This window comes from Chiloscyllium punctatum, chromosome 4, assembly GCF_047496795.1.
Source record: "Chiloscyllium punctatum isolate Juve2018m chromosome 4, sChiPun1.3, whole genome shotgun sequence".
In the NCBI taxonomy this organism is placed as follows: Eukaryota; Metazoa; Chordata; class Chondrichthyes; order Orectolobiformes; family Hemiscylliidae; genus Chiloscyllium; species Chiloscyllium punctatum.
The window spans coordinates 34233529-34294476 of NC_092742.1; the positions used below are offsets into that span (position 1 = coordinate 34233529).

The 60948-nt window shown below is 41.0% G+C and overlaps 1 long non-coding RNA gene across 4 annotated transcripts; it reads right to left on the reverse strand.

The window, feature by feature from the left end:
* Positions 1–32582: 32582 nt before the first annotated feature.
* Positions 32583–59642, reverse strand: LOC140476174 (uncharacterized). 4 transcript variants are annotated; one of them, XR_011960420.1, is made up of 5 exons: positions 59592–59642; positions 57932–58023; positions 40550–40592; positions 39366–39480; positions 32583–39283 (listed from the first exon to the last, which is right to left on the reverse strand). It is a non-coding gene; the product is annotated as an uncharacterized lncRNA (long non-coding RNA). The 4 variants fall into 4 exon arrangements; XR_011960419.1 differs by lacking the exon at positions 59592–59642 and adding an exon at positions 59453–59565; XR_011960418.1 differs by lacking the exon at positions 59592–59642 and adding an exon at positions 59018–59171.
* Between the last annotated feature and the right edge of the window lie 1306 nt (positions 59643–60948).

Genomic DNA, 60948 nt, shown 5'->3' on the forward strand with positions numbered 1-60948 from the left:
TCGTCATCCAGATTCCTGTATGTGAAGCGGGAAGAGAGCTTTCCTTTCTCCAAGGCCATTCATGAATATCGAGACTTGAGCACCACAGTAGAAGAGTCAGCTCCTGGCCTGCAGCCTCTGGAGTGGTTTGTATTTGGGCTTTAAACATGGTGCCAGAGGGTGTGAAAGTGAGAAGGTCCCATCAGTGGTGAGCACTTCCTCCTCTGCAGCCCCGCAATCCACCGGGAAGAGCACCAAAGAGCTCGGTTGAACTATTTATTGAGGTGATGAGCAGACAATTGCATGAGAAAAGTCACTGTGCGTCATGGCAGACAGGGGCCATACATTTCACTGAACAGACACTGTCACTGAAAGTGGGAAAGTTTTGCCTGATGGAACAAAATAAAACCTATATTCCCCACAAATTGAGTTAGTATCATTCTTAAACATAACCATGTCAGCATTAGGACATTCAGCCAAAGTCACAAAAGCTCTTGGGGCAGACTGCCCCCAGCCTCTAGCAAGCTAGGCCATGCTGAGAAAGTTTGGGAAAATTGCATGAGATGGTCAGTGAGGTTCTTCTCATTGTTGAGAACAAAATGCCCCACAGGGACAGGTGCCTATCTTGTGAGCTGTACCAGGCCATGTCTCAGGGCTGCTCACTCACTCCCTTTAGTGCTTGTTCTACTTTGATATTCACGGCATCTCTCTCTTGCCTCAATGTATTTTGACCCCTCATTCAGAGCGAACAGACTTACAGTATTTCTATCTTGTGCTACCTTTCAGCACAGGCACAAAGTCAGGCAGCTTGTCAAGGTTGCCTGCAGTGATCAGTCAAATGGCTTGTGACTGTGCTATGTCAATCTCATACGTGCACCATGAACCAGCAGCATATCCAGCAAACACACTGTACAAGGATCAATCAAATGGCTATGTCTCTAAATGTAGGTGGAATTAGTCCTCAGTCAGGTCAAGGGAAATAGTCTTTTGTTGGGGGTCCCAGCACAGATGGTCTGTAGCAGACTCCAATATCAGTCTGGGGCTTGGGCATGTTCAGTAAGCCACTTGAAGTGGTTAGGGTCAAGGAATTCTTTCCTCTACACACTGGGGAGTGGAGGAGATAGTGAGGACTGCAGATGCTGGACACTAAGAGTCAATGGAGAGTAGGTCAGGCAGCATCTGAGGACAATGGGCCATGGTCAACATTGTGGAACAGCAGGTCAGGCAGCATCTGAGGGGAGTGGGCCATTGTCAACACTGTGGAACAGCAGGTCAGAGAGCATCCAAGGGGAGTGGGCTCTGGTCAACATTGTCAAACAGCAGGTCAGACAGCATCCAAGGGGAGTGGGCCATGGTCAACATTGTGGAACAGTAGGTCAGGCAGCATCTGAGGGGTGTGGGCTCTGGTCAACATTGGGGAACAACGGGTCAGGCAACATCCAAGAGGAGTGGGCTCTGGTCAACATTGTGGAACAGCAGGTCAGGCAGCATCCAAGGGGTGTGGGCTCTGGTCAACATTGTGGAACAGCAGGTCAGGCAGCATGCGAGGGGAGTGGGCCATGGTCAACATTGTGGAACAGCAGGTCAGGCAGTACCCAAGGGGAGTGGGCTCTGGTCAACATTGTGGAACAGCAGGTCAGGCAGCATCTGAGGGGAGTAGGGTTTGGTCAACATTATGGAACAGCAGGTCAGGCAGCATCCAAAGGGAGTGGGCTCTGGTCAACATTGTGGAACAGCAGGTCAGGCAGCATCCAAAGGGAGTGGGCTCTGGTCAACATTGTGGAACAGCAGGTCAGTCAACATCTGAGGGGAGTGTGCTCTGGTCAACACTGTGGAACAGCAGGTCAGGCAGCATCCAAGGGGAGTGGGTTCTGGTCAACATTGTGGAACAGCAGGTCAGTCAACATCTGAGGGGAGTGTGCTCTGGTCAACATTGTGGAACAGCAGGTCAGGTAGCATCCGAGGGGAGTGGGCTCTGGTCAACATTGTGGAACAGCAGGTCAGTCAACACCCGAGGGGAGTGGGCTCTGGTCAACATTGTGGAACAGCAGGTCAGGCAGCACCCGAGGGGAGTGGGCTCTGGTCAACATTGTGGAACAGCAGGTCAGGCAGCATCCGAGGGGAGTGGGCTCTGGTCAACATTGTGGAACAGCAGGTCAGGCAGCATCCAAGGGGAGTGGGCTCTGGTCAACATTGTGGAACATTGGGAAGGACGAAGAATGGCGAGGCTCTGTGCCTTCACTGTTGTAGCTGCAGCAAGACAGATACTCACTCACACAGCTGATGACAAATGTAAATACAGTCAGTTTCACCCTTGTTACCAATGTGGCCTCAGAATGTCTTCTTTCTTTCCCTTGTGTGTCTATGGGAGTGTGTGTGTGTGAGTGTGTGTATGTGAGTGTGTGTCACAAAGCAACCCCTTGGCTTTTGAATTCAATAACAAAGCCTATTTCTTTCATGATTTGGAGATGCCAGTGTTGGACTGAAGTGTACAAAGTTAAAAATCACACAACACCAGGTTATAGTTCAACAGGTTTATTTGGATGCATTAGCTTTCGGAGCGACACTCCTTCATCAGGTGGATGTGAGAACCACCTGATGAAGGAGCAGCGCTCCGAAAGCTAGTGCTTCCAGATAAACCTGTTGGACTATAACCTGGTGTTGTGTATTTGTTTTCAGCCCTGAGGAATTAAATGTGGAACATTTTTGATTAGATTCCATACATAGGGTTTGGTGAAGCACATCGCGGCTTATTTTTACAGGCAATAGAAACACAAGAGAATAAATTAAAAACGAATCCCGATAACAGGCAGAGGAGGAGGAGATTAAAAAATAATTCAATTCACCTCTAATTCTTGACCGTGACATAAGATATTCACTTTTTCCAAATGCACACCCATTTGATTAATTTTTCACTCAAAGAATGCAACTAGGACTCCGATTTCTTAAGAACTCTGGCGTCAGAGTTGTAAGGCTGTTTAGGCTCAGACATATCATAGCTCAGTTTGTAAAAGACTGGATGTTTCTCCAGAATGTTACATTAACCATGTCGGCATTTTTTTAAAAAAATGTAATCAAGATATGCATTATTTTTATTTCAATACAAAGAAGGTCAATCCAGATTATGGAAATACCTTCATGTTTCCTTAAACAACAGTGAATTAAAGCAAAGTTAATACTACAAAGTTCTAAATTAATATCTAAATTTGCTTAAAAAAAAATCCTTAAGTTATGACTGATCCTATTCACCTCCAACATTGTGGATTTTTTTGGTCTCTGTTTTCTTAGCTCTGCCAAGCAATTGATGGTAATTTTTTCTAATGTGTGAATCATTTAGTTTTAATTTTGCTAATTAGTGTTATTAGACTGTTCAAGTGTGAATCATTTTTCCCAATCCCTTTTTGACAGCGCATCTTTTAGTGATGTAGGAAAGCACTTAATCCAATCAGCAAAGATGTCTTTATTTCTGTTTGACATCATTGCTTTGATAAACATAGAAATAATTAATTCTCTGCACAGTTACATCCTGCTTCTACCAAACAATCCCATACCTGATCAGTGTCTCGGTAGGTATAAATCGTGCCAGTGGTTTACAGATTATTCAGCGACACCAAGTTGCCATGGTTTTTATATGCTGCATTCTTTCCAGAATATGACACCTCTCCCACCTAACTTTGACACGTTTTGGAAGATCTTGCAAATCGATAAACAATGTAATAAGGGGTACATCGGGTTCCAAGCGATCATTTGTGTTAAGGGAACTCTCTAGTCAGGGGCACAGACAGACATTTCTGCAGCCAGCATTGAAAAATCAGAACGGTGTGTTGCCTCCATGGTGCCAGGATCAAGAATGTCTCAGAGAGGGTGCAGAATGTTCTCAAAGGGAAGAGAATCCAGAGGAGGTCGCTGTACACATTGGAACCAATGACATAGGAAGGGAAAAGGATGAGATTCTGAAGGGAGAATACTGCATAGAAAGTTAGGCAGGAATTTAAAAAGGAGGTCCTCAAGAGTAGTAATATCTGGATTACACCCAGTGCTACGAGCTAGTGAGGGCAGGAATAGGAGGATAGAGCAGATGAATGCATGGCTGAGGAGCTGGTGTATGGGAGAAGGATTCACATTTTTGGATCATTGGAATCTCTTCTGGGGTTGAAGTGACATGTACAACAAGGATGGATTGCACCTAAATTGGAAGGGGACTAATATACTGGCAGAGAGATTTGCTAGAGCTGCTCGGGAAGATTTAAACTAGTGGCAAAATGGTATGTGTGTGTATGTGTGTGTGTGTGTTGGGGTGAAGGGGGACCCAGAGAGATACTCAGCAAAGCTCAACCTGGGACTGGGACAGCCAGGACAGGCAGGGACAAAACAGAGAACAAAGTAGGACTGATCAATTAAGCTGCGTGTATTTCAATGCAAGGGGCCTAACATGGAAGGCTGATGAATTCAGGGCATGGTTAGGAACATGGGACTGGGATATCATAGCAATTACAGAAACATGACTCAGGGATGGACAGGACTGGCAGCTTAATGTTCCAGGATACAAATGCTATAGGAAGGATAGAAAGGGAGGCAAGAGAGGAGGGGGAGTGGCATTTTTGGTAAGGAATAGCATTACAGCTGTGCTGAGGGAGGATATTCCCAGAAATACATCCAGGGAAGTTATTTGGGTGGAACTCAGAAATAAGAAAGGGATGATCACCTTTTGGGGATTGTATTATAGACCCCCTAACTGTCAGCAGGAAATTGAGAAACAAACTTGTAAGGAGATCTCAGTTATCTGTAAGAATATTAGGGTGGTTATGATAGGGGATTTTAACTTCCAAACATAGACTGGGACTGATGTGGTGTTAAGGGTTTAGATGGAGAGGAATTTGTTAAGTGTGTACAAGAAACTGTTCTGAGTCAGTATGTGGATGTACCTACTAGAGAAGGTGCAAAACTTGACCTACTCTTGGGAAATAAGGCAGGTGTCAGTGGGGGAACACTTTGGGGCCAGCGACTATAACTCTATTAGTTTCAAAAGAGTAATGGAAAAGGATAGACCAGATCTAACAGTTGAACTTTTAAATTGGAGGAAGGCCAATTTTGATGGTATTAGGCAAGAACCTTCAAAAGCTGATTGGATGCAGATTTTTGCAGGTAATGGGATGGCTGGAAAATGAGAAGTCTTCAGAAATGAGATAACAAGAGTCCAGAGACAGTACGCTCCTGTTAAAGTGAAAGGAAAGGCTGGTAGCTGTAGGGAATGCTGGATTACTAGAGAAATTGAGGGTTTGGTTAAGAAAAAGAAGGAAGCATATGTCAGGTAAACAGAAGAGATTGAATGAATCTTTAGAAGATTACAAAGGCAGTAGGAGTATACTTAAGAGAGAAATCAGGAGGGCAAAAAGGGGACATGAGATAGTTTTGGCAAATAAGGTTAAGGAGATGTTGTGGTTCTGTTCGCCGAGCTGGGAATTAGTGTTGCAAACATTTCGAACCCTGTCTAGGTGACATCCTCAGTTAAGGAGAATCCACAGGGTTTTTACAAATCCATTAAGGACAAAAGGGCAACTAGGGAGAGAATAGGGCCCCTCAAAGATCAGCAAGGCGGCCTTTGGGAGGAGCCGCAGGAGATTGGGGAGATACTCAACAAGTATTTTGCATCAGTATTTATTGTGGAGAAGGACATAAAAGATATAGAATGTGGGGAAATAGATGATGACATCTTGAAAAATATTCATGTTATAGAGGAAGAAGTGCTGAACGTCTTGAAACGCATAAAGCTGGATACTTCCTCAGGACCTGATCAGGTGTATGCTAGAACTCTGTGGGAAGCTAGGGAAGTGATTGCTGAGATATTTGTATCATCGATAGTCACAGGTGAGGTGCCAGAGAACTGGGTAACATGGTACCATTATTTGAGAAAGGTGATAAGGACAAGCCAGAGAACTATAGACCAGTGAGCCTGATGTCTATAGTGGGCAAGTTGTTGGATGGAATCCTGAGGGACAGAATTTACAGGTATTCGAAAAGGCAAAGACTGATTAGGGATAGTCAACATGGCTTTGTGCGTGGGAAATCATGTCTCATGAACTTGATTGAGTTTTTTGAAGAGGTAACAAAGAGAATTGATGAGGGCAGAGTGGTGGACATGGTCTATATGGACCTCAGTAAGGCATTCAACAAGGTTCCCCATGGGAGACTGATTAGCAAAGTTAGATCTCACAGAAACAGAATTGGCTCGAAGGTAGAAGACAAAGCGTGGTGGTGGAGGGTTGTTTTTCAGACTGGAGGCCTGTGACCAGTAGAGTGCCACAAGAATTGGTGCTGGATCCACTACTTTTCATCACTTATATAAATGATTTGGATATGAACCTAGGAGGTATAGTTAGTAAGTTGGCAGATGACACCAAAATTGGGGGTGTAGTGGACAGCGAAGAAGGTTAGCTTGGATTACAATGGAATCTTGATCAGATGGGCTAATGGGCTATGGAGTGGCAGATGGAGTTTCATTTAGATAAATGTGAGTTGTTGCATTTTGGAAAAGTAAATCTTAGCAGGACTTCTATACTTAATGGTAAGGTTCTAGGTAATGTTGCCAAAAGACCTTGAAGTGCAGGTCATAGCTCCCTGAAAGTAGAGTCACAGGTAGATAGGAAAGTGGAGAAGGCATTTAGTATGCTTTCCTTTATTGGTCAGAGTAATGATTGCAGGAGTTGGAAGGTCATGCTGTAGCTGTACAGGATATTGGTTGGTCCACTGTTGGAATTTGTGTGCAATTCTGGTCTCCTTCCTATCAGAAAGATGTTGTGAAACTTGAAACAGTTCAGAAAAGATTTACAAGTGTTCCGCCAGGGTTGGAGGATTTGAGCGATAGGGAGAGGCTGAACAGGCTGGGGCTGTTTTCCCTGGAGCGTCGGAGTCTGAGGGGTGACCTCATAGAGGTTTATAAAATCAAGAGGGGAATGGATAGGATAAATAGACAAAGTCTTTTTCCTGGGGTGGGGGAGTCCAGAACTAGAGGACTTAGGTTTAGGATGAGAGGGAAAAGATATAAAAGGGACCTAAGGGGCAACTTTTTCAAGCAGAGGGTGGTATGTGTATGGAATAAGCTGCCAGAGGAAATTGTGGAGGCTGGTACAAGTGCATCACTTAAAAGACATCTGAGTGGGTATGTGAATAGGAAGGGTTTAGAGCGATAAGCGGCAAGTGCTGGCAAAGGGGACTAGATTAGGTTGGGATATGTGGTCGACACGGATGAGTTGGACTAAAGCGTCTGTTTCCGTGCTGTACATCTCTATGACTCGATGACTAATCTTTTTGACTGTGTATGAACAAACATTCCTTCACCATTGAGTCCCAGAACTTGTGGCTTGGAGGCAGAGACTCTTCCCACTGCACCACAAGACTTCCATTGGTGTATATGGAGCCTGATTCCCTGGCAGTTTGGAGGAATTAAGTTGAGTTAGTAATTAAAAAGAATTTTGTGAAAGGTGAGTCAGTAAAATGTAATATTAAACCCCTGTGATGAGATAGAGGGTGATTAAACTACAGAAGTCTCCTGTCCCTCCATCCTAGACTCTGGATCTATTTAAAAGTTGTTCATCTGTATCAGCTTGCAGCTTTACATTAAATGTCATCAACCCTAAATAATTCAACTGCTATTTCTAACTCCACAGCTGCAATTTCTGCCTTCATTCCAGGACCTGCAGTACACAGAGTCGGTGTGGACTTGTTGGGCTGAAGGGCCTGTTTCCACACTGAAGAGAATCTAATCTAATCTATTTTGGTTTTTTTTTGCTGTTCATTACAGAATTATAGAATCATGGAATCCTTACAGTGTAGGCGAAGGCTGTTTAGCCCATTGAATCCACACTGACCCTCCAAACAGCATCCCCCCCAGAGCCACCCTACTCCTCCATCCCTGTAACCCGATTCCTGCACAGACAGTGCAGAAATGCTCCTATACCAACCAGTGTCTTGGAGTTCAAGTTTGAACCAGAACCTAGAAGGGGGAATGCTCATCTTTAATTCAATCTTATTGTCTACTGCTGTCCATGCAATTCGACCAACCCAATGTTCAAGTGGGTCTAGAAATGGATGACTAGGAGAAAGTGAGGACAGCAGATGCTGGAGATCAGAGCTGAAAATGCGTTGCTGGAAAAGCGCAGCAGGTCAGGCAGCATCCAAGGAGCAGGAGAATCGACGTTTCGGGCATGAGCCTTCCTGAAGAAGGGTTCATGCCCGAAACGTCAATTCTCCTGCTTCTTGGATGCTGCCTGACCTGCTGCGCTTTTCCAGCAACACATTTTTAGAAATGGATGACTGGAACTTCTGCTGCAATAAGGGTTAAACAGCCCAATGGGGTCATGTAACACAAATACAAGTTAATAGAAAATGGAAGCATCCAGAAATCTTCATTTCTTTGCTGAGTCTGGGGGTCTATCTCATTATAAAATGGTAAAGGACTAAAAAATTCTTAACAAGAAGAAGCACTTATATAATAAATTATTTTTGTTTATGATGATAATAGGCAAGATTTACGTTAACTAATTAGGCACAAATACAACTGTCAGGAGCCAGGAATTCCACATCCATCTCCATTAGGACCTTCATCCAAAGATGGTATGAATTCATCAGATTGGTTGAGATTAATGCTACTTCAATGCTACTCTCAGAATAGTTATATAATGCATCACATCCCCCAAAGATCTTTTTTCCTATAGTTCACAATTACATGTTCATGGAATGTAATTAATTTTACATCTACCACTTTCACATCTCTCCAAAAATCTCTGACTTGAAAAATGTAGGCAGTTGAAGATTGTCCACTCTTCCCAGAATACATCCCCTTCTGCCGCAGAAGTTTGGTAGGTCTTGAGGATTGTTGATGTTGATTCTGATTTGCTAAAAATTATTTCTCCAATAAGGGTTTTTTTTTATCTCTTGGATGTACTTCAGGAGGATGCCATTCCTGTTGAACCCAGCAGTTGGCCCATTGGAGGACACTGAATCTCCTGAATTTCCTTCTCAGGTGGATACTTCCTTGATAACTCAGGAGGTTGTCCCAAAAAACCAACTTTATTGCATGAGCCTTAATCTCATGTATGTCCACCACAGAAGATGGCTGGTCCATTGAAAACAAGTACTACCTTCCATGCAGTATCCTGGATTACGGGAGCAGGTAATTGTTATTTGATTTGCAGTGGTTCTCTCTTATTTGAAAAACCCTCAATGCTGAGATCAGGCAACACTTTCATTTGGACTATGTTCTGAATTTGGCTTCCATGGAGCTCCCACTCCATTTTGTCCAAACAAATGTTTACTCTCATCTGCTGAGTTGAAGTGCATAAGCTCTTTACTTCAACTTGTTGATTAGTTTAGATGTCTTTATTCCCTCGGTGATTGTCTTTTTTTGGTGAACGAGACATTTTAGCATCATGAAACTAGAGTGTGACCAGAATATTCCTGTGCACTCAGTACCACCTCCATCACTGAAGCTCATAAACTCTGCCCTGAGAGCCTGTCATGGGCCTCTGCAGAATGACTGTATTTCAGTAAGTCATTGGGTTCTGTTGGGATCTTGTCGTCAGTTTGTTCTTAGGCCCAGGATCTGTCTGGGAGTCTTTCTGGTTTCTGCTTCCAGCATGATTACAACAACATCCTCCATTGTTAAGAAATCTTAAAAACATTCATCAATAATTTCAACAGCATATTCTGCTCCAGATGTTTGACTAATTTAATTCCGCAGCTAAGGTTAAGAAACATAACATAAACAGAGACATGGGCTCAGCAGCTATTTTTTTCATTTTTAGTAATTCACAGGATAAGGGTGTCACTGGCTAGGCAGCATTCATTGCCCATTCCTAATTGCCCAGAGGGCAGTTAAGAGTCAACCACATTGCTGTGGGTCTGGAGTCACATGTAAGCCAGTCCAGGTAAGGATGACAGTTTCCTTTCCTAAAGGACATTAGTGAACCAGATGGGCTTTTCCAACAATCAACTCATGGTCATCACCAGATTCTTAATTCCAAATATTTATTGGATTTAAATTCCACCATCTGCTATGGCAGGATTCAAACCCAGGCCCTCAGAACATTACCTGGGTCTCTGGATTAACAATCTGCTAACTCCTGCTGACAGCCATGTAACTTAGAATGGCATGCTACGCAATTCGTACTGAGGATCACTACTGCTCTGAATTTCCTTGCACCAGCTCCTTTCAAACCTCAACTGGGAACATGTGTGGAATTTCCTAATTGGCAGCCTACATCTGCATGTGGGAGGATACAGGAAAGCCACACACTTTTACTGATTCACCATGGACCCACAGAGCCAAGGGGCCCATGCCATGGAATTGGCAGCCATTACTGGATTCCCTCAGGTACAAGGGGCCATTGACTGCCCACAGGTGGCACTGAAAGCTCCTTGTCATCATCCAGCCGGATTCCTGAACAGGAGGGGATTCAACTCCCTCAATGTTCCACATTTGTGACCACAGGCAACAATTCCAGAAAGAGTATGCTTGTTATCCAAGGACCTGTCATAATGGTTACATTCTGCACAATTCTTCGGTCCCCTGAACGTTTGCATGCCCCCACCCCATTTTGTTTCCAGGAATGGTTCATGGCTGACAAGTGGCATACTCAGAAAGCAAGGCTCATGAACCCAATGCTCAGGCCAACACCAAACTGAATGCCAACTCTGTCCACAAATCCACTAGGGCCATCAATGATCAGACAATTGGTCATCTAAAAATGCATTTCCCTTGCCTGGTCTGGTCAGGAGGAGGTAAAAACAATGACTGCAGATGCTGGAAACCCTGGATCCTCTTCATAACTTACATTCTGACCCACTTTGGTATCATCAGCAAATTTGGAAATAATGCAATTGTCGCCACATCCAAATAATTTACATAGATTGTGGACAACTCTGGAGCTAGCACTGATGCTTGTGGTATCTGACTAGAAGCAGCCTGCCATTTTGATAATGATCTGTTTGTTCATATTCTGTGTTTTCTGTCTTGTAACCAATTTTTAGTCCATACTGGAACATATCACTTAATCCCATAAACCTAATTTTATTTACTCAGTTCCTGAGTGGGATCTCATCAAAAAGCAAATCAACTGATTTTCCTTCATCAGTGCTATAATGCACAAGGTTATTCATGAGTGCAATATGATGTGTGTGGGTGAGGTATTTATCCTGAAGCCATCTTTTGTGGTTGTGTACTTGTCCCATGGCAGCCTTTGAAAGAAAGGTATCAGGCGTGTAGGTTCACTTAGTAGTGAATAAAGGTCAGTGAGTTCATAGTGCATGAACTGCTAAGTGTTGTAGCTTGTTTAATGTTTTAGGTATGAACCCTGACTGATGTGTAAAGGAATAGCACTATGGTGCCAGTACACTACACAGTGGTACCAGTCATGCTACAGTGGGAGCTGTAATGAACTGTCAGACATTGGTTTGATTAGATTAGATTCACTACAGTATGAAAACAGGGCCGAACAAGTCCACACCAACCCTCTGAAGAGTAACCCACCCTGACCCATATTTATCCCTGACTAATGCACCTACCACTATGGGCAATTTAGCATGGCCAATTCACCTGGCATGCACATCTGTGGATTATGGGAGGAAACTGGAGTACCCGGAGGAAACCCAGGCAGACACGGGGAGAATGTGCAAACTCCACACAGTCACCGAGGTTGGAATTGAACTTGGGTCCCTGGCACTGAAATGCAGCAGTGCTAACCACTGAGCCACTGTGCCACCCTTGCCTGACACCCAATCTGGTGTGAGACAGTCCTCTGAAGTGGCAACCTTATAATTTTAACTCACACTCACAGGAGCATGAAACATAACTTGACAGAGCACAGCAGATCATTTATCTGCTTGTGGCACTACAGTCAGCTCCTCTTGAGGCATCAACAGGCTCTGATCTCTGCAGCCATCTTGTCCAAGCTGCCTTTGTCTGTCAGGAAGGTCTCCTGTTGTCATCCATCAGAAAATAAACTTCCCTTTTTCCTGGTCAGTCCTCATGAGAACCTCTAGGGAGATGTCCCTACTTTTTGCCCTGCCTCTGACATCTCCAGGGGCAGATGATGAGCAGACGTTGAGTAATGTGCCAGGATTCAGCTAGCAAAGTGCTGTCTAGGAACCGTTCAATATGGCTTCTAGAAGTTGGAGCCAGGAAGATCCCAGCAGTTCAACAGAATGTCCTGCCAAGTTACCCATAAAATTTGAGTTTTTTACCTGTGGGTTACTCCCCCCTGCCTGGGTGGGTGCTACTCCAACAGCACTCAAGAAGCTTGGCATCATCCAGGACAAAGCAGTTCTCCTGGTTGGCATTCACAAACATCCAGTTCCTCCACCACCAATGTTCAGGAGCAGTAACGTGTGCCATCTACAAGATGCACAAGGTGCACTGCAGAAATTCAGCAAGGTTCCTTGGGCAGCACCCTCCAAACCAACAGCTACTAGCATCTAGGAAGACAAGGGCAGCAGATAGGTGAGAACACTACCACCTGCAAGTTCACTATTCAGACTTGGAAATACCATGACGACCACTGGGTCAGAAACCTAGAACTCCCCTGACAGCATTGTGTGTCGATCTACAGCAAACAGACTGCAGCAGTTCAGGAAGGCAGGTCACCACCTCCTTCTAAAGGGCAATCAGAAATGGGCTAGGAATGCAGGCCCAGCCAGTGATGCCCACATCCCATGAATGTTTCCTCATACTTTAAGACTCTGTACAAAAGCAATTCTGTACGAAGTTCTTCCAACAAAGCTTTAAGTTCTGTTAACTAACAATATTGTATAGTGTGACTTTTTTGTGCTTTAAATTCTACTCAATAGTAATATGGTATACCTGCCAGTGACTGCTTAGAAAGTAACCCAAAATCCTAATTATAGTCATTTCTGTGGGTCAAAGTGAGTTGAGAACACTCCACTGGCCTCCAGAAATTTCTCTAGGCCCTCTGATGGCCATTGTTGTTCTTCCATCCACACAGGGATTATCTTCCGCTGTTGCAGACCTATCACCAGCCTTAGTGCCATTACAGCCACTCTAAGGATCTGGGCATGGTGATTGGTATCAGCATGCTGGTTCTAGATCTGAGAAGTCCATGCAGCCAGAAAGGAAATTCAAGGGACCAGAGCCTGCCATCCCTTCCTCTTAATGTTGCTGCAGTGCTGACTACAACCTCCAGGCTAATAAACACCAGACATACACTCGAGTTTAAAATATATTCCTCTGGAACAAGGAAGCCTGGTTACAATGCTTTCCGAATTCTTCACCTGAGATGTGGACCTGAAGCAAACTTTCCTCACAGAGTCACTTGATGGCAGTGTTGGACAATAGTTACCTCTGAATTTCAGTGACTAAACGATATAGTTTGGAGATGCCGATGTTGGACTGGGGTGTATAAAGTTAAAACTCACACAACACCAGGTTATAATCCAACAGGTTTAATTGGAAGCACTAGCTTTCTGAGTGCCGCTCCTTCACCACAACCACCTGATGAAGGAACGGCACTCCGAAAGCTAGTGCTTCCAATTAAAATTGTTGGATTATAACCTGGTATTGTGTGATTTTTAACTTTAAATGACATAGAGTTTCAAACTTACACGAAGACATCAAAAAGGCATTCCTTATAATATTCCAGCAGAACCAAAGAAATAGACACTTGCCAGAAAAGGGGACCTACAACAAATAGATACTTACTCAGAGGCTTCAATAATGTCCATGGCGAAATAAAGAAGATTATAAACAAACCCTGATTACCCAACAGGATCAGTCAGATAGATGGGTGACCGTCAGGAAAGGTAAGGAGGTAGTTCAGAATTCTCCTGTAGTTTTCCTCTCTCAAACAGATATTCAGTTTTGGGTACTGTTGAAAAGGACAGTCTCTCAGGAAATTAGAAGAGGCAGTCAGATTTTTGGCACGACGAATGAATTTTATGTTTGACAGGGTTTGACAAAATTTAAAAGAATAATTATGATTGGGATGCTCCTGTCAGGGGTACACATAGGAGATTCTGTGACATTAAGTGTGAATTGTGGATAATATGTTGCTTTCCTGGTGCCAGGATTAGGGACGTCTCAAAATGTTTGAAACTTATAGGTCGTTCTGCTATAACATGACAGTTGCATTTCTCTACAACTTCGCTCTGTAGAAAATCAGGATATGGAAAACCATCTTAGAAAATCGCACTATAGAAGTTTGCTATAGAAAACCGCCATACTAATTCAGTAGAAAGTTCACGTTGTCAAGCAACGTCCACAATTCATCAATCACGTTATAGCCAATTCGCCTTGACGAAATGCACGTTATATCACAATGACCTGCATTGTCAAAAGTGAGAGTGAGAAGCCGGATGTTATTGTACACATTGGTAGGAATGACATAGCTAGGGAAACGATTAAGGTTTCACAGAGTGAACAAAAGAGGTTCAAAAATAGAACCTCAAAAATGGTAATCTCTAGTTTACTCTCAGGCTCGAACGAGGGAAGGAATAAAAGGATAAAGGATAAATGCTATAAATCAATGACCAAACAAGTGGTGTAATGTTTGGGGATTTAGGTTCTTTAGGTTGAAAAGACCTGTTCAAAAAGGATGAGTTTCACCTGTACTAGAAAGGGACCAATATCCTACAAGGAGATTTGCTAATTCTATTGAGGGAGACTGTAAATTCTTAGAGGGGTGGGTGGAGGGATCCTAAGTAGCAGACTGAAAAGAAACATAGATGAGGATGTTTTTGAACTTGAAAAGAATAACTAATTAGAAAAAAGCAGACAAGAGCAAGTTAGAGAATGAAGTAACTCTGAAGAATTGAACTGCATCCCTTTCAACGCAAGGAGTCTCATAGGTAAGACTGATGACTTAAGGTATGTTTGGGAACATGGGATTGGGACATCATAGCTATTACAGAAACTCGGCTGAGGGATGGACAGGACTGGTAGATCAATGTTCCAAATTTCAGATGCCGTAGGAAGGATAGAAAGGGAGACAAAAGAGGAGAGGGCTAGGCATTTTTGATTAAAGTAAACATTACTGCTGTACCTGGAGGAGATATTTCTGAAAAATTATCCATGGAAACTTTATGGGTTGAAATTAGTAATAAGAAAGGATTGATCACATTGATGGGATTGTACTCTAGACCACCCAATATTCACAGGGAAACTGATGAACAAATATGTTCAGATATATGTTAGAATAATAAGGTTGTAAAAGCAGGTGATTTTAATTTTCCAAACATTGACTGGGGCTACCATAGTGTTAAAGGTGAAGAATTTGTTAAATATGTTCAAGAAAATTTTCTTTATCAATGTGTAAATGTTCCAACTGGGGAAGGAGCAAAACTTGACCTTCTCTTGGGTAATAAGACAGGGTAAGTGACTGAAGTGATAGGAGGGGAACACATTGAGTCTAGTGATCATAATTCTGTTAGTTTTTAAATAGTTATGAGAAAGTGTACGCCTTCCATAAAAGTTAAAGTTTTCCATTGGAGTAAGGCAAATTTTAATGGTATGAGACAAGAACTTTCAAAGGTTGATTGGAATAGACTGTTCACAGGCAAAAGGATGTCTGATAAATGGGAGGCTTTTAAAATTGTGATAATGAGAGGTGTGAGTTGGAGTGAAAGGTAAAGCTTGTGGGATTAAAGAACAATGGATGAAAGAAAAGAATTGAGGTTCTTGTCAAGAATAAAAAAGAATAATGCATTAAATATAGACAACTGGGTTTAAAATGAATTTCTTGAATAGTGCAAAGAATGTCGGGGCATTCTAATGAGGAAGATCAGGAAGACAAAGAGGGCACATGAGATAGCCTTGGCAGATAAGGTTAAGGATAAGCCAAACAGAGTCTACAAGTATACTCAGAGCAAGAGAATAACTATGAAGAGAAGTAGGGCCTTTTAAAGGTCAAAGAGGTCGTCTGTGCTGAACCTCAGGAGATGGAAGTGATGTTAAATGAATATTTTGTGTCAGTTTTACTGTGGAGAAAGAAATTGAAGCTAGACAATTCAGGGAAATAAATATTAAATCTTTGAAAATAGTTCACATTACAGAAGAGGAAGTGCTGGGGATTTTAGAAAATGTAAAGGTGAATAAATCTCCAGGACTTGATCCAGTGTTACCTGGGAGGTTGTGGGAAGTCAGGGAGGAAATTGTGGGTGCTCCTTGTGAAAATACTTCTACCATCTAAACTGTGGGTGACGTGCCAGATGACTGGAGAGTGACTAGTGTGCTCTTTAAGGAGAAGCCTGGGAACTATAGACCTGTGAGTCTGACTTCGGTACTGGGTAAGTTGTTTGATTCTGAAAAATGTGATTTATATGTATTTGGAATGGCAAATAATTATTAGGGCTAGTCAGCATGGTTTTGTGTGAGGGAAATTATGTCTCAAACTTGATTGAGCTTTTTGAGAAAGTAACCAAGAAGATTGATGAAGGCAGAGCAGTAGACATTGTTTACGTGGACTTTAGTAAAGCCTTGGACAAGGTATTACATGGCAGACTAATTAGTAAAGTAAGATCACAAGGGATTCAGGGTGATCTTGCTAACTGGTTACAAAATCCGCTTAATGGCAGGAGAGAGAGAGTGGAGGTTTGTTCTTTGGACTGGAGGCCTATTACCAGTGGTGTTCCACAGGGGATCAGTGCTGGGTCCACTTTTGTTTGTCATTTATATGAATGGTTTAGATGAAATATTGAAGGCATGGTTAGTAAGCTTGTAGATGGCACCAAAATTGGTGGTATCATGAACAGTGAAGAAGATTATCTAAGGTTACAAAGCGATCTTGATCAAATGGGTTGAGGGTGGAGGAGTGGCTGTTGAAGTTTAATTTGGATAAATGTGAGGTAATGCAGTTTGATAAAACAAACAAGGTCAGGACTTATACAATTAAAAGTAGTGCCTTGGATAATGCTGGAGAACAGAGTACCTAAGGATTCATGTATATAATTCTTTGAAGTTTGCGTCCCATGCAGACAGGGTGATTAAAAAGACATTTGACGCTTGTCTTCATACTCAGACCTTTGGGTATAGGAGTTGGGATGTTATGTTGAGGTTGTTGTACAGAATGTTGGTGAGGCCAGGCCTTATCTGGAAGTATCATGTACAGTTCAGGTCAGCCTGTTATAGAAGGATATTATTAAGGCTGGAGAGGGTTCAGAAATGATTTACCAGGATGTTGCCAGGAATGGAGGACTAGAGTTATAGGCTGGGACTTTTTACACTTGAGCATAGGAGATTGAGGGATTACCTTATAGAGATTTATAAAATCATGAGGTGTATAGCTAATATCATTTTCCTAGGTTCAGGGATTTCAAACCTTGGGGGCATATTTTTAAGATGAGAGGAGAAAGATTTAAAAGAGATATGAGGGTCAATTGTTTTATACATGTGTGGAATGAACATCCAGAGGAAGTGATGGATGTGGGTCCAGTTTGATTTGATTTATTGCAGTTACATCTATCTAAGTACAGTGAAAAGCTTTGTTTGCGAGCAGTACAGGCAGATCATAGTAAGCAAGTAGATACTGCAGGGATATCTGTAAACTCCTGAGGATTCCCCAATCCTGTTCCTACAGCTTTCAACTCGAGTCCCCGACTGGAGGTGATGTAATCTGGCTTCTTCCCATTCTCAGAGCCTGTTTCGGCAATTTGTCTAGGAGAATGGAAGTGGATGTGTGGCTGATCAGTGATTTCTGAAGGCCTGGGCTTTGTTCTGATGATTGGAGGATCCTGGGATTCATGGGCTGTCCATACATCGCCACTAGGAATATGCTACATGGAGATCTGGAGGATTCCTTCATTGGCAGTTTGGATGAGGTCTTCCAGTGCATGGATGAACATGGGGTGTACAAAGGTCTCATTTCCCCGGCTACGTGGGCTGAACACACACACACACACACACACACACACACACACACACAGAGAGAGATTACAGGGAACATTGGCTGAAAATGCAAAGAAAAATCAAACATCTTCCAAAGTAAATCAGTGTGGGCAGTTGCGCATTTGACACCTTTGTAATTTGACATAAATCCAACCCCACACCATTAATGGAAATGGATGTGTGAAGCTCACACAAGATACTCCACAGATGTTGCTTCTATTCAGCACTTCTTTGCTAAACCTGCCAGTACCTGTTTTACCACCTCCAAGCAATTTAAGATGGTAATAACAGCAATTCGGCAAAAAACAGAAAACTAAATATTTTTGAACGTTCGGGAGTAGATGGCTGCTAAAATGTTATGTTAAAACCTGGATTTCAAACTATCTCATTAACACCTTTTTAGTACCATTTCACTCTTCCACCAAAATAATGAGCTCATGATCAGAGCAAGCTTTCTTCTCTGTTTCCCAAATTGATGTAAACTTTATTATTTAACTATTAATCATCACATAAAATCCAACCCTACAGGCAGTGACAAGTTCTTCCAGCTATGATTAGTGGTAGAATCCAGCTGGCATCCATCTAGCTCAAGATTCCCATTACATGTAATAACTTTATGTCATGAAGGTATAAAAGAAAGTTTGAAAATTTTGAAAATTTACAGATCTGTCATGGCCCTGGAAATTTTAAGGGAAGAAATATTTTTCAGATCACAAATAAAATATCCAACAGAGTATCCTTGCCTCATGCAGCAATGCTTATATTATTCTCATAACATAAGAATCTAACTGTAATGACATGGTATTGAAGAATCTAACAAATATTAGTATAATTGGCAATTATATATAATTATTACACTCACAGGCATAGAAGTGTCTGCTATTCAGCTATTTCATGATAATAGCACAACATGAGATTGCGTCAGATTAATGTTTTCAATAGACTGTCATTGTTCAAATGATCCCTAGCAAGATGGTGACTATATTCTTTATTCCCTCAGGTTATATGCCATGATACAGTGATGATATCATGTGCATGTCTCTTATAGATATACTGGCATACTGTTTTGCTTAAAGGTATGCTTATATTAAGAAACAAAACAAACTCTTCCTTTCATTGCAAAGACAAAACCTATATCAAACTAACACTCTAACTGAGACAAACAATTTCACTTATTTGACAGAACAGAATTCCACTGCCTCCTGAATGAAGCACTGGCAAAACAAAAGGTTAAAACTTGCCCCTCAAGCAGCAGATTACAAAGATTACATAAACTGGATTTTATATTAAATGGAAAGTTCATGGTACTTATCTCTAATGGTAACATCAGCTAAACTCTATTCAACAATAATCAGTCAATATGAATACTAACAACCAATCCAATATGATTTTTCTTTGTGATTCTTTGGAATTGATTTCTGTTTGGACAGCTAAAGTTTGACATCTGAAACCATTCCATTCTATGAAGTACATTTTGCAAATAAATCATAGCTAGATTCACTGGCACACCACAATCCTGACAGACAGTTTTTGATTTGCTTCCAAAATTGTAAAATTGTGAAAGGTTCAGTTCATAAAATGATAATCGGTGTTTTCAATAATTGTGATTAAGTTTCATATTAAGTGTCAATGTCAACACTGCAAATAAATCTCAATGAATGACAGTACAATTTTATTATATATATAAAACCCAAGTGGCACAAAATTGTGTAATGTGAAACAGAATTGCAAACCACAAAAATAGAAATTGATTATGAAAAATGCAGCACGTACAATACTTGAAGACTTGTGCCACTACTGAAAAGAAAAATGAATAAATCAATACAGAGGAGCTACAAACTAACAATATAATTGCAATTTGAATTATGTGAGACATTATGTGAACAATATTGAGTACCTCATCACATTGCCCAAATCCTTGAATTCCACTGCTAGGTAATAACTCACTCTTTTCTTGTGCTAAGTGAGCAATATTTGGAAATGTCTCATTCTTGCTCAGGAAGTAATATGAATTTTGATTATGCATTCTTGACACACAAAAAAATCAATTTTTGTATCAATAATGTCAATACATTACATGACAGGCAAAAGACAGGTTAGAAGAAACAAGAGAAATTTCTTTCAATTCTAATGACATTCAACATTTTCAGACATTGTAATGCCACAAGAAGTTTGTCTGAAGAACATTTCTGGAGATAGGATACCCCTATTATTGGATTATTGATAGCATTTCATTAGGAATGTTTTCAAAATGTCATAAGACAGAACATTTTATTCAATACACATCATTACAATAATGCCTGACCTGAAGATTTATTGTTATTTTTATTACTCTTTCATGCAAGAGGACAGACATATCTCTGCCAACAATGTTTTGACAATTTATAGGCAACTTTCCCTATAATCTGCTCTTTCTCCTAATGATAACATGCCTGTGCCTTTTCTCTGTGTTTTTTTAAAGACATGGGAGGTCATAACAAAACATATTATTATCAGTGTAGAACTGAGATTCCTAAGGGTTCAGGTGCATAATTCTTCGAAATTTGCATCACAGATAGACATGGTGTGTAAGAAGGTATTGAGCATTCTTGCCTCAAAAGCTTGATGAGGCATCTTCTGGAGTACTGGTCATGCTACTATAGGAAGGATGTTATTAAGCTGGAGAGAGCTCAGAAAAGATTTATCAGGGTGTTGCTAGGAATGGACTATTTGAGTTATAAGGAGAGGTTGGGACTTCTTTCATTGGAGCATAGGAGGTTGAGTGGTGACCTTACAGAAGTTTATAAAATCATGAGGGGCATAGATAAGGTGAAAGTCAGGTGTCTTTTTCCTAGGATTTCAAGACTAGGGTACACATTTTTTAAGGTGAGAGCAGAAAGATTTAAGTAAGACTTTTTTAATTAGAATGTTTTTAATTAGCATGTGGAATGACTTTCCAGAGGAAGTGGTGGATGCAGCTACGTTTAAAAGACATTTGGATAACTATATGAATAGGAAAGGCTTGAAGGAAAATAGGCCAATGCAGGCTGGTGAGACTAGTTTAGTTTGGGAACATGGTCAGCGTGGACTAGTTGAACCGAAGGGTCTGTTTCCATGCTGTATGACTCTATGACTGTATGACTCCATGTGAGGATATCATGCATATGCCAAATGATTCTCTCTTAGCATTTCTAGCATCGCTCCTTGGAAAATCTCTGGTGCAGAGGAGATTTATACATGGTAATGGTTGATGCAATACAGCCTGAATGGCGTAATAAATGTCATCAGCAATTTTGACACATACTCTAGAGATATCTGCCAGAACCTATTGGCATGCAATTTTGTGAAGAACATGTTGGTTACCAATTTTGTCAAGCTATTGTCGATTGACGAAATGAGATGGACATCCCTCTTAACTCTTTTGTTTTAATGAGTAAAGTCAACAGACAAACTTAGTTCTCCATTTTTCTTGGAAATAGTTAGCTCTGAATGCCACTGTGTTTGTTCTGACATTGTTGATATGACCATCCTTTCAATTCTGCTGTTTGAAATTCTACATTCCCATCAAAGGATGAAGAATTGACTGAGAATAGATAAACACATGGGTTTAATATCTTCTTGCAGAGAGATTAGATACTCCTGCTTAGGTTTACCTAAACCTTTGAATAGTTTTGGAAATTCTTCCTGAAATTCTATCCAATCTTCATTCAATCTTCATTGTATCTATCCTCTCTAAGAGTCCTAGGCAAGTCCATATAAGTCTGCTCAACAATGAGACTTTCTAACTTCTCAGTATAATGTCTCATAAGAATATAGAGAGCCAATGGATGTTATCTACCTGCACTTCAAGAAGGCCTTTGACAAGATGGCGCGCAGGAGGCTACTGAGTAAGATAAGGGTCCATGGTGTTAGAGGCAAGGTGCAAGCATGGATAGACGCTTGGCTGTCTGGCAGAAAGCAGAGAGTGGGGATAAAAAGGGTCCTTCTCAGGATGACAACTGGTAACAAGTGGTGTTCCGCAAGACTCAGTTTTGGGATCATAATTTTCACTTTATACATTAACAATCTTGATAAAGGAACTGAGGGCATTCTAGCTACATTTGCAGACAATACAAAGATAGGTAGAGGGACAGGTAGCATTGAGGAGGCGGAAAGGCTGCAGAAGAATTTGGACACGTTTGGAGAGTGGGCAAAGAAGTGGCGGATGGAGTGCAACGTGGGAAAGTGTGAGGTCATGCACTTTGGTCAGAAAAGTAGAGGCATGGACTATTTCCTAAATGGGGAGAAAATTCAGAAGTCTGAAGTGCAAAGAGACTTGAGGGTTCTGGCCCAGGATTCTCTCAAGGTAAACTTGCAGGTTGAGTCAGTAATTAGGAAGGCAAATGCAATGATGGCATTTATTTTGAGAGGACTGGTCTCCTTCCTATCGGAAGGATGTTGTGAAACTTGAAAGGATTCAGAAATGATTTACAAGGATGTTGCCAGGGTTGGAGGATTTGAGCTACAGGTTGAATAGGCTGGGGTTGTTTTCCCTGGAGCGTCGGAGGCTGAGGGGTGACCTCGTAGAGGTTTATAAAATCACTAGGGGCATGGATAAGATAAATAAACAATGTCTTTTCCCTGGGGTGGGGGAGTCCAGAACTAGAGGGAACAGGTTTAGGGTGAGAGGGAAAAGATATAAAAGGGATCTAAGGGGCAACTTTTTCACGCAGAGGGTGGTGCGTGTATGGAATGAGCTGTCAGAGGAAGTGATGGAGGCTGGTACAATTGCAGCATTTAAAAGGCATCTGGATGGGTATATAAATAGGCAGAGGTTAGAGGGATATGGGCCAAGTGCTGGCAAATGGGACGAGATTAAATTAGCATAACTGGGCGGCATGGACGAGTTGGACCAAAGGGTCTGCTTCCGTGCTGTGCATCTCTCTAACTTGAATATAAGAGCCAGGATGTTCTTCTGAGGCTCTAGCCATTTAAATTTGGAGTGTCGTGTGTAGTTTTGGGCCCCATTCATCAGGAAGGATGTGCTGGCCTTGGATTTCAGAGGACGTTTATGAGAATGGCCCCCAGAATGAAAAGCTTAACTTTTGAGGAAAGTTTGAGGACTCTGGGTTTATACTCATTGGAGTATAGAAGAATGAGGGGGGATATAATTGAAACATACAGAATACTGAATGACCTGGACATAGTAGATGTTGGGAAGACGTTTCCATTGGTAGGAGAGACTAGGACCCAAGGGCACAGCCTTAGAGTAAAGGGAAGACCTTTTGGAATGGAGATAAGGAGAAACTTCTTCAGCCAGAGAGTGGTGAATCGATGGGATTCATTGCCACAGAAAGCAGTGGAGACCAAATCATTGAGTATGTTTAAGACTTAGATAGATAGGTTTTTGAGTATCAAGGGGATCAAGGGTTACGGGGAGAAAGCGGGAAAATGGGATAAAATAAGAAATAGGAGCAGAGTATGCCATTCAGTCTACCAACCTATCCCTCCATTCTATAAGATCTCGGCCTCAAACCCTCTTCTGTGCCAGTTCCTCATAACCCACAACTTCTCAACATTTCAACAATTTGCCAACCTCCACTTTAAATTATTTCAGTGACCTAGAGGCCACCACACTCTGAGATTGAGAATTCCAAGTATCCACTACCCGCTGGGAAGAAGAAATTACTTCGCATCCTAGTTATAAGTGAGTGCCCCCTTATCCTGTAGCTATTTTGCCTAGTTTGAGATGCCCACATGAATGATGGCACCACAGTTTATCTCCCCTCCACTCAGACATCACCAACAAATGATCCTATTCACTGTCATCAAACTCAGTCCTTCCCTTTATCTCATTACAGGAAAAATGGCCCACAAATTCCACCCACCCTCAAATTGATGTCTGTACAGCATTCCATGACATACCTGCAATAGCCAGACTGGTTGCATTTAATTCTAGACTGCAAGGACATGGATTGCTGGGATGAAGGAGGACCAATGCCCAACCCCCAGACTGGAATCAGATGATTCCCTTAACTGTGTATGATGGCACCCTCTGACTAAGCATGGACTCCTTGATTCCACCAAAAACAGGTCTCCTTTGACTTTCAGATATGGCCATTTGGTTGAAGCATCACGCAATGTGTAAAATGTTACCAACTTCTCTCAGTGTGAAATTCATGTAGCACAGTGCAGTAACAAATTTCCATCTATTTGACTGTTCAGTGCTCCAAACCACAGCAAGCTGCCTTCCTCTCTTTCTGCACTAAAAAATAACAAGCTGTATCGGCTGGAAACCTCCAAGTAAGGCAAAAATGAAGGAGTGCTAAGTGCATTAGATGCCTCCAGCAGAGATGCATGAGGTATGTGTGTGTCTGTCCCTGCAATCCAAAGCATGCCATGCCAATGCAAGTCATAAGCGTACCTGAGCTCCGATATGAAATCCTGAAGTGCTGTCTGATCCGTTTGCAAAGCAGCCATGATGATATGCTGAAGCTGGTGTTTTGTCAAGGCCCATTTGTGTGGACAAGGGTGAAGAAAGACAGTGTCCATGGAGCAATCTGGAATATTGTGGCTGTCAAAAAGCCTGGCAAAGTGAACAGCAGGTTGCTGCAACCAGGCGACTGCTCTGACTTTCCCATTGGGAATTGCTGTTGTCTGGGAACTGCACAGAAATTAAGTGAGTTTATCTAATAATGAGACAACAGCATTAGGAATAAGAGTAGGGTATTCTGCACCTCAAACCTGTTCTACCATTGAATCAGGTCATGGATGATCTGTGTCCAAACTCCATGCCTTTGGCCCATATCCCTTAATAATGCTGCTTAACAAAAACTTATCCATCTCTGCTTTAAAATTAACAACTGATCTAGCACATACTGATGTTTGTGAAAGAGAGATCTAAACATTTACCAACCTTTGTGTGGAGAATTGCTCCCTGACATCATTCCTGAACAGTCTGGCTCTAATTCTCAGACTATGCCCCCTAGTTCCAAAATCCTCAAGCAGTTTATCTTCATTTTCTCAGCCTTTTCCCAGTAATATCTTGAAGCCTTTCATTAGAGCATCCGTTAACCTTCCAAAGAGTGTTAAGTGCGGCTCATTAGCAAGATTCAGAGCTTGCTGTTTAAATGCTAAGGGGAAAATTAGAACATTTTTCTCAATGGCAGGAACTGAGTTTTCAATTTTTGTTTTCTCAACTATCTTGCCATTCCCATGTGCTCAAGGGAACAGAAAATTCTACCCTTTTTTCTGCACGTTGGAATGGAACCAGAGACAATCATCTTAATTTTCAGTCTCTAGTTTCTGATACTTTCTGGAGGTCTTGTGGCTAAATAGGTGGCATACTTGCCTTAATGTTCAGGTTCCACTTTAGGACTTGTTGGTCATGGGCAAGTTAATAATCAGCTTACTAACCCTCGCAAATCTTCCCCACTGTAGCCAAAGGAGAAGAAAATGCATGAAAGTACAAAACACATAAATTGATCGTATTGCCACTGAAAGCAGTTTCTCCTCATTTATACCATCAAAACCCTTTGTGATTATAAAGAGGTTTATCCATCTCCCCTGCTCAGAGGAGAGTAATTCCAATATCTCAAAGTATATGTCAGCCATGACACAATTCTTAGTGATTTAGCTGTGAGTCACAAAGGCCATTGGTTCCACCCCAGGGGCTGAATTTTACTCTCTCCCAGGTGTGAAACAGCAGACCATAAAATATAGGAACAGACTTCGGCCATCTCGCCCATCGAGTCTGCTCCACCAGTCAATCATGGCTGTTATGTTTCTCAACCTCATTCTCCCGCCATCTCCCCATAACACTTAATCCCCTTAATAATCAAGCACCTATCCATCCCTGTCTTAAAGACACTCAATGATTTGGCTTCCACAACTTTCCATGGCAATGGGTATTTTCATCACCCTCTGGCTGAAGAAATTCCTCCTCATCTCGGTTCTAAAAGGTCATACATTCACTCTGAGACTGTGCCCTCAGGTCCTAATGGAAACGTCTTCTCCACATCCATTTTATCCAGTCATCTCAGTATTCTGTAAATTTTAATGAGATTCTCAAGTCCCTCATGCCCCTGCCAATCCCCAATCCTTTTTAAACTCCATCAAGTTCAGACGCAGAGTTCTTCATTTCTGGGATCATTCTGTGAACTTCCTCTGGACCCTCTCCACTGCCAGCACACTCCACATACTGGGCCCAGAACTAACTGCTCACAATATTCCAAATGCTGCCTAACCAGAATCTCATACCGCCTCAACTATATACATCTACTTTTGTATTCTTGCCCTCTCGAAATAAATGCTAACATTTGCCTTTCTGCTAACTGAACCTACATGTTAACCTTAACAGAATCCTAAACTAAGACTTCTAAATCCCTTTGTGCTTCAGATTTCAGAAGTCTTTCCCCATTTAGAAAATGGTCAATGTATCCATTCTTCCACCAAAGTGCATGACCTCATAATTTCCTACATTGTATTCCATCTGCCACTTCTTTGCCTACTCTCCCAGCCTGTCCAAGTCCTCCTGCAGCCTCCCCACTTCCTCAACACTACCTGTCCCTCCACCTATCTCTGTGGCATCTGCAAACTTAGCAATGACACCCTCCATAAAACTCTATGTAACCAGCTGCCTTCCTGAAAAACACACATTTATCCCATTTCTGTCTTCTGTCAGTTAGCCAATCCTCTACCTATGCCAGTACCTTCTCCCTAACACGATGGACTCTCATCTAATTGAGGAGTTTCCTGTCTGAAACCCATTGTCGAAACTGCTCATTACCTCAAAATCTAACAGAGCTGTCAGGCATGACCTCCCCTTGATGTAATCCATGCTACCTCATCCCTATTTTGCCATGTATTTCCAAATACTCCACAATATCATGGACTCTAAAATCTTATCAACTATCAGGGACAGGCTAACCGGGCCTTTATTTCGGTGTCCTCTGTCTTCCTCCCTTCTTAAGTAGGTATGTTACATTTGCCATTTTCCAGTCCTGTGGAACCCTCCCTGACACCAGTTATTCCTAAAAAGGTAACCACCAATGCCTCTATAAATTCCTCAGCTTCTCCTTCAGGGGTGAAGTCAATCTAGTCTGGATGATTTATCCAACTCAAACCTTTCAGCTTCCCTTGCACCTTCTCTTTAGTGCCAAACACTACAGTCGCCAATATCCACCCTTGCCTTTCTCTTATCTTTAAGATCCACATAAACTCTTGTAATATTCTTTTGTATTACTAGTTATCATTCCCTCGAATTTCATCTTTTCTCCTTTTATTGATTTTTTTTCCCCAAAATGTTGTCTTCTGCTAGTTTTTAAAGGCTTCCGAAGTCATTTGACTTCCCACGAATCTTCACCACATTGTTTGCTTGCTCCTTTTGCTTTTATGCTGTCTCTAACTTCCCTTGTCAGCTATGATTGCCTCGTCCTCCCCTTAGTATGATTCTTTCTCCTTCAGATGAATTTCTGCTGTGCCTCCTGAATTACCCCAGAAACTCCTGCCTTTGCAGACCACCATCTTCCCTGCTAAACTCCTCCTCCAATCAACTCTGGCCAGCTCGTCCATCATGTCTTCATGGTAACCTTTGCTCAATTATATTACAGTTACATCTGATTCAACCTTCTCCCTCTCATATGATTTCTATCATATTATAGTCACAGCCCTACACGTTCCTTTACCTCAAGTTTCCTCATCAAGTCTGCCTCATTACACATCACCAACTCCAAACTGCTCCAAAAAATCATTTTGTAGACATTCCACTAAATTCTTTTCTTGGGATCTTCTATCAACTTGATTTTCCCAGTCCACATGCACTTTGAAGTCCCCCATGATTATTGTAATAGAAATGACAATGTAAGACAGGCGCTACCTCCTGATTTATTTTTTGACCAATGCTAAGGGGCCTGTACTTAACACCTATCAGGGTCTTTTCTCCTTTGCAATTCTTCCACAGATTCTACACTTTTTGACACTCTAATCAGTTCTTGCTATCAATTTAATCACACTTCATACTAACACAGCAGCCACACCCCCTCTGCATCTGCCTGTCCTTTTGGTAGGACATGTATCCTTGGATATTTAGTTCCCAGTCCTGATCCCCCATAGCCATGTTTCTGTGATACCCATCAATTTCAAACCACACTACAAGCTCGTTTACCTTGTTTGAATATTACATTTATTTAAGTACAAGGTCATCAGTCCTGCATTGACTGCCTACCTCCCCTTCTCATAGTTGTCCCCTTATCTGCTGTGCCTAAAGTTAGATTCCTTACTCTTTCTATGCTCTCTGTCCTATTACTTGCTCTGGAATTTCAACAACCTCTCCTGAGACCTTCCCCATTTATCATTAGTTGATAAGGGAACAGAAAATTGGCCATCGAGCCAGCAGCACCATGCCACTGCCTGCCCATAGCACAGCATTAAAGGAGGCATTGGGCTGCTTGTGGCCCAATTAAAGCCAAAACAGTCAATTAACAGCTATTTGAAAGCCTCTTCCTACTACCATGGGGATTTTACCCACAACAAGAAGAAACAACATGTGGTCACCAGGCTTCGAGGTACTGTGCTGAAGGGATGCCAATTTGATGGGTGAAGCATGGCCATCAGAAGTCCCCCCAAAAGGGAAACCAACTCCCTCCACATCCCTCCATAAACCCCAAACAACTAAACCCATCACTGAGACTTGACAGCCTGACCCAGATGAAAGCCCAGATGCCACTGACACCACACCTCCAATTCTAAACACCTCCCTCTCAGTCTTGCCACAGATCAGCAGTGGCAACAATCACAGGCACATGACTAGGACAAAAGGCACTTCAGCATCGTGAAAAGTGAATATCCATCTCTGACCAAGGGTCATCAACCATTGAATATTCGCAGTGAAAGCCATTCATTCACATGGGGCTCATCTCTGACTTCTAACTGAGACTATGGAACCACCACATCAGGCTTCAAGCACACAAGGTGTATTATGTCTCCAACATCTAATGCTGCAGCATAGCAACAGATGGATTTCAACTCCCCATGGTTCTTATCAACCAAAAAGAAAGAGAACACAAATGAGCAATAACTCATCAGCACCTTCACATAGAATTATAGAGACGTACAGCACGGAAACAGACCCTTTGGTTCAACTTGTCCAGGCTGACCAGATATCCCAACCCAATCTAGTCCCATTTGACAGCACTTGGCCCATATCCCTCTAAACCTTTCCTATTCATATACCCTTCCAGATGCCTTTTAAATGTTGCAATTGTACCAGCCTCCACCACTTCCTCTGGCAGCTCATTCCATGCATGCACCACACTCTGCACGAAAACATTGCCCTTAGGTCCCTTTTATATCTTTCCCCTCTCACCCTAAACCTATGCCCTCTAATTCTGAACACACCGACCCCAGGGAAAAAACTTGGTCTATTTTCCGATCCTTGCCACTCATAATTTTATAAATCTCTATAAGGTCACCCCTCAGCCTTTGGATGCTCCAGGGAAAATAGCCCCAGTCTATTCAGCCTCTTCCTATAGCTCAAATCCTCCCACCTTGGCAACATCCTTGTAAATCTTTTCTGAACCCTTTCAAGTTTCATAACATCCCTCCAATAGGAAGGAGACCAGAATTGCACATAATATTCCAAAAGTGGCCTTAACAATGTCCTGTACAGCCGCAACATGACCTCCCAACTCCTGTACTCAATACTCTGACCAATAAAGGAAAGCACTGTCCTATCTACCTGGGACTCCACTTTCAATGAGCTATGAACCTGCACTCCAAGGTCTCTGTTCAGCAACACTCCCTAGGACCTTATTATTAAGTGTATAAGTCCTGCTAAGATTTGCTTTCCCCCAATGCATCACCTCACAATTATCTGAATTAAACTCCATCTGCCACTTCTCAGCCCATTAGCCCATCAGATCAAGATCCCGTTGTAATCTGAGGTAACCTTCTTCGTTGTCCACTACACCTCCAATTTTGGTGTCAGCTGCAAACTTATTAACTATACCTCTTATGCTCGCATCCAAATCATTTATATAAATAACAAAAAGTAATGGCCCCTTCACCAAACCTTGTGGCACTCCAGTCTGAAAAACAACCCTCCACCCCCACCCTCTGTCTTCTACCTTTGAGCCAGTTCTGTATCCAAGTGGCTAGTTCTCTCTGTATTCCATGAGATCTAACCTTGTTAATCAGTCTCCCATAGGGAACCTTGTCGAAGGCCTTACTGAAGTCCATATAAATCACGTCCACCGTTCAAACCTCATCAATCCTCTTTCTTACTTTTACAAAAAAACTCAATCAAGTGCGTGAGACATGATTTCCCACGCACAAAGCCATGTTGAAAGACTTAATCTTTCCTGATGAAGGGCTTTTGCCCAAAACGTTGATTTTCCTGCTCCTCGGATGCTGCCTGACCTGCTGTGCTTTTCCAGCACCACTCTAATCTAAACTCTGGTTTACAGCATCTGCAATCCTCACTTGTGCCTATATCTAAACAGTCCTTGACTTTCCAAATATATGTAAATCCTGTCCCTCAGGATTGCCTCCAACAACTAGCTCACCACCAACATCCGGCTCACCGGTCTATAGTTCCCTGGCTCCTCCTTACCACCTTTCTTAAATAATGGTACGTTAGCCAACTTCCAGTCTTCTGGCACCTCACCTGTGATTACCAATGATACAAATATCTCGGTAAGGGGCCCAGCAATCACTTCCCAACCTCCCACAGAGTTCTAGGGTACACCTAATCAGGTCCTGAGGATTTATTCACGTTTATGCATTTCAAGACATCCAGCAATTTCTCCTCTGTAATATGGATATTTTTCACGATGTCACCATCTATTTCCTCACATTCTATATCTTCCATGTCCTTTTCCACAGTAAAACTGATGCAAAATACTCATTTAGTAACTCCCCCATCTCCTGTGGCTCCACACAAAGGTGGCCCTTGCTGATCTTTGAGGGGCCCTATTCACTCCCAAGTTACCCTTTTGCCCTTAATGTAATTGTAAAAACCCTTTGGATTCTCCTATTTTCCAAGCTATCTCATGTACCCTTTTTGCCCTCTTGATTTCCATCTTAAATATACTCCTACTACTTTTATACTCTTCTAAGGATTCACTCGAACTCTCCTGTCCATACCTGACATATGCTTCCTTCTTTTTCTTAACCAAACCCTCAATTCCTCTAGTCATCCAGAATTCCCTATACCTTCCAGCCTTTCTTTTCATCTTAACAGGAACATACTGTCTCTGGACTCTTGTTATCTCAATTCCAAAGGTTTCCCATTTTCCAGCCGTCCCTTTATCTGCAAACATCTGCCCCTAATCAGCTTTTGAAAGTTCTTGCCTAATACCGTCAAAATTGGCCTTTCTCCAATTTAGAACTTCAACTCTTAGATCTGGTCTATCATCTTCCATCACTATTTTAAAACTAATAGAATTAATGTCGCTGGCTCCTAAGTGCTCCCCCACGGACACCTCAGTCATACTGCCCTGCCTTATTTCCCAAGAGTAGGTCAAGTTTTGCACCTTCTCTAGTAGGTACATCCACATACTGACTCAGAAAATTTTCTGTACACACTTAACAATTCCTCTCCATCTAAACCTTTAACACTATGACAGTCCTAGTCTATGTCTGGAAAGTTAAAATCCCTGACGATAACCACCCTATTATTCTTACAAATAACTGAGATCTCCTTACAAATTTGTTTCTCAATTTCCCGCTGACTATAAGGGGGTTTATAATACAATCCCAATAAGGTGATGATCCTTTTCTTATTTCTCAGTTCCACCCAAATAATTTCCCTGGATGTATTTCTAGGAATATCCTTCTTAAATATAGCTGAAATACTATCCCTTATCAATAATGCCACTCCCCCTCCTCTGTTGCCTCCCTTTCTGTCCTTCCTATAGCATTTGTATCCTGGAACATTAAGCTGTCAGTCCTGTCCATCCCTGAGCCATATTTCTGTAATTGCTATGATATCCCAATCCTAAAATCCTTACCATGCCCTGAATTCATCTGCCTTCCCTGTTATAAACTTATATATGCAGTTTATAAATTGCATATATAAACTGATATATGCAATTTAATATATCAGTCCTACCTTATTCTCTGCTTTGTTCCTGCCAGTCCTGACTGTTTTACTCACTTCTTTTCTCAGCTGTACCAGTCTCAGATTAATCTCTTTCCTCAGTATCTTCCTGGGTCCCACCACGCCTGCCAAGAAACTCTAGCAAATTTCCCTGCCAGTATATTAGTCCCCTTCCAATTCAGGTGCAATCTATCCTTCTTGTACATGTCACTTCTACCCCAGAAGATTCCAATGATCCAAAAATGTGAATCCTTCTCCCATACATCAGCTCCTCAGTCCTGCATTCATCTGCTCTATCCTCCTATTCCTATAGCAAGAAAAGCTGAGATAAATACCCCTTTTAAAGTTGCATCAACTCTAAACTTTCCCTTCAAACAGTATCCTGTACTTGTACACAACAGCAAGAACGTTGAGGACACTTGTACTTCTTCCAATATATTTGTATCTGAGCTATTAACCAAGTTTAATACAGATAGAAAAATATGATTCCAGTTCCAGAATAGACTCTAACATTGAACAAAAATATATTTTATTTTTTGATGTGGTATGTTTTCATTAAAGAACACATTATTTAGAACATCAAATACTACAATTACTCTAGGAATAGTTATCTTGATAACACTTCACAATATGTGAAAATAACAACTAACACAGGAGAAACTAACAAAACATGGTTTATATATGTTCTCATCACATAGTTATGCCACTGTGCACATTTTACACAAAAAAAAATTCTGATCACATTCATTACATTAAGGCACATTTACTTTAGCAAAGTACTGAACATTACCATACCTGAAGAACATATGCAACACAGGTCGTGCACATCAGTTACAGAAAGCACGCTGGCCATAATAAAAGCTTACAGAAAACTTTTCATCATGAAACAATATTATTCAGCACTTAATGTAGTAATGTACACATTGCTTGCATACATACAAGTAATTCTAAGAATATGTAAATTTCAATGAAGAGGCAACACAAGAAGGGTAGCACCTTATGCAGATCCCCAATACATCACATTATATTCATGAGTTGAAATGCTTTTCACACTGGTTTTACAATTTTAAAACTATTCTAAAGAAATTGCATTAATTGTAATGTTTTACTTTGGATCTTTAAAATATTTAAGCTGAGATCAAGTGCTCCCTTTCAAGCAAAAGATAAAACTACCTGAATTCAGTGAAATCTTAAAGGCCTAAGAATCCAAATTACCATTTTATAGAAAACACTTCTTTAAAAATGGCTGATTTGTGTTATTTTATTCCTGCTCATCCCATCTCCCATTATCGATCTTCACAATTGACACTTCAATTTCCCCACTATAGCTGGGAGTTTTGGATTGTCTAAGATGCAGATAATCCTGTAGTAACTATCAATGCCATTGTCAGGTTGCCATGGCATAAGAAAGGAAGCTAAAAGGTAGACCCACTGTGCTAACTAAATTTTAAACAAGATCAGGAATAATGGAGTACAGGGTTTAACATGACAAAATGTAAACTTGGGATTAATGTAAGAATGTTCTTTACATAAAGTGTAAGCAACACATGGAACAGATAAAATGGTAGGATGGTAGATGCAAAAAATATCTACAAACATCAAGAACAAATTGAGATAGCTGTTAGATTTTTCTGTGGTGGCTGAATATACTTCCTTATCTATATTTGTCTGTTTCTCTTCATATGATTCCAAACCAGAAAGTGAAATTTGCATAATTTATTTTCAGAGTGCAGAAAACTACCAGTTCAACATTTAAAATGAGGAACACATTAGAACCTGGACCCTGCAAAATTGATCTAAAAGAAGGCAAATCCCAAATCACAAATGGCTAAATGAAGTGGTTGTACCAACCTGAAGCAACAATGAAGACTAATGGTCCAGATATGTTTTAGATTTTACTCCAGAAATAATAGAATCTAAACTACTGAAGCATACAGCACAGGAGACAGACAGTCATGGAGTCTGCCAGCTGGATTAATTTAAAATTAATATTATTGCTTAGCTCCTTCCTATTTTCATTACTTTATATAGTTATAATTTCTTTTGTTAGGTACAATGCTCTCTTGCTCAACTATTTTCTGTGGCAAAACAATCCATGATGTGGGCAGCACGGTGGCACAGTGGTTAGCACTGATGCCTCACAGCGCCAGAGACCAGGGTTCAATTTCCGCCTCAGGCAACTGTGTGGAGTTTGCACATTCTCCCCGTGTCTGCATGGGTTTCCTCCGGGTGCTCCGGTTTCCTCCCACAGTCCAAAGATGTGCAGGTTAGATGAATTGGCCATGCTAAATTGCCCGTAGTGTTGGGTGAAGGGGTAAATGTAGGGGAATGGGTATGGGTGGGTTGCTCTTCGGAGGGTTAGTGTGGACTTGTTGGGTTGAAGGGCCTGTTTCCACACTGTAAGTAATCTAATCTGTAAGTAATGATTTGATGACTGTAAATACAAACTTTATCATGACGCATTATAAGTTTGAAGAAGATAAACCCCACATCACTGATCCATAAACTACAGAAAATAATATAAGCTTAGTTTTTTTCCCAAAATTTCTCATAATTTACAAAAAAACACACTTAAACCTATTCAATTTCTCTGCTATATTAGAATCTATCCCAATATTTATAGTTTCCCATTTCTGAGGCTATCTTGGTGGATATACACTGTGCACTCTTTATTGTAGTTTTATTTTGCTGGAATAGCTAAAATGCATAAAACACTACAAGAATGGTCTAATCATTAACTTGAAAGTTTATTATCTCTGCTTTTTTATGACTTTATCCACTTCAGAGAGTTTTGCATTTGAACATTTTTATAGTGATTGTTTCCCAACTCAATTTAACAGAAATGGTGTTTAAGGAGATTGTATCAAACTATTTGCTTCCTTTTGACTAAAATAACCACAACTATCATGGAGAAAACTTGAAGAACTCCAATTTTTTTAAAGCTTTGAGTTAAGTATCCTATCACTAAATATATAAGTAGCATTTGTTAAAAAAAGGTCTCTTCATCTCAAGAATTTTGAGTCTTTGTGGCCATACAAGTTTGGAGCCAACTCAGAGACTTACAATGATATGGCAAACTGATGCCTATAATCCAAGCAGGCTCATTAGATCAATAGGAGGGTGTGAAGAATTACTAGAACTATTTGACTACCTTTATGAGAACCACACTGTTAGATAACAGTGGAAGATAAGAATATTTATTATAATGAAGAAAGACCAAGTTACAGAGTTTTCAGCAAAGTAATAATTCCTTTAGTCCATCATATGATGTTGGTAATAGGTTTACATTAAATTTAGCAGTACAAATGAGTCTGTGGTGGTTCTACTAACACTGTAGAGTTGTACAGTCAAGAAAGTCCAAAGGCAGCTTACTGGGATGGCAGTCTTGTAAATCAGCATTTTAAATCTTGATTTTTTTTACATAAAATTTGCATAAACATTGCATAATGTTGCAATAATAACTTAGAAAATGAGAAATCAGAATTGAGAATAAATGTAAGTTTTATGTTAAGATAGCAATGTAAAGCTAGTGCAAAAGTAACTATGCTTTGAAAAACTTCAGAGCCACAAGTGCCTGCAGATTTTCTACTTTTCTTTGAAAGAAAATTCCTGGAAATGAAAAAGAAACTTTTTGGCTTCAGACATGAGTACATATATGTCAGACCTGAGACTTAGACAATGATGAAACAAAAATAAAACATGAACAGATTCTCAATGCAACAGCCATGGTGATTCAGCTGAATATTCAGTTCTGGCCAGACCATTAATCTTCTGAGAAGACAACAAGCATTTAAAATGCATATAGCATGTCACAAATACTAATGATTTCTGCAGTACAAAATTTATTTGAAGAAATGCAAAGATTGATGAGTGTTAAAGAAAATGGTTCAAGATGTTGTTATAATCCTCAAAATGTAAATTTGGTACCTTTTAAATCCAACCTTGAATGTTAAGTAGAAATTCAACTTGCATCCAAACTGGGCATTTTGGTCCATTCTTGCCTCAGGACTGAACCAAAGGGTGTAAGCCCTCTTTGAGCAGAAGCAGCAGGCTGAGGCGGCAAATGGTATCCTACTGCCAATCAATTGGTTAGGCTATCCAAGACATTGTGCAACTAGGAACTGCTTGTGCGATCTACTTATTTATTCATGATTATTTTCATCATGACCCTATAACCTGCATTATGAAAATGATGATTACCTATTTACAGTTTAAGCTGCATGTGGCATCAGATGCACCTCCACTCTTTCAACATCCACCTCCTGACTTTCAGATGTCTGATTTTCAGATGCAGAGGATGGCCATGAGTTTAATTTCTCCTGCCATATTTCCTATGTCCCAAATTATTTATATGTGGTTAATTTTAACTTGAACACACTTTATTGCATGAAATTTAATTATATTAAACTAGTTTTTCAAAAGTCTAAAGTAGTTTTAATTGTAATTTGTAACATCAAAACAATTGAAAAGGTACTTAATTGGCTGTAAAGCGCTTTGGGACTTTCTGAGGCCCAGAAAAGCACAAGGTACTGTAAATGGAGGCTTTTCACTTTATTAATGGGAAATCATTGGTTGCATCAAGGAAGGAGAGGACCTAGAAAGACCTTGCATCCTCTAGTATTATACTGTTTTATACAAGCAATGTGTAAAACATAGGTTCCTTCTGAACCTATTATCCATTGACATTCACTAAATGATAACAATAAATGCAGGCTGTTAAGAAATAGCTTTTCCTGGACTTCAGTTCAAACACCACAACTGGCCATGCTACCTTCATCCCTAGGAGATAGAAAGAAAATCAACTCAGATTCCTGGCCCTGACTGCTAATGACTTCTGCTGGAAATTACATCATGAGTGAAGACAAGGATTGGATTGAAATGTGATTCTGCCCATTGTCACTACAGACCCACACATGAATAATATCAAACTTGGTGAAATAGCAGAGGACTATGAGTACTGTGGAACCCAACAATTATAGGACCTGGGAGGAGAGAAAACAATATAACAGACATAAAAGGATATAAAATTGGGAGATTCACAATAAAGTTCACAGAACACTGTCCAATTACAAAATGAAAATTCAGGAATTGCTAATGAATGGAGAACTCTAGGGAGCAAATTCTGCTTGATGAATCCTTGGCTTATGAGTGCCAATTGCAAAGTTGTTCATTCCCAACCCACTATTAACTGTACTGAATAGAAAAGCATGGTCTTGGAGGTCTTAGCTGTGCCACATTTACCCCTGGCTTGCGCTAAGGACTAGTGCAGTGGAATTAATTAACTTTAGTGTCCAGTTAACCAGAAAATGAAGTAATTGATATGATGAGTAAATATAAAATGTTCATAAAATTGGTATCTAATTAATTTGCAGTCTTTTCCAGATTGCACAACAGAGAAAACATGCGGACATGTTCAGAGACATACTTTGTGATGAGTCGTGGAAATTTTACTGCAACATCTTGGGAAAGCTGCAGGTGAAATTGGCAATATAACTTGGCTAATGAAGTTTTCTTTAGTAATAACAATGCCATCAGCAAATTTGGGTGCTAATTTGTGCCTAAGATACTTAATGATGTACCAGTTTGAATGTATTACTCAACTCAGCCATAGCTATACATACTACAGTTATAATACTGCCACTCAATCCACCAGTTAAGTTTCTATTTTGCATAAAAAGCATAGTTTAACAAATTTAATTGTGGTTTTCTTTTAAATTCAATTATGTCTCTGGCAGTAACCTTCTGTGACACACAAATATAATCCAACCACTATTGTTTCTATACCATATCAGATACTTCATGAGCTTGGTTCTGTTCCAAATTGCAGCAGATAAAGTAAAGGACTCAAGCTGGTCCATGGTACAAGTTTTAGTTCTTATTATCTTTAAAGGTACAATACATCAAATACATTTGTTGATAACAATTCCATAAGGGATCGCAACTGAAAAGATGATAAAGGTATAAAAGTCTATTGAAGTTGTTATCGGATGGCTAAAAATGACAACTCACTAAGCAGTCTTACAAGTGACTAATAAATGGTGATTGTACTCCATTCAAAAAGGATTTTGGAATCAAATCCAGTTGTTTCAGTCTGTAAAGTTCCTGCACAATTGATTATTTATCTTCATTTTACACTACCTTGCCTTTGGACTTTAATTCACTTTTAAAGTATGACCACTCAAGAAGCTTTTTTCATAACTCTGTTTTGGAGATTTTATCTAAACAAAATAATCTATTGTGTACTGATAAATTAATATTACAATGTACGTCACAATTTCTACATAGATACAGCTTTCAAGCAATCTCCCTTACTGAAAAGATTAGCTATGTGAAGTATTAACTGACAGACACTCACCATAGCACTATTTTTATGTTGACCCAAAAAGCCCCAGAAGTGGAGCATCTAAACCTCCTTTGGAGATTATTGTTCAAAATGGCAGCCTCAATGGTTACCTAAGCATGCCTACCTCTACTTGGGTAAGATTAGTTTCTAGTCATATGACTGGGTACTGCATCACCAGCAACAAGAAAAAGCTGGCAGAACCCAGCCTCCAGGAAGCAGCATTAAAAATGGCAGTGAAGCTTCCATTTCATCCTCTTACACAACCAAAGAAAGGGGTGAAATAGTGGAAATAATGAAGAAATGAGATGACAAAATAAAAATAGACAGTAAAATCAATAAATCACCATTTTGTACTGGTTCTATTAAGATAATCTCTACATAGTCCATACTTAGCAATAAAAAAAACTGCACATTAATACATGATGCTCCAAACAGATCTGATCAAAAACAAAGATTAACATAAGTGCTCTCACTTTACTGATTTATAAAGTCACCAATTTTCCAACCAGACCACATCCATTAGATCTTGTGTGCAGATTCACCGTTATTTTTCAGTGAATGAATATGTTGGTTTCCAAAGCTTCATTTCTGCCAAGCACAGAATGACAGAGGTCTAAATCTAACGAGTCATCATCCTCGTTGGAATTCCATTTTAGAAAGTACTTTTTCCCAAATAGTCATTTGGATAACCAAGTCCATAGATGACATTATTTGAAGAAAAAGGCACAATGGAATATGAACCAATCTCGTCATAATACAAAGATTCGGAACATTCATTACAATCCTTGATCATATACTTCACTCTTTTCTGTGCATCAGAATAGAGTTGCTTTGAAGCCTTATTAAACTGTTCAGCATAGTCATACACTTCTTTCTCTGTTTCAATGTGGATTTTCCTCAATAAATTGTTTATTAAAACAGCCCTTCGAAGATAGATTTCAGGGTCTTCAAGAATCCTTAGTTTTTCTAGTGAAAGCCTTAGAATACATGTTCGATCTTCTGGAAAGATCAGGTTCTTAAAAAGAAAGAACACTCAGGTGTTTAAAGTAACAGTGCAAAAGTGTCCAATTTTTTTTCTAATGTCAAAAAATGCTTACTTTTGGAAAGTACCCATTGTAAACTTTATGCAAATCTTCTTCTTCTGCATATTTTCTCTTGAAGTACGCTACTTTCGACGTTGTTAATGTATTTGAACAAAGTTCTGTCAATCTTCTGTATGAGAACAATAAAGAAAACATCCTTAATGAAAGAATAAATAGAAACCTTAGACAATAACCACAAGTTTAAGACTGAATTATGAACTTTATTACACTCAATATTATATAAGCACCAGCTGTGCCAGTGACTCTATAAATAGGTCTCACACCCCCTGTAATCTGCAGTGCACTTTCTCCTACCTAATATCTAGCAGCAATCATAGCAAAAGACTCTTAACTTTTACATCAGTTACTGAAATATATCACCCATCAACATGTAGTTTCTTTCTTCAAATGTATAAAGCACAGATGTTAAAGCAACATGGATAAGGTAGGCAATGACCTAGTGGAGTCGAGAGTATGGTGCTGGAAAAGCACAACAGGTCAGGCAGCATCAGAGGAGCAAGAGAATCGATGTTTCGGGCAAAAACTGATGGCCTACTGGTACTATCACTAGAATATTAATCCTGAAACCCATGGCAGATGTTGGAATATGAATTCAATAATAATATGGAAATAATAGTCTAATGATGACATTGCAACCATTGTCGATTGCTAAAAGAAACCATCTGGTTCACCAATGTCTGTTAGGGAAGGAAATCTGCCATCCTCACCTAGTCTGGCTTACATGTGACTTTAGTCCCACAGATGTGTGGTTGACTCTTAACTGCCCTCTGGGCAAATTAGGAATGGGCAATAAATGCTGGCCTAGCCGGTGACACCCACATCCCGTGAATGAAAGAAAAGGTGGACGGAACAAAAAAAAACAAGTTTCATTCCTTGATATAAAAATAAAGACACAAGTTACTTTTGCTATAAACAAATACTTTTAAATTGAAATGCACATACTGTAAATTCTCTCTGCCATTCCTTCGAGGGGGGTTATAATAGGCCAAATATTTTAAATAAAATGGCTTTGCAGCTCTTAAATATGAGGATCAACTACTAACTTCCAGATATGATCTATCAATTTCTATCTGAGGAAGTCTTACTCCTCAAGCAGTCAAAGTGTGTCTTGGCCAACCGATGACTGTAATACCTCCTGACAGACAATTATTAAATCACTACCTTAGGCTTGGGCCTACCTTTGATTTGCGACCAGGTGGCTTGTGAACACTTCTGCAGATCCTGAAACAAAGAGAGTAGATAACATGCCTTTCATGAAACAGTTCCAAAAAAATAGCACTTCATGAAGTAAGAGAAACCTCTGACGATGGCCTAACACAACTTGTAATCAAATTCATGTACATCATCAGATTAAGCACCATTGACAACACTTACTTCATTCAGAGTGGCATGTCAAAGTAGTACTGAGGAAAGGCTACATTACTGGAGATGACTTACTTTCAATGCAACATCAAATCAGGTTTCTTTTTCAGGTTGTGAAAGGATGCCTGCATATTTTAACAATCATTTCCCCAAATAATGTAGTGGATCCCACCAGCTTGTGGGGTGGCATGGTGGCTCAGTGGTTAGCACTCCTGCCTCACGGCGCCAGGGACCTGGGTTCAATTTCAGCCTTGGGTGACTGTGTGGATTTTGTACATTCATCCTATGTCTGCATGAGTTTGCTCCAGATGCTCTGGTTTCCTCCCACAGTCTAAAGATGTGCAATGTTGGGTGGATTGGCGTGCTCGTTTGTCCGTAGTGTCCAGGGCTATATAGGCTAGGTGTAATAGCTATCGGAAATACAGGGATATGGGGTTGGGTCTTGGTGGGATGTTCTTCAGAAGGTTGGTGTGGACCTGATTGGCCATAAAGGCCTGCTTCCACACTGTAGGCATTCTCTAATTGTGATGCAATTTTCAAAGAGAGAACACAGAGAGGGAATAGAAAACCTCTGTCCCCAATTAAGAGTCCATTAATAAACTTGAGAACCTTGTTACTGAGTTGGGGACATGGAAAGGTAAATTTCAAAGTTGAAATTGCTGAACTTGAAGTCCGATGTACTTCAATGCACAGCTTTTCAGTTCAGTTTCAAGCAGAAGTCAAATTATTGCTTGATATTGACAAATTTCAGGATCTTATTGAATATTGTACACTTTGGCCATTCTTGTGTACATTTGAAGTTAGAAGACCTCCCATGTGCTGCATCCTTTCTTCTCGTAGACAATATCAAGCTCATCTCACTTTGAAGTGTTTATCACCTCTCATATATTAGAGATGATCTTTCTCTGTACTTTCTCTGTAACTGTAACACTATATTCTGCATTCTCTTCTATTATCCTAATGTACTTATGTAAGGACTCATTTGTCTGGTTAGCACGCAAAACAAAACTTTTCATCATATTCATATGAAAGTAATAAATCAAATCAAATCAGATCAAATCAATTGTGCTCTCATGCAGCTCCCGCATCTTGGTCATACTCATTGTCATTACATTGATGCCAAGCTTGCCTTTGGTCCAATTAAGCTTTTCTATTCCATGATAGTATCACATGAGTGATGCAGTTGTGGCATGGAGTCTGGCCCAGAAATTATGCTGACATCAGGCTCCCGGCAACGTTTGAAAATTCAGTCCACGCTTTTTCAAGTGAATGTAAAAATTTCCAAGCTACAAGTTAAAGAAGGACAAACAGTTTCTCCCAAACAACAATTTTCTCTCAGCCAGAACCACCCAATATAGAATAATCAATTATTTCAAATAACTTGTTGGCTATGAATAAATTTAGAATTTCTCAGGGTTGAAAAGATATGAGATAAATGCAAGTTATTTTTCCTTCCTTGACACCTGGAACATTCTATTGTCAATCTCGCACGGAAAGAACATTATACTTAACATGTTGGAATTTTGCCGATGTGTTTTCAGAAATATTGAGAAATACTAGGTGGAATTTACTGTGATCCTCAGAGTGATTTTAGAGATGGGAGAAAGGGGAATTTTGAAGGTGGAGGGCAAGCTCCCTATCACCTTCCCAATTCCATACATTGACATAAGGGCTTCAGAACAGTCTTCACAAGCAGCATTATAAGGCGAATTAAGGGCCTCTTTGTGCTTTTGCTCGCATTTGACCAGCTATGGAGCAGACCTTCGGTGGGCTCAACTGGGACACCCTCTGATCATGGCCCTCTGTAATCAGCTGCCCCCAGAGAAACACCCCACTGCTATCATCAACTAGCCTCTGCCTAAGTCTCCCCTCATGGACCCTTTCCTGATTATCTGGCACTCGTGACTTCACTTACCTTGGTTTTCAAGTAGAGGGTCCACGCTGTTTCAGGCTAGGTGCAATACCAGCAGTGACCAACCCCTCCAATTAGTTAGCAGCTCTTGGAAATGGTACAGGAATATCAACACTAGACAGTTAATTGCCTGAATGTAACAGAAAGGTCCCAGAAGCAGCTGAGGTTGAGTTCCTTCCAGCTTTCCAGCCTGCCTTAGGGCAATCTTTGCCCCAACAAATTCAGTCCATTAAGTGATATCCCAGTTATCCCTTAATGCAGTTCATACAACTTCAAAACAAACCTTCAAAATTTGGTATAGACAAACGAGTACTTTTGTCATTAATAATAAATAAGAACAAATAATAAATAAGAACAAATTTCAGGATCTTATTGAATATTGTATGCCTTTGGCCATTCATGTGTACATTTGAGGTTAGAAGACCTCCCATGTGTTTCGACCTTTCTTCTCGTAGACAGTATCAAGCTCATCTCACTTTGAGGCATTTATCACCGCTCATATATTAGAGTTGATATTTCTCTGTACTTTCTCTGTAACTGTATCACAATATTCTGCATTCTCTTCTATGTTAGAACATATACATGGTTTCTTGGATTGGTGCATAGCAAGGCGTATATGAAACTAACACTCTGAAATTATATAAGTGGAGGAGGAGAATGACTATGTGATTGTGAAACTTTGAACTTACCCATTAACATTCACGACATAGCTATATTTGAAACCTGACATAAGTATTTGTTTCCTTTCTAGCTATCAAATTATATCTTCAAAAATCTTACACACAGATCAATGACTTATTTTTAATTCTATTACTTAGTGGACCGGTTATTATGTTTTAATCGGTAGTCTATATTATAGGTTAGGTCTTAGTCTACCTGTTTTTATTTACAGAAGCATAATTAACTTCTAGCACATAAAACCATTCTTTATTTTATTAATTAGATAATAATCTTCTGGCCACCTTGACCAGAGCAATGATGTTTCAAAATTGCTCTTTGACTTTCTATTTTATTTGCCTAATTCAATGAATCAAAAACATAATACTGATCTCATCTTTCAAAGCTTTAATAGTATCAGCAAATTTGCCAACATCATCAAACAAGATATCAGCAAATGAACAGCACAAAATAGTTTGAAGAATGTTTTGCCAATGTTTTTAAGCAAAAATACAAAATAAGCTTTACTGGTACAGGAAATAAAAATTAGTCATGACAGGGTTTCCTTAACAAATGCTAAGATAGAAAGATATTTGTACATGGTTTATAAGTATTCTGTATTATATAGGCCTCGTCACAAAGTATAATGAAGGCAAAAGATGTATTTTTATGGCAAATTTCCCCTCCATTGAGCGGCATAAGCATGACAAGAATGTGGGAAAATACGGACAGAACGGGAAAATACGGACAGAACAAAAAGATCTGAATCTCAACATAAAGAAAATTTTCCAATTTGCACCTCAAATCTGAAATGCAACTTGAGAATCTCACCATTGAGTGGTGCAATTTACCTTTTGGGTCTCATTAAAGCCTCAACTTAACCTTATTTAGATTAGATTAGATTCACTACAGTGTGGAAACAGGTCCTTCGGCCCAACAAGTCCACACCGACCCTCCGAAGAGCAACCCATCCAGACCCATTCCCCTACATTCACCCCTGACTAATGCACCTAGGTGGTACATCTAACATGCACCTAACATTACAGGCAATTTAGCATGGCCAATTCACCTAACCTGCACATCTTTGGACTGAAACTGGAGTAGCTGGAGGAAACCCACACAGACACGAGGAGAATGTGCAAACTCCACACAGACAGTTGCCCAAGGCAGGAATTGAACCCAGATACCTGGTGCTGTGAAGCAGCAGTGCTAACCACTGAGCTACCGTGCCGCCCCATTAAACTTCAATGCTGTTTAAATACCATTTTCAATTCTCCTCTCCTCCACTAAGAAAGTAAACTGCATAAGTTCCCAACATGCAAATCAGAGTGGGTAGCTAGTAGTTGCAACTCACCAAGTGCTTCTCCCAATCAAGTAACTGCTTCTTCACAACATTATTCCTGCATATTTCATGGCCATCATCCTCCTCAACACTTCATTCATGCAGGTCAGCATTGGCAAACTACAAACCTCATATCATCATGCCTGCTCTCAAATAAACTTCCTCACCATGTTAGTTTGGAGTTCAAGGTCTTCTATGACTTGGATGCATTTGCCAGGTCACTTCGTGCACAGGGACATACGTGTACCTACACAGGATGCATCTTATGGTTCTTAGCTTGCTTTCTTAGTGCTCACTCGCTTTGCAATTTAGAGGTTGCCAGTCTCTGTCTATTTGATACTCTTTTCTTAATTGACCTCTGTACTGACTTATGGCTACCACCTTCTATGTAACTTGTAAAGCTTTCTTAGCACACAGTGTCTTTATTGCTCTTTTACAGACTGCCAGAGTAGTCTTGCTCTTCTTAGCACAAAGTAAGAGACAGGCAGCTTGTCATAATGGAGAACATTGAACAGTCAATGGAATGCACATGTTGCTGTGTGCCAGGGTGCTAAGCCAACATCACACATACAGCATATGCCAATAATTTTTGCAGTAAACCTATTGCATATGTTTCAAGAAAATGGCCATGTTTGACTTAGCTGGGTAAAGAAGGACTGCGGTTAGTCATGGGTTACTGTCACATTCAGTCAAGAGGCTCGTCCAATTCCAGTCAAAGGGGTTGGTCACAGTCAATCAGGCACTTATCCTGACAGAGTCTTCACAGTTCAGGGACTGGGCCATAGTGGGTTCTGCAGGTTACAGTGCAAACAGTCCAGGGATTACAGGTAGTTGAGTCAAGGTGCTCTGATGAAGACATCAGTCTGGGGGTTGGCCACATTTTTATGTAATGATATAAAGAGAGAGACTGAAATATGATGGAAGTGAATGGACGAGCAGTTAGTGATGATCCATGAGTAGAAGAGGTGATAAGGTGTCCCCAGTGAAAAGGCTAACAACATAAGGGCAGGGTGAGTTAGTAGGTTAGGGGGATGAAGTGGCTTAGGCTGTTCAGTGGTCAGAATGCAGGCATTACTGACAGTTATAGACTCAGAGTAATACAGATGCACAGCACGGACACAGACCCTTTGATCCAACTCATCCATGCTGACTAGATATGCCAATCCAATCTCATCCCACCTGCCAGCACCCAGCCCGTATCCCTTCAAACCCTTCCTATTCATATACCCATCCAAATGCCTCTTAAATGTTGCAACTGTACCAGCCTCCACCACTTCCTCTGGCAGCTCATTCCATACACGTACCACCATTTATATTATATTTCTTTTATATCTTTCCCCTCTCAACCAAAACCTATGCCTTCTAGTTCTGGACTCACCCACCCCAAGGAAAAGATTTTGTCTATTTATCCTATCCATGCCCTTCATGATTTTATAAACCGTTATAAGGTAACCCCGCAGCCTCCAACGCTCAATGGAAAACAGCACTAACCTATTCAACCTCTCCCTATAGCTCAAATCCTCCAACCCTGGCAACATTCTTGTTAATCTTTTCTGAACCCTTTCAAGTTTCACAACATCTTTCTGATAGGAAGGAGACCAATATTGCATGCAATATTCCAACAGTGGCCTAACCAATGTCCTGTGCAGCCCAACATGACCTCCCAACTCCTGTACTCAATAAAGGAAAGCATACCAAACACCTTCTTCACTATCCCATCTACTTGCGACTCTACTTTCAAGGAGCTATGAACCTGCACTCCAAGATCTTTTTGTTCAGCAACACACCTAGGACCTTACCATTAAGTGTATAAGTCCTGCTAAGATTTGCTTCCCCAAAATGCATCACCTCACATTTATCTAAATTAAACTCCATCTGCCACTTCTCAGCCCATTGGCCCACCTGATCAAGATGCCATTATAATCTGAGGTAACCTTCTTCGCTGTCCATTACACCTCCAATTTTGGTGTCATCTGCAAACGTACTAACTATAGTTCTTATGTTTACATCCTAGTCATTTATATAAATGACAAAAAGTAGTGGATCCAGCACCAATCCTTGTGGCACTCCATTTGTCACAGGCCTCCAATCTGAAAAACAGCCCTCCACCACCACCCTCTGTCTTCTACCTTTGAGCCATTTCTGTATCCAAGAAGCTTAATGGTATGTGTGTGCAGTAGCAGAGTGCTGGCCCATAAGTATGAGGTTACAGAGCTCAGCAGATCAATTATCTTCCCGCTTCACACATGACACACTATTAATCCAGTAATCTGAGTCCAGGCTGGCTGTGTCTGTTAGTGCATCTAACTAGGGCACTCAGCAAGAAAAAAGACTACACTCCCCTTCACTACTGCATCCACAAGGACCTCCTGTCCAAGTTCACAAAGTGGGAAGTGAGTTTTCTTTTCCTATTACCCACATCCTGAATGTTGAGACTTGAGCACCATAGTGTAAAAATTTGTTCCGGGCTTGCAGACTTTAAAGCAGCTGCTGCACCTCATAAAGGATCAAGAATGAGAGAACACAGATTTAAAGTGATTTGCAAAGGAAACAAACACGAATGAGAAAACGTTTTTTCACACAATACCTAGTTCAGGTCTGGAAGGCACTGTCTAGAGGTGTGGTGGAGGCAGGTTCAAATGAGACATTCAAGAGGTCATTGTTTCATTATTTAAATAGAAGCAGCATGCAAAGATATGTGAAAAAGATATGAGAATGGAACTAAGTCATGATGCCTATTTGAGAGGTGATGCAGACACAATGGGTCAAATGGTTTCCTTCTATGCCATAATACTGCTGTGATTCTGTAGTTTAAACACAGCACCAGAATCCTAAATGCTGGGCTTTTCCACCTCTGCAGCAATACTATACCTGGAAAATGCACCCACCGCCCAACTGAATAATTAATGAGGTAAAGAACAAAATATTGCGCGAGCAAAATTGCTGATCGAGACAGACTGGGTGTTATAAATCTCACTCAGCAAAACTGAAAATAGGAACGTTTCAGCCTCAAATCTAGCCAACATTTTTGAATATTACTTATTGATAATATTCATCTTATTTGCATATTCATCTTACTTGCAAGCATTTTTATGCAGTGCAAAGATTCAAAGAGCAAAAAATAATGTGGGTACTTAGATTGAATTGTGTTAGTTCTCAGTAGAAAACCAACTTATTAGTTGGATCTTTGGAACCCTAGTAGTACAGCACAGAGGGAGCCTTTTCTTTTGTGCTTGTTCATTGGTTGAGCTTTCCAACTAATTCTACTTCACTTCTTTCTCTCTATAACCTGGTAATTTTAACTTTTTCTTTCAAATATTTACCCAAGTTTCTTTTGAAAATTGTTTATTAATCATGCATCAACATGCATGTACTCTAATTCAATCTTTGTCTGCTTCACATTTGAACTTGCTATCACCAACATGTCCATGTCACAACAACTAGCTCAGGGGAAGATAAGTATTATCTTGCCAATTCTGCTTTTTTTTAGGCAAGTGCTTCAAATTGTGTCCTCTGATTATTAATCCTACTACTACTGAAAGCAGTCACTCATTATTTATTCAAGGCCAAAATGTTTCAATGGCCAGATAGCTGGTTGGACCATTATAGACTTGGGTTGTGCATTGGGATCTTGCAAGCTCTCCAACAGGGCTAACTTTATAGGACTTGCCCAGGAAGGTGAAACTCCAATCAGCAATTCCACTGATCTGGAACTCTCCCTTTAAAAACAGAGAACTTGAGCAGGAAGGTTCTGACTCTCTTAAGATTGATAGTTGCCCCTGAACAGTTAGAATATTAAAAACCTGCTTAACATTTTAGGTAATGAGGAAACTGAATCCCCAACACACCACTTACTCTCCCACTTATACCCAAACCATGCAGCCCTCTCTCATACTTGATTCACACATCCCTCTGATGCAATCCTGTTGGAACCTACACTTGTGCCCACAACCCACCTCACCAAACCTGACATCCCGCTCAACATGACTGTGCCAGATTCAATGTATGCACATGTCCCTCCCCCCTCTTTCCTCACAGCAACACCCCCTACCACCAATAAACCTCTAAAATAATCAAAACGACCCCCCCCACCTAACCTTGTCATCGACCCTTAGCTCGTATTTACTTCCCTGGCACCCTATCATGCAGGCTCATGGGAAGCGTGGGCCCAGTGCTGGGAATAGTGAGCCCTTGATGGGAAAGCCCAGTATGATGACTGCAGATCCTTGGCTATAGAAAGACTGTGATGTTGAACTTTTAACTTATTTCTTTATTGCTCTATTTTGTATCTAAGATAGTGTACCTAGGTACCTGTCTACCTGAAATGGTGCTCAGAATGGCGACTTTTCACTATTTTCCAGTACTTGGTTACATGTAACATAATATACCTAATTCTAATTCTACCTCCCTCAACCACCTAACATCCTATCCATTGCATCCACTCCCAGGCTTTCTTTGATGGATGTATTCAGGACAGGCTAGACCTGGAACCTTAGCTTGAAAAACCACCACCAGGCAATATTAAAGATGATTACTGTTGGTTGTTTTATGTGGCACAGGTCTGGCCCATTCCTCTAAACTGTGCCACTGGAGTCACCAGAGTTATCTTCCACTTCACCTGGAGGTCTAAGATGGATCACGTCCACAGGGACACCATGGAAATAACTCTGGATAAGGGTGGGGAAGAAAATACCCAATGCTGCCCACTTTCTAATGGCCAACTTTGTGTGTGGCTGCATCAAGCTGTGTGAAGACCCTCGGTTTACAAACACCAAATGTCACTACATACTGAGGTTCTACCTGTCCTCGGTGTTGTGAAGGATGGGACTGGCCTCGATGCCGCCGAACACTTCAAGTAGTTGGACCATTCCTTATTACCTATCCTTCATGGAGAAATTTGCAAAGAAAAATACCTTTGACCACAAATCCATCAGGAAATAGTCAGCACATAGTATCCTCAACACCCTGCAGGAAAAGGAGAGGGTTGATCGTGTCATACAGTTCTCTGAGCAGACTGTCAAAGTCATCTGGCAGAACGCCTCATCACCAGAACTTTCCAACAAGCACCAAGACATCACTTGGCTATTGGTGAGGAGGGCACTACCTGTCAGATCCTTCTTGTAGGCCCGATTGGTCAGCATCACCGCATGCTGCCCTCAAAGCAGCTGGGGGTGTTGGGACTGTCACACATCTCTTTCTGGAATGTGCCTTTGCAAAGTAAGTCCAGAAAAAGATGCAGTGGTTTTTGTTGAAGTTCATCCTGAGCAACTCCAGCAGGCAGGACTCTATGCTCCACTGTCTGTTTTTCTGGACACACACCGAGACAAACACCAACTGTGTCTGGTCCATCAACTCGGTAAAAGATGATCTTTAGTCTGCCCAAAGTCTGTCTGTCTTCCAGAACATGCAGTTGACCTCGAATGAGTGTTGCAAACTGGAACATTTCAAGGCCCAGGACTTTGTGCTGAGGGATGCACAAAAACTTGGACAGCTGCCACTAAGGCGCAGTGGGGAAAGACTGCTGTCTGAGGTCTTCTACTGAAATTAAATTGGGGTCCATTCAGTTATCAAACCCTCTCAGTGCCTCAACTACATGTAAATAGAGTCTTATTCAAGTAAGAGTTGCTTTAGTTTGTTTCGATAGAGTGAAACTCAAATGTTTGTTTCTTTGATATGCCAATGTTCAGAACTGAACTGTATTTGTGACTATATATGTACTGTATATAAAGGTATTTTTTAAGAATAAAGTATATTTTGAAATTTTTAAAAATTGGTTCTCACATGGGCTATGATATCTGGCTGTTCCCTTTTCCTGCTGAAAATGTTCAGAACTACCTTTCGGGAGGCAAGAGACTATGTGGGATTCGTATCAATGGCTTCAAGAATGTCATTCTACCTTCTATGACCACTGTGTTTATACATGTTTACGTGCAGAGCCATTTTCCCCAAGGTGCCAGGATATGAGTCAATGTCTACTTTCTGAGGTATCTTCACCTTTCTTGGTATAAAACACTGTATTCAAATCAGTTTGAGAACACCCAAAGAATTCCTTCACTGCCTGTCTCTTCCTGCCCTTTCAAATAGCCGCTATCATCCTGAACCCGCTACAGATCCAGGGTAACCAAATCCTGGAATCTACAATCCAGAACATTCTCAATCTCTCATATATCTTGCAATGATTCTGCATTGTGCAAGCCCAGAATTGAGTTCAAGCAACCGCAACTACTTCCTACATAGATGTTTATGCAAGATAAATGAAGCACCTCGCCAGTTCTTCTGTGGTATAGGATTTGGTGGCAACAGTTTCGGCTGTCCCATCATTTTACTTATATTGATATAAATAAATGATTATTTATATCCACTGAGGGATTGGGAAAAATATCCATGACCTATGATAATACAGATTACTGCAGGAAGATATCGATGGATCAGTCCAGTAGGTTGAAGGTTAGCAAAAGGAGTTCAATAAGAACATATGTGAAGCATTGTAGGTAATTTGGAGGACACTAACAAGGCAAGGGAATAAACAACAAATGGTAGGATGTGAAATCCTCGATGACAACTGTACAGGTAGAGAAGCTGGTCAATAAGACATGCAGGATCCTTGCCTGTATTTGTTGAAGCATAGAGTTGGGTGAAATACTGCAACTGAATAAAACACTAGCTAGGCCACAGTATTGAAATACATTTTTAATTTGATTGAAGCAAGTATTATTCTAATTATTTTTTGCAGAGTGTAAGGGTGATAAAATAAAGGAAATGCCCAATGAATTTCTAAAATCAGGCTGTTGGAAGAATGAGATTTAAAATTAATTTTCAGTTATTCCATGTAATGTAGAAAGGTGTATCTAAGACATATTGAACTTCTTGGTCATGTAAAAGGCTGAGCCCAAACACTAACCTTAATAGCTTCTTCACTCAATCCCATTCAGTCTTCCACTTGACTAATAAGCTATTTGACTGTCCAGTCTAAATCACCCACCACCTTCGTATGGTCAGGTGCTTGCTGCAGTTTCTTGGTTACTGTGGAAAGATGAAGATAGCTTCCAATTTCTAACATTTGGATAGTCAATGCTCAGTATTGTGAGGACTGCAAATGCTGGAGATCAGAGTCGAAAAGTAGGTGCTGGAAAAGCTCAGCAGGTGAGGCAGCATCCGAGGAGGAGGGGAGTTGACGAGTCCTGGTGAAGGACATGCCCGAAACTCCTGCTCCTTGGATCTGCCTGACTTGCTGTGCTTTTCCAGTGCCAAACTTTTTGGCTCAGATCTGTGATACTGAACTATATGAAGGAGATATTAGAATAGATCACCAAAAGCTTTGTCAAAAGAGTAAGTTTTAAGGAGTATCATAAAAGAAGGAAAGTGAGGTAGAAAAGTGGAAAGTTTTAGGAAGGAAATTCCAGAGCTTAGGGCGGAATCTGCTGAATGAACGGTCATGTTTGGAGCAGTAATTAAAATCAGAGATGCTCAAAATTAGAGGTTCTGGGTCTGGAAGAGATAACAGAGACTGGGAAGACTAGGGCAAGGATGAGAATTTTAAAACAATGAAAGTGGAACCAAGCAAATGCAATCCCCACCTGAGGTGCTGGAGGAGGACGATGTAACCAATCACAGACAGGTCGTGAAGGGCTATAAGCAATATTCTGACAAATGGTCACTGGACTTGAAACATTAACTACTTTTCTGTCAACAGAGGCTGCCAGACCTGCTGTGCTTCTCCAGAATTCTCAGTTTTTGTCTCAGATTTGCAACTCTGTGTTTCTAATTAAGCAATAGCTTACTTTTGTCATCAACCACCTGATGAAGAAGCAGCACTCTGAAAGCTAGTGCTTCCAAATAAACCTGTTGGACTATAACCTGGTGTTGTGTGATTTAAAATTTTATTTTTGTCAGTCACTGAGGAAGTTACTTGTGACTTCGATAACAGCAGTTTTGATATTATGACAGGGGTATAAACCAGATTGGTGGGACACAGATGTCAAGTTCAAGTACGATTTGCACAAAGACAGGAAATAGCAACATGTTTGTGAACTATGGAGGGGAAAGAGAATTTCGAGATGGAGGTGTAGTTTGGCAGAATGGTGAGGTCAAAGGTTCCTTTTTGAGAAGAGCAATGATGGATGTGAAGGAGAGGGGCACATAACCTGTGGAGAACCACCAATAATATCAGCTAACCTGAGAATCAGGAACAGAAGTTGGGTCAATATTACAGTTAACTTGATTATCTTTCTTAATTCTTTACAAGGATTTTAAAGACAATACCAGGAAAGACACAGCTAATGCATAGTCCACATAATCCACATCTACCTAATTTACATGCCACACAAGCAGAAGCTGAAGAAACTCAGCAGGTTTGATAGTATCTTACATACATATTATATTTATATATATATATATCTCAGAGAGAAAAAAAACAGACACAGATCAGAGCAAACATTTCAAGTGACCCATCAGCACAGGGTCTCTATTCTGAAGAAGGGTCACTGATGCAAAACCTGTACTCTGTTCCAGTGCTGTCCGTATAGGTATCAGATTTCCAGCATTTGAACTTCTTTGCTTTTATTCTTAATTTACCTGCAGTTTGTGTTTGGACTATGTATCATTTTCTACAGTCAAAACAAACAGGTAATATGCTTGAATGAATAAGCAATCAAGATTAGTCACTGTAGGTGGCAGCAAATCAATTGATACAGATCCAAATCCAGTGAAGCATCTGCAAGCAATTCACATTTAAGATTAATAAAGCACACTAATCTTGTCAGAATTATTCAGATTATTAATTATTGAAGTTACACAAGGTTATCACTCTGAATAGAGCAGTCCCAATTTCAGTTCAACGATCCATATAAATTGTTTCAGAGATGTTACATGTTCCATTTGTGACATTCTCTAGCTCTTGTCAACAGGTGCGGAACTACAGATTTGCAACATATTACTGGGAACTGCATCCTACAACTTAAACAAACAATCACCTGGTATATTATCTTGCAATATAATGCATCAGGTAAATAAAATCCTTCAGTTGGTCATGTGATTGCTTCACGTTGCAAATTAATTTTTGGACCACAGTTGATAACTTTCAAAGCAATGATGAAAAGTTATTTGGCTGACAACACAGCCAGTTTTTTTTAAAACAGTGACACAAAGTTAACAATTTCACAACTGTCTGTGCTTAGTAGGATCCCTGTGCTTGTTTCACAGACAGATTACTGAGCAGGTTAGTGTAAAGAATTCACATGAAGATTACCCACTGAACTCAAATTTACAATAGACAATAGACAACAGGTGCAGGAGTAGGCCATTCTGCCCTTCAAGCCTGCACCACCATTCAATATGGTCATGGCTGATCAGCCTTAATCAGTATCCTGTTCCTGCCTTATTTCCATAACCCTTGATTCCACTATCCTTGACAGCTCTATTCAACTCTTTCTTAAATGAATCCAGAGATTGGGCCTCCACTGCCCTCTGGGGCAGAGCATTCCACACAGCCACCACTCTCTGGGTGAAGAAGTTTCTCCTCATCTCTGTCCTAAATGGTCTACCCTGTATTTTTAAGCTGTGTCCTCTGGTTCAGCACTCACCCATCAGCGGAAACATGTTTCCTGCCTGCAGAGTGTCCAATCCTTTAATAATCTTATATGTCTCAATCAGATCCCCTCTCAGTCTTCTAAACTCAAGGGTACATAAGCCCAGTCGCTCCAGTCTTTCAGCATAAGGTAATCCCGCCATTCCAGGAATTGACCTTGTGAACCTACGCTGCACTTCCTCAATAGCCAGAATGTCTTTCCTCAAATTTGGAGACCAGAACTGCACACAGTACTCCAGGTGTGGTCTCACGAAGACCCTGTACAGCTGCAGAAGAACCTCTTTGCTCTCATGCAAGCCCAATATAAAATCCATACAGTTTTTAATGAAGATTAACAGGTTTAACTCATACATTAGAAAACATGGAAAACTCACAACTATAGGTTCCTTAGCATGGACACAATGCAGCTATTGTAAAATAGCAATGCCAGTGAGATTAGCAGTCCCCGAAGAGATATATTCAAACTGCTTTGTCAAATGTAAAAGTGAACAGACACCACCAGCTAAAGTTACTAGAGAAACAGGCAGAGTGATACATTGCCCATTGGATTTACTCAAAAGTAATTCTCGTTGGAAACAATATCCCTTCCATTTATGAACAGTACAAAGAACACACATCTTTAAAAGACAACCTGAAGGCATCGTAGGGTTTGCAGTGAAGAAAGGTCCAAGCCATAAGGGGTGTGATTTTTTTAGTCAACTTTTTGACTGCCTACAAACCTCTACTGTATATATGAACTGAGAGATAAAGTCCAACCGTGCAACAGATGACCCTACCAAAGACAATTATGGTATCTAAATTATGGCTGAAGAATTATGTGGGTTCACTTTTCTGTCTGTGTCTGCTTTCTATGTATGTGCATCTGTAAAGCAACTGCCTTCTGCTTCCAGCTGTCTTTTGTTCTTTACAGGAGTAGATTCTTTGTTTATATTTTCTTTGACCCTCCTGCAGAATGTTTGTGTTCTGTTTACGTAGCTTTTTACCTTTCTTTTCCACTGGCAGTGCTTCCAGGTCAAGGGTTTGCACCAAGGAAATGATAATTGATCCTTTTACTTTTGAAGAAAACTTTTAAATCCTTTTTCAAATAATCCCATAAACATTTACAGATTCCACAGCAATTTTAAATAAATTATACATTTTCCTGTCTATAGAGCTTCCAGATCAAAAGACCATCACACATCAGAGTTGACACCAGTGAGCTTCACTCATAACTGTAAATCTGAAATAAACAACTGGTTGAGCAGCAGATAGGAGACACAGCCTTCTTAACGATAGCCCACTGGAGTTTAACACAATGCATCATCATATTTCAATCATTTACAGTGATACAGCAGTATAACATTAATTAAAAGAATATACATGCAACTAAGTGCCAAAATTAAGAAACATCAATATTCAAATGAATTTTATTGAATGTCACCTTTAATTCTAACATAAATTTCTACCAGACCACCTATTATTGGTTATCAGACTTTCGAAGGACAAGTGAACAGTCCAACTAATGACAGCAAACTTTCATCTCAGTAGCAATTTCACAGTAAGCTGTGAGTTATGTCTTGATGAGTTGTAATGCAGTATTTCCTTCAAAGATCTACCATTTGGATTCCATGTTCAACAGAACCCACCCTGCAAGGATTACTTAGAGGCTTTAGTTATTCATTCACAAGGTATAGGTATCACTGGAAAGGCCAGTACTTATTGTCCATCCTTAAATGCCCTTTGGAATGTGGTGATGGGTAACATGCTTGAATCCAGCTGAATGGTTTGCTTGGCCATTTCAATTTCAAACATATTGCTGTGGGACTGGAGTCACATGAAAGCCAGACTGACTAAGGATGGCATATTTATTTATCTAAAAGACACAATGAAGTAGTTTTTTTTTTACTAGCTGGTGGTTTCATGGTCTCCGTTGCTACTGGTAACTTCATAATTCAAAAAAGTGCCATGCTGGTATTTGAGCATACATCACCCAGACCCTGGCTTACTGGCCCAAAATCTTAACAACTGTGGTCCATCTCCCCAGAAAGCCATGGCATTCTTCTAAATGATAATAATCCGAACATATTTGCTGTATGTGCAATCAGTGGCTACTACATATAATGTGTGATTGTTGGCCATGTTGATGCACATAGCCATCAATGAGGAATCAGTGACCCTAAAAATACAATCAGCTCAGTCCTGCTATGCCACTGATGAAAAACAGCCTCCAGGATTTTGTGAGAATGGAGCACAAGCACTAAAAGAAAACACCTCACCTTGTGGTTTAACTGCTCCTTTGGCCTGGAACTCATGGTAGGTGATACAAATATGGCCACTTTAGATTATGGGGATTCCTGTTTTCCTGCATTCTTTCACATATTCCAAGATGAAGAAATTACTATTTCTTATCTTCTTCTCCTGCTTGAGATTGCTATTTTCTCAGTCATCTTTGGCAAATTATATATGGTAGCCACTGATACAAATACAAAACTCCAAACCCAAATTCTTGTCTTGTTTCTCTGGTGCAATACTTGCCTCACTTTACCCCAAGATCAGGTCATCAGCTCATCTCCAATCTCACAGCAACCATTTGACAAAGTAATGAATACGTTATACCAAAAGCTGATAGCTATATTAGAAGCCTGTCACCAACGAGAGGCTGCAATGTGGGATTACTTCCAATATTTGATCTTCAGATCACTGGAAACAGTTTGCCTGGTCTCTCCTACCATAACCTGATGCAGTGTCATTAAACCAATATTCTATCTGCCTGTTCAAGTCGACATAAATGATCCCACTGTGCTATTTCAAACAGCACTACAGTTATCCCTCATATATCCCCCAATATATATTCCTCAATCAACATCACAAAAACAAATTATCTGGTCATTATCACAGTGTCAACCATATTCGCAATAAAAAAAGCTGACAGAAATATAAACGTTAGTGACGCCAACACAACGAAAAGTAACCATCGTGAGTCCTACAATTCGATCTCTCCACTTGGAGAGTACTGCATATCGGGCTACACTATATGAGCTTCCCAGCTCCCAAGCTGTCAGATATAGCGTGGCTGAAAGAACAGTATTAGTGAATCTTAAAGCTCAAAGCTGACTTTGGGTTGACATGATTCGATTATCTCGCCGCCAGCTTGTATGCAACTTCAATCGATCACTTTTCACGTTCCTATTTTGTATTAATGGAGAGACTCATTTGTAAAATAGCTGATTGCAAAGAAAAGCGCATTTTGAAAAGAAGTTGTAATGTCGATAGTACAAGACTTTCAAAGCCTAAACGCCAATTCAAATTTTAAAAGTTGCAGAAAGTTAAATTAATAAATTGGAATCATATGCAAGAAATAAAATAGATCAAAATGACTCGTTCTTAAAAAGAAAGCCATAAAACCGCGAGTAGGAGAAAAGTGAATAGAATATAACGTAGCAGAAATATTCAATTCACTAATTCAAATTAACTGAAAGTGTGTGGATTGTACTGCACTCCCGCTTTGATCAAAAAAGCCGCCTGAGAACGCACCGAGGCTCGAATTGATTTTTTTTAAGCCGATACAGTTGTCAGACAATCTGCAGTTATCTTTGCAATTGGAATAAAACGTGTGTTTGGACTAACTAAGATAAGGTAGCCACCGGTTTACAAATAGAAAACAAAACCCCCCTGTTACAGTCATGTCCTTTCTTTGTCCGCCCAAGATAAACACCACTTACCTTACGAGAACCGAAAGATCCAGCTGACAACATGAACGAGCAGAGCTGGAAATTAGTCCGGGGCTGGGAACGATGCCAGGGAGTGCGTTTGACTAGCCGTCAGACCCAGATCGACAGCCCAGGGAAGGAATTAAAATACTAAATCAAAACCTCGCAATCACAATCTCACTCCAATACGTGGCCCAAGTCCCGATAATAGACACGCACACACCATAAAAACAAACAACACTGCTATTTGTAAACAAATTAAGCCCGTGTGGTAGTTCACGGACCAGACCAGAAGGTTTCAGCACCCGAAGTCCAATTCAAGTGCAACTTTCCGGAGTTTTCCAACCCACCCGCTTTCCCTTCACCTCTTCACTCAATCAGTCGAGATAATTATTTTGAGCAGGCATCATCCCTCCCCTCCCCTCACCTCGCCATCATCCCCACCCCTACCCATCATTCCACACCCCCCATAATCTCCCTCTCCTCCTTCATCTCCCTGTCCCCTCATAATCTCTCACTCCCCCTCCATCATCTCCCTCTCCCCATCATCTCCCTCTCCCCTCCATAATCTCCCTCTCCCTCCCTCATGTCCTTCTCTCCCAATCATCTCCCTCCCCCCTCCATCACCTCCCTCTCCCCATCATCTCCCTCCCCCCCATTATCTCCCTCTCCCCTTCCATCATCTCATTCCCCCTCCATCATCTCACTCCCCCTCCATAATCTCCCTCTCCCCATCATCTCCCTCTCCCCCTCCATAATCTCCCTCTCCCCATCATCTCCCTCTCCCCCTCCATAATCTCCCTCTCCCCATCATCTCCCTCTCCCCCTCCATAATCTCCCTCTCTCCATCATCTCCCTCCCCATCATCTCTCTCCATCATCTCCCTCACTCCCTCCATCATCTCTTTCCATCATCTCCCTCCTCCTCCATCATCTCCCTCTCTCCCTCCGTCATCTCCCTCCCTCTCCATCATATCCACCTCCTCCCTCCCCTTCCCTCCATAATCTCGTTGTGAACGACACTCGATCTTGGGGAGGGAGAGAGGGGTCTGGGGAGGCAGGGTTGGAGTAGACACAACAACCTCCCCCACCCACACACCTTCCTCCAAAACAAAACAAACACTAAAGTTGGGGATCAGACGGTGGGAGCGGGAGAGTAGTTGATGGTTGGATGGTGTTGGGGATGGGATCCCACTCTTTTCTATTGCCGTCCCGGCTACCAATGTTACTGCCGCTTGTAGTGGGGGGGGGGGGGGGGGCGGAGATAGTCCCGGGCAGAGAGCCGGGTCAGCATACCCCTCCCCCACTAACCGTCCTGCACCTCCACCACCACCCTCCCATACACACACACCGTCAGTAACCGCCGCTCCCCCCACCTGACACCGCGGCCGCCCCGCCGATTGGCCCCCCGGTTGAGCGCGAGCGCAGGCTTTTGCCTGGTTTCCAGGGCGCGTTGCTATGGCGCCCGCTTGACGCTCGCGGGGGAGCCTCAGGCGGTTGACCTTCACCCTGAGCCTCCACCACACCAACTGACCCGGGCTCAGACACTTCTGCAGCTTCAATCCGGGGGTGCAGCCGACCCGTTGGGTCTGTTTTCCTTTGTTTGTTTGTTTGTTTTCGGCGGGTTCGTTTTCAATCAAAGAAAAGAATACATTCACCTCGAATACATTCACCTCCTGACTTGATGTTTCAATCTCTCTCTCTCTCTGTATATATTCTCCCGCTGCAAGCAAGTAATGAAGATCCACTGGAACTGTCTGAGCCCGTTCCAGTTGTCACCTGTAACTTCAGCTCCAGAAAGGGCAGACGTCGAGTGTATGATTTGGATCGCCGATTTTTTCTTAAAGTAAATGTCAGCTACAAAGACTCGCCTTCAGCCCCACGGTGCTTTCACCTTGTCACTGCAGTAGCCTGATCTTTCCTTGACCATCTTGCACTTCCCTGAAGCTGCAGCAGGAGCTTTCGTGGCAAGGGTAGGATTCTTCACGCACAGGGGCCAAACAGGCTAAATAACCTCTCCCCCCCCCTCCGACCCTCACACTTTGGTAAAGTTGGGCTCTAAAATTAAAACCCTGTGGTTGAGAATACATGAACTCAGAAGAAAAGTCAGATTGGACTCGAGGTGTTGACCCAGTTTATTTCCATTAAGGGAACAACAAATGCTGGAGATCACAGCACGTCAGACACCATCCATGGAGAGAGAGCAAGCTAATGTTTCGTCGAGATGACTCTTCATCAAAGATGAAGTGTGAAGGGGACAACATTTTTGCTATTATTTGAGGGGTGGGGGGTCTGGGGTGGGGATAGTGGGTGTAGGCTGCTGGCAGAAAAAGGATATTAGTTCAGACCGGAATGTGAGTATGTCAGAACAATGGTGTGTCTCCTGCCAGACTTGAAAGGACAGTAACTGTGATGGGGCAGGGGAGGACATGATAAAAGAAAGATACTGCCAGACCAACTGAGTTTCTCCAGCACTTTGGTTTTTTTTAATTTCAGATTTCCAGTATTCACAGTATTTTGCTTTTATCCTGAGGGCGAGAAGTTCAGGCTTTTATTTTGCATTATTAGTTAGTTCTCTTACAGTTTCAAGTTGGTATCTGTGGCACATAAACCCTGTCAAGGGTCAGAACGGTCGAGTGCCAGATTTTTGCTGGCTTTATCATGTGTACAGTGAGCATCCATCAGAACAATACAGAGTAGGGTCATCATGACATGAAACAGCATGTCACACTAATTCAACAGCAAAGATGCAATTTAAGAACTCAATATCCAAACAAATCCCTCTCTTAACTCTGCACTGCGAAATACATAGTCATAGAGATGTACAGCACATAAATAGACCCTTCAATCCAACTTGTCCATGCTGACCAGATAACCCAGCCTAATCTAGTCCCACTTGCCAGCACCCGGCCCATATCCCACCAAACATTTCTGTTCATATACCCATCCAGATTCCTTTTAAATGTTTCAATTGTACTGGCCTCCACCACTTCCCCTGGCAGCTTTGTGTGAAAAAGTTGCCCCTTCGGT